The following is a 72089-nucleotide window of genomic DNA, read 5'->3' as shown; positions in this document are numbered from 1 at the left end:
AGAATATACATGCTTTGGAAATACTTTTCCAGAATCATGATGCTTATTCCATTAGTCAATTTGGTGTGCTTTCAATAGGTAGGAGACTGTTGAGCCTTAAGTGAAACAGTCACACAGCAAATACAGAGGGAAACAGGGGAGCTTAGTTTTAGAAAATTACACTTCTGAAGAGAAGAAAATATGAGGACAAGATGCAATCCTCTTGGGGTCTGCCTTAGAGGCCCTCAAAATTCTATTGTAGTCAAAGCCACAAAAAAGCCGACCATTTATTAAGCAAAGATAAAGCTGCAATGATCTAGCAAAGAGAAGAATAAAAAAGAAGGAACTGAAAGCTGCAGCACTATTGCAAAGAAATAACTCTTCATGTCTTTCTAAATGACTTTGAGTCTGTTATGCCTGACTTATTGCTGCTTTTTTCGTTTCTGAAAATTAAGTCAATTTTTTCTGGAAAATGCTTTGCTGTCTTTGAGGTGAAAAATGCATACGCAACATAAAAGCCAGCCCTGAGGAAAGCAGGGATTCCCTGTAAGGACTCTGGATTTTCACTCCCCCAATGGTCAGTGCCATCTGTGAGCAGAGTAAGGACAGAAGAGCAAGAGCTTTGGCCCAAAGTATCTGAGAAAGGCTGAAAGCACCTCTTTCCTCTGTCCTTCCACACTTGCAGGGCCCTTTGACACATTGAGTGTGGGAAAAGCAAATCACACATAATCCCTGTTGCTCTATAGCCCTCTGTGGCTGCAGTGATGGTGTTATACATGGGCATGCTGGGTTGGGTGGCAGCGCAAGGCAGTGGGACCATCTGCACTATCCCCTACTTGAGGCTTGGGTTTCGCTGAATGGCACTGGCTCTGCTCCAAAGCCACCAACTGGTCAAAACTTCCAATCCCTTTCTGAGTAAAATTGAATACGTGGTTGATGGGGCCTGAAATATTGATGAACTATTGAGATTTTTTTTTGTTTCCCGCACTCTGATTGATTCCTGGTGCCCAGTAAATGTAAGAAAAGCCCTGCACATGTGAAATGGTTCCCAGCTATATAAATGGGAAAATCATCTCAAAAGAACAATCAATAAAGACCTGATTCTCCCTCAGCCTAGCTGGCTATAAGGGTTAAATTTGCTTCAAATCAAACCTGGTCTATTATGAACAAATGAAGTGGACCTGAGAAGTGGACAAGTGGTATGGAAATCCAAACAGCTGTTCCCAGTGGTTGTCAGAGGTTGTAGCACACAAGGGAAATACTGCCACAAATGGGGTAGCTGTGATGAGCCTACCCTGAAGTTGCTCTTGGTCTGGGATCTCAGTTACAGATTTCAGTAAATGTAAAGTGTTCAGGAGAGAAAGAACAACGATTTCAAGGATTTTGCTGGTGCTTGGACTAGGTACCTGTTTTGACTGTATGTGATGCTCACTGCTGGCCAGGCGTAGGGATCCCTAGTTAATCATGGGGACAAAGCTGCAACTACTGAAGAGCATATTGATGGCTTTGATGCTTTCTTCAACTGGAACAAGTGCTGATACATTTGAATGTATTTGCATTTTGAAATGGTTTCAGAATACTTTAGTGATGTTTGGGTTTTTTGTGGAATCACAGAAAAAGGGGCCGGGAAGCAGAGAGGAACCTTGTCCATGATCGTGCTGTTCTTACATAGCCACAAATGGAGATGCTATATGTCCTTGGGGCAGTCAATTTGAATGCTTCATTACCCTTAGGGATTTCATAGTGAATCCTGTATACAAGTACTGGAATTGATATTGTGCTGACTAATGATATATTACAGCAGGATGTATAATGAGGTCCAGCATTATCCTCTGAAAACACAATGGGTACACAGACTTGGCTACCCAAGTACATGACTTAACCATCATTTTACATTGACTTAAGCACAGGTTACTTCTAGAATGGGCTATCTCACCTTTTTCTGTCCCCTGCCCAAATATCTCTGCTTGCTGCCTCCTGGGTATTCATACAGCCAGATGAGCTGTATGAGAATTGAGTCCTTTCGCTTCCATACCTCATCCAAAGAAGGGATGTTTTCTGGTGGATCAGGTCCCTGGTCTGGATGACTGTAAAGCTGCAGGAGTGCTCACATTGGCACCAGCAGCAGTGGTGAAGCTAAGGGATATGGCTCTTCCAAGAGCACCAACAGAGAATCATAAAATCATAGAATCATAGCATAGTTGGGGTTGGAAAGGACCTTCAAAGGTCATGTAGTCTATCTCCCCTGCAGTGAGCAGCACATCTTCAACTAGACTGGATTGTTCATAACCACATCCAGCCTGGCTGTGAATGTCTCCAGGGATAGAACATCCACCACCTCTTTGGGCAACTGGGCAACCTGTGCCAGTGTTTCACCACACTCACTGTAAAAATATTTCTTCGACACATCCAGCCTGAAACTCTTTTAGTTTAAAACAATCACCCTTCATCCTAAACAGTGTCCCAGCATGGTTCTGCTGTCAGACTTCCTGTGCCCGTACTGGGAGAACAGGACCTTTTGGACATCTGCAGAAGCAAGCCAGGAATGAGTTAAGAACTGAGCTGCCCTGGATTATTTCCCAAATTTCAGGGCCTATTCCTAGCTTTGGGATGTTGATTTGTTTTTCATTTTTTTTTATCATTCATCTGTGCTTAGCTCAACTTTTTTGTCCTATTCTCCCCAGGCCCAGCTTGGGGCAACTTCCAGGTTAAGCAGGTGATAAAGAAGCCTTTTCCTGCTGTGCAGTAAGGTCTTCTTTACAGGACACAGAATTGTACTGTTAGATGCAAAGGCAGGTGACAAGCACAGACATGGATGAACACTATAGAACTTCAGGCACAAAATCAACATGAAGGCTGCCAAACAAAAAAAATAGCAAAAGAAAATAGCCATCTGCAAGGCAAACCACAGCAACCCAGTTTAATTGCCTAATTCAAAGTCTCCAGCTAAATAAAGATAGCTCTGTAGTTGCCTGAAGCAGCTCATCACTACAACAGGCTCAGAAACACACAAACAAAACTCTGTGTGGGGAAAGGCGTGTGGGAGGAAGTCGTCTTCGGAATAATCACAGAAAGGATGAAATCAGTGTTTTTCCCACTTAGGTGGTAAAATTAGAAGATAATGACAATAATATTGACAACGGTAATAATGCTTTGCTGTATTTACTGAAATAACACCAACCTAGACCAGAGATGAAGCTCCATAGATGTTGTGCTGAGAGACGACATGACCCGTGCCATGTATGCAGCATGGCCTGGGTTGTGGAGTGGCTTTAGGGAGTCCCCTGACAGCAGGCAGGGTCCTCTTAGTGCATCAGAGCCACACATCTGCTTTTTCCCTCCTCCCTGCTACAGCTTCTGGGAAGCAAAACACAGTGTACAGTCTCACACTCCAAAGTGTATCACTGGAAACTGTGCTTTTACAATGCTCTCAGGACTTCTGTGGCGTTTTTCTAAACTGGATGGTTACACTACCTCAGTATGGCAATTCATGACAGTTCAATATAAGTTGAGAATTAGTGTCTGCCAACTTGATATGATGTGGCCGTTAGCAGGATTTTTAAGCTGTTTCTTGTGGAAATCATTATTCTTCAATTACACTCCTTCGGCTCTGTCATCTAGTATATAACCTGGGTATGTTGATTTTCAAATTAAAGCTTGGCATTTTAACGGTGAAGAAACACAGCGTCTGCAGTAGAAATGCCAAAATCCTGGAAGCTGTTCCACAGGCAGATGGTAGGAATCTAAGCAAAGAAAATGCAAGAGGTGTGTTTTGAGGTTGCTGTACTTGATTTTAGGTATTTTTTTTCAATGTATGCAATATACTGGAATACATGTTAAAGCCCTGGCAATGCTCTATAAAACAGGTGACATTCCTAGCGTTTGAGCTAATATAGAGTTTCAAAAAGAGAAAGAAGATCATTGTGAATCATAAGGATGATTTGGAAAGAGCATAGTAAATGCTGCCTCTTCAGCAATCAAGAAGAGCTCCAACCACTTCCCAGGATGCAGTTTCCAACCTTCATCCTGCGTAATGAAGTGAGCCAGGTTACACATGTGAACAAACACTTATTTAATAAAGTTACCATAGATTTTCCAAGTGCATTAGTAATCCAATAAAATAATTTCCACGCTTCAATTAGATACATGTGTATTTCTCCCCCCTATCTAAGCAGGACAAGCTGAATTACATCAGACGGGGCCATCATGCCTCCTTAGGCATGGACTGGCAGTTGTAGAGATAGCAGAGCACTGCTTTGCTCTGCAGGCAGCAGACATTCCTGTTGCAGGCAGAAGATTATAACCTGTCAAGTCAAAGTCTTAATCTCTTCTCAGTCATGAGTCAGTGATGAAATGGCAGTCAGAGCATGCACAGGCAGCAGGAGAAAGGTTTGTTGTGGCTAATGAGAACACTAAAGGAGAAAAAAACCCGACTTTTACTGAAAATATAGAAGACTACAGTACGAGGAACAAACTTTAATGGCAGTACTCACAAGAAAATTAGAAATAAACAACTTAGCCATGCTATGAGGAGAGCGGCTTATTTAAAACCGTCTATTAATTTTGATGAATATGCTGTAAATGTTTCAACAGAAAAAGGAACATGTTGTGTCATGCTAATCTATGTACCTAGGGCATTCACAAATCCTGTAGCTAACATAAGAAAGATGGAGATCGGCTGGGTAAAAACACTGTTGACAAACAGCTCATTATTGCTGAAGTACTTCCTGGTAGAATCATTGCTGCCATTAATATCATATCTCTTATAATAATAATATTGTACAGTTTAATATATTCATTCAGGCATGGTGCAAACTCAGAATTAATTTTTCTCCCTCCCTTCAGCCAAAATAGAACATCTGTTTCTTCTTTTTATCTTTTTTGGTTTTTTAAGAGATTCCTAAAAACGTAACTCAGACAAGCACTGTTCTGCCTTCTCTTTCATGAAGCAGGGATATGCTTCTGCTAGCATGTACGTCAGACTAGAGACAAAGTCAGGCATGCATCTTTTCATGGAAGCACCTTTCTTTTCACTAACAGACCATAAGACAGAAATCCTGCAGCCAAATTCTATGGCCCAAAATACTAGGGAGGAGAATGGAGAAAGCCTGTCAGGAGACACAGGCTCCAGCCACAGAACACTGCAATAGTTCTATTCACTTAATAACCTGTAGAAAGGCTGTTTAATAATACTTTTCAAGACAATTGCTGGCTAGAAGTGTTTTAAGGTGTGATAGGTTGTACCAGCTGCTAAGGGTATGTAGTTACTGAATGTTTGTTTTCCACTGCCTAAATAGCAACCTTATAGTTAGAGGGCTCAAGCAGAAAGCTGGAGAGGTTGATTCTAGGAATGCTTCAAGAGTCTCCCTAAAAGAATGCCTCCTCTAAGGAGGAGGTGATCTAGCCACCCCAGTGCCTGCCAGTGCAGCACCCCCAGCCTCTGCTGAAGGCATGGTATGAGAAGCCGGGTATATAAACCCAAATAAAGTGCTGCAATGACACTGCTACACTTCTAGCTCCTGTTCAGAGTCAGGAAAGGCAGTGCTGAACAAGGCTCGCTGCTTTGGATTCAATTTGGGTATTTTCTCAAAAGTGGAAGGTTTTTTGACTGCTTTTCTGAGGTGCCTCAGGCAGCACTGTATAGAAAATGTAGCTGCCTAACCATGGGCTTGGGATTCAGCTCTGAAAAGGGAGGGCAGTCAAAGTGGATTTATTAACTCTACCTATAATTGCCTCATTTCCTACTGCTGTACTATGTATCATTCCAGGGATAATTTAGATGGATGAATATAAATGCACTCTTGCTAGAAAAAATATGAGTGTGAAATGCACTTATATATCAAAAAATATCCATGGATAGATAATTTAACAACAGCATACCTGAGCTGAAGGACCATTTCACATAGCACCAAACATTGGTGCAGTCTTTTTCATATGCTCTGCTTCTCTAAATCTTTTCAGTCACCTTGTGTTTTCTAAAGCAGCTGCTTTAGATCCAGCCTCATCATCAGAAAGCACATAATTTAGCAGGTGTATCTTACGAAGCTCAATTTCTGCCTGTTTTTTCTTGGATTCATTAAGCTCCTTCTTCCATTCTCAGTATGATCCATGGCAGATTGCAATCTTCTCCCATTTACAACATACCCATGGCTTTTTATTGTCTATTCTTCAAAGATTAATTACTAATGTACTAACCCACAGAAGGTAGCATATAGCTACACATCATTTCTTCTAATGCCAAAGGTTCTTTCTGAGGTCAGTCTGGTGAGTTTTTGAGAATCAATACAGAGGGGCTTAGGAATAAGAATCATTACAAATGCTCTAAATGATTAATGATTAATTTAACATTAGGTAGCTGCCATATTTAAAAGTAGTAACATACTTCCACTTTTTAAATGCAAAATATTACTTGTATTACAAGTAATATTCCTCAATACCATACCTTGCACACTGCATAGGGCCAAAATATATAATAGAATTAATAAATTTTAATTAATATGAAATTAATTATTAATTATCACATTTACATAGTAATGTGTGATGGAGGGGCATTTTCAGGCTGTGGGGCAGATGAAGATTGAGCTATGTAATAAAATTCGTGCATAAATTACTAATGGTACCTTATCTAAGACTGATATATTGACTAACCTTCCTATGAACATCAAACAGGTCAGTGCACTAAGAGGTTACTAACTAGCTGATGCTTGTGGTGTTTTCCTTATGGTAGTTTGAAAGGAAAAGAAAATAACCCAGATGAGGATGGTATTTTCACTATTGCAAGAAACATATGGCCCCATTTTGCAACATTTCTCTGAATTTGACTTTAGGAAACAGTTTTATGAAGTGCTGATACTCGGGCTTTCGGTGGTGCTGAAAAATGAGCAAGGCCAGAATGGCAGAATAGCTTTAAAGCTGACTGCAGTTAAAGAGTAACCTGTGTTTATTGAACCTGACAGTGCTCTGTTCACCTCCCGTTACAATTAGAAAGTTAAATATAGGACAATACCTGTAGGTAAAAGCTCCTAAATCATCTGTGAACTATCCATTTCTTTGAAGCTTGTTAAATGGAGGCAATCTAGCCAGGCATTCAACAGATTAACCAATATGCATATTTGTCCAAGCAAATTAAATTCTGCAGCAGTCTTATCACTGTATAAACCTTGCTGAGCTGAACCTCCTGGATGACTCAAGCCTCAGTGGGGAGGAGATGCTAAATTGTGCCTTATACTCAAAATTACTATGGATAATCTCATTTTTACACTTAAAAAGATGTCATTTTTGTACACACATGACGATGTGTTTTTAACCTCTGCTCTGTTGTGTCAAACCATACTGCACAAAGTTTGGGAGGGGGAGTGTCTCCTACTACAGATTTGTAAAAGTACTTCAGATAATGGGACTTTCATCTTCGTAGTATTGCAATGAATTATTATAAATATTTTGTATTTATGAATATCTTATACTTGAACATGGAATATTTCTTTTCATACATTATTTAGACAAAGCTGCTAAATGCAGCAAAACTGCATGAATGCCCCAGAGCTAGATGGCTGTTCTACAAATAAAAGCTTGTTCATTTAAATTGCTCATGTTTAGAGAGGACTTTTGGATTTCCCTGTTAAAAAACAGCTTAGTACAGACACAGCCACAGAAATTAGGACTGGAGGGCACTTCTAGACTATGTCTTTAAAAGAAACAGGGCCATGACCTCTTCCTTCATCCTGAGTTCAAATACCATGTTGTAAGTTGAATACTTTCCCTCCTGAATGTGACAGCCAGAGTGGCTGTCTTTGGAGTCTTTTGGAGTGGCAGAATCTTTGGAGATTAGGTCCCCAGAACAGTGACCAGTGCAGGGCTGAGCTCCAGTGGGGATGTTACTGGTAGCTTAGCTAGTTGTTTGGTATAAGTGCTTGAGCCTGCTGCCAGTGCTGGAGAGCATAGGGGGATAGGTGTAACCTGGGAGGCTCCTGGTTCATCTCCTTGCCTTCGGGCTGGGAATAAACAAACATCTCCAGAGGATTCCACAGCCTCCCTAACCATTTCTCTATGTATTTTGCCATTTCTCTATCCCTATTGTTTGAAACATTTCCATCACTTTTTATCAAAATCTACTTTACTTCAGTTTAAGCTCATTATTCCCAGTGCATACCTCATGAGATTGAGAGCACATTATTTCCCTCAGCTTTATTGTCACTTTTGCATTTTGTAAATGAAATATTTCCGGTTTCTTTAGTCTGTCCCTGTAGGTTACTACAGAAATAGCATGCCTTTTAGACCTCCAATCATTCCAGTTGCTTCCTTCCAATTTTTGCCAAGTTGTTACAACCTCTTCTGGAGTCTCACACTCCTAACAGGTGCTTTACCCACAGAATCTTGCACAGTAGAAAATCTTTGTGTCACATATGCATGACATTCTTCTTGATACATCCCACTATGATGTAGTATTTTTTCACCATGGCATACTTTTGACTTATGCTCAGCCTGTGATTTGGATCTCATTGGTCCTTGTTGGAGGAACTGCTGTCAAATTCACATTTTCCGATAATGTATTTAAGCAGCTGACTACTCCAGAAGAATATGGAGCATTTGCATTTCTTTTATTGAATCACATCCTGTGATATACATATAAAACTGATTAAACATTTTTGCTGATGATCTACATTTTGCTGATCTTTCTTCAATGCCTGCATCTTCCAATCTTCCATGGTTTTCATTTACTAGATTTTGAGTGGCAACTTGGCATATACTTAAGGTTTAAAAAGTATGTTCAGCAGTCTTGTAAAGATCGTCCAGAAAGGCACCTGAGCAGTAGAGCTTGCTTTACTTTTGCTCCTCATTTTGTTTGCTGTTCAAAACGCAGCTGATATCTTTCACCAGCTAGCCCTCTGGATTGTTTATGCAGCCTCCGTCAAAATAGCTTTTATCTTGGAACAACATGCACTGGGATAGCATCAATTACTTAATGCTTTTAACAATTCTGTGCTCTTGGCATCCCTTGTTATAGCCAGAGAGACCACAGACTCTTTCCATGCTAAGCAGCCCAGTATCTTTCCTGCTTTCCCAAAGGAGGTAACTAACATCTTGTGAAGTTTAGCATATCTTTCTTGTGCAACAGCATCAGGTTTTAGCTGCACATCCATGTCATCTTTTAAACAGTCCTGAGCTCACTCTGCATACACCTTTCTGCAGGATGCTTTGAGGTGCAGGGCTGAAGGGATGTGAGGCAAAGCAGGACTATTGACACCCAAAATGCCAAGTGATTGTTTCCTGTCTAGCTTGCTCTTTTTCACTTTTTTCCCCCAGATGCAAGCACCTGAGTGCCATCACTCACCACTAATTGCCAAGCAAAATGGGTAACACACATTCTGTCCCTCCTGTACAGACTAGCCAAGCTATGCAGAATAACTTATTATCATTCTTCATTATTTCTTGAGTGCAAGTGAAATGGAGTGTGTAGCAGAGGTGACGGATACAAGTCTGGGAGACAACTGGTACAGAATATTAATCTAGTTATTGTGAGTGTCTCACTCTCTAATCAATGCTTTCTTTTCCTATTTTTGTTTGTCTCTTTTTATGTACTAATAAAAATACTTTATCTGCGTCACTCATTTTCTCCCTTTGTATTAAACCAAGGAGTTAATACTTCTGTGTAAGCAGAGTGGGATTCAAGGGCAAAACAACAATCAATACTACTAGAGGCTGTGGGATGTTAATTGTTCAGCCCTGCTTCATGCTTTGTTTTGCTTTTGGTTTGTTGTTTGGTTTGTTGTTTTTCTTTTTGGATCTTTTCCTTTATTGATTCCCTACCTCCCTACTAATCCCTCCCAGAAAAAAGGGAAGGCTATCCACATCTTTCTAAATAAAAGTGACAGCTTGGGTGGTAGAGCTCAGATGAGCAATCATAGGTTATTTGTACCAGGAATTGCTGATGTTATTGAGGGCAAATGCACGTAAACAGAGGTTACCTACTGATCACTACTTCTTTAGTTGCTATCTATCCTCAACACAAAGTAGTATGACAGCACAGCCTGTGTATCCCAACATGACAGAACAGCATGCACAAGAGATGCTCAGGAATGTTGTACTTGGTACTTGGGAGTGCTCTGAACTTCTCACTGCTTTCTGAGGCACAATAGTGGGCACACAGAATGCCTACCTTTGCAAATTGGAGTCCTTCCACAGAGACTAAAGGGCCTGGCATCCTGTCACACCACTGCGGCTGCAAAAGCAGCTGAGAGAGATGGAAACGAATGGTGCCTGGGTCCCATGCAGACTGACAAGATGTGCACTCAGGAGGAACCCAAAGGGCAGGTTTATCCCTGAAGACACCAGCTGGACAGCCATAGGCAGGACTTAGGAAAGGAGAGGAGGTTCCTATGGACAGCTAATACACAGAGGTCCCAATTAGCCTTCTTGTCTGGGAGCAGCTGCATAAATGTATCATGTGGTCCTACTCTATGTGTGTAAGGTGAGAGTTTGAAGAAATTCCACCACACAGGAATGTGGCCACCTCTGATAAACTTCAATACACCACAGCCACTACTGCAGAAATGTGGCTACAGCCACATGCCGTACTTGGATCTCTGCTCTGAGACAGGAAGAGGTTGTCATTGTGCATGCTTTCTTTGTAGGAAAGCATACAAATTTCTTTTTCCTTCTATTTTTTAATCCCTCTCCTGAAGCATTTACCTCATACCTGAGTGTAGCTTGGCCTGTGAAACTCGAGTACGCAACAATCTCCTCTTGAAATGCAAGTCTTCCAAAGCTTCCTTGTCAGAGTGTCTCAGGCTATACGCAGATTATACCACAAGCAAGAAGGACCAAAGCAAACACTCCAATGTAGCAAATATTTGCTTTGTCTCATTATTTTATACATCTAGTATTAGAACTACTGCTTTGACCACAGGTATTACGGTTGGGGTAGAGGAATTGAGCAGTGAGCCAGTCATTTCTCCTTTACAAGAAAGGACAAATAGGAAAAAGCAGCCATAGGTAACAAACATTTCTGAAAACCATAATCTGAGGAGCTTTTTAGTAAAGGCAAAACAAATTAAAAAAGTGGGGGGTTGGAGCATCAAAAGGATGGCTGGAAGAACAGAAAGTCAGCAAGTGCTGAGGATGATGGGTCGACACAGACACAGTGTCTTTGGAGTATGGAACATCAATATCACAAACAGATGAAAAGGGATTGAAAATGAAAACAAAATTGTAATGTGTCTGGGGAGACAAGGAAGTTACCAGTCAGAGGGAGGGGCATTAATTAGGACATGCAAAGTAGAAAATCATTTAGAGACACAGAACCCATTAACAGCTCATCGCCCCAAGCTAAATTTAAATAGGAGACACAAAAATGGCACTTCTACACTGTCTGACACACACCGGCTACTGCTGTGATGAAAGCAGAGCATAGTTCTGCAGTGATTTATGAACTATGGCAGTATCCCCCTGAACTGCTTTTGCTTATTGATGGGGAGGATGGCCACACTGATCTAAGCAAGGCAATGCCTGGAGTACCCACACCAGAGGGTGAAACCTTCTCCAAGCTGAGTGGGCTGTCAAGGCTCCTCATGGATGAGACACTCTTGTCCCACAAAAGTACTATTAAATAACTTAACACAGTGTCTTCAGACTCCTCAGATGCAGTCACCAGGCACATGTCAGACAATCTGCTTGGTGGAAGTTTCCAATAACCGTGCAAAAGAGAAGCCCTGTGACAGTGAATTTTGTTGTTGTGCCTGTGGCAAAGTCTCATGGCTCACCAACAAGATGCTGTGCAGAGCTCTTAAATGGCGGGGCAGACGGTAGACAAAGACTGTCTAGCGCTGCAAAAATAATGAAGTCTATCATTACCCACACCAGAGATTCCCTGGCAACTCCTAACTCAGGTATTTTGTTAGCAAGCCAAGGAATACAAGCATGAAACAGCTCCTGTGATTCTGAGAGCATGTAAAGTCTAATGTGCATTTCAATAAGGAAATAAAATCACCAACTGATGTGAACTTTGCAGGTTAAAACAATTCTGTGCTGCTCAAAATCTCCAGCTATGAGTCTTCCACTCAACTAATTTCTTCCTGAACACATTGAAGTGTGAAGTAGAAATCACCCAAACTACATACATGTGAATCCCTTAGAGAGCAAGTGTCTTGGGTAAATAACAGATAGGAAACTGAATGAGATTTCATGACACATACTGGATTGTTTCAGAGACCTGTAACTTCTTCCAAAGTTGTTCAGAAGAGAACATGGAAACAACTAAGGGAGGCTGCTATGAAACAGTGGAAAGCCTTGGAGAAGAGGCAAGCTGCGGGGATCCTTTCTTCAAGTAGCCTCTGGGAAATGAAATCTTGTAGAGAGCAGCATAAAAGGGGTCTTGGTTTTGGCCACTTTAGTATTTGGCAGCATAGGAAAATGGGGATTTAGGCTATTGCTGACAATAACATGCCTAAACTTCATTTCCTCAATAGCAAGCTTGCCTAGATAACAACCTTTAGCCACAGAAATGAGTCCACACTAACACTGTGGCCAGCAGTGTCAGAAGGTCAATTGTTTAGGAAGAGAATATACCTGCTGTCAAACAGGGTAACTGAAAGTGAATAGAAAAGTAGTGCTCAGTGCCTTAAACCTGCAAGGCCACTGCATAAGCCTCCTGAAAAATTACTCCAGATGCTCTCCAGCATTTTCTTTGACTAGAAAACAGGTTAGGACCATGCAACATGTGCATGGGAAGTATGTACAGCTTCGCATTGTTACATTCAGGAGAGATCCCCACATCCACTCTTTGGGAAAGAAGCATAGGAAAGTACAGATGATGCAAGTGTTCTCTGCCTTTGGTGTTTCTCAATTTCCTTATCCCGTAACCTGATACAATGTTCTTGTTAGAGACCACTCAGAGAGCACAGTATTAGTGGTGGTGTATTTTATCTCCCCTTTGGTTGTATTGATCAACCTTTAGTTTTAGATGAAGTACAGCACTGTGATTTTGATTTAAGGCGGCTGGAAGACCCCTCACCTATGAAGCCTGACCTCTTGTATCCTGAATTAATCCCTCGAGGTAGGTCTGAAACTGGGGCTGAAGGGTTGGGAAGGATTGTTCCTCCCTCTGCCATGTTAACTCTCGTCTTTGTTATGGGTGTAACCATTAACAGTTCCCTTGTGGCATAGAAAAGTATTTGCGAGGAAACTTCTTGCTCCAGGAAATGGTCTCATACGCCTCCAGCCACTCAGGAGCAAAGTAGGGATTGTGCCCACACAGAGCTGCATTGCTCGTTCCCAGGATATTAGCAGATCTAAACATTTTTGCTCAACTTTGACTTTTAAACAACTAGATCTTTCTTTCAAATGAAGCAAAATCATTGCAGGAAAGATTCTTGGCAGCACTTTTTGCCCTGGCTTCCTGAGGAATGCACTTGCTTTAGAAACTGAATGAAAAAAACCAATGGCACATAAAGCTGCCTTATGACAGTGCTGGCAGTTCTACCAGTTTCTCATCCGCCTATGATTACCAACCACTATGCATTATGTTAGAATTGTAACTTTGAAATGATAACCTCTGAGGACATGCTTTTTAACCTCCACTACTTTCTACTCTAAGAGTATTGCAGAAGTGCCATTTGAATAGCGGGTGCCAGCTTTTAAATGTGTGCAGTGGTTTTAATATACGATTAATAATAGTACTGAAAAAGTTCTTCAGCTGAGACTGTCTGCATTCTCACACTCAGAGTCATCTGTACACCTGGTATTTGCTACAGCAGGGAACAAATCTCTCAGTGTTTACAGCCAACTTAGGTCCAGTGTGGAACCCCTTAGGGTTCTTTTGGCTCCAGAAAATGTTCTATTGTGATGACAATTTGGGTATTGCTGCTTTATATCCCACAGAGCAGCAAGTGCGATGCTTAGTATGGCTTTAAAAAGTGTCTCAGGTCGTATTTACTTTCTTTTGCATTAATCCATTTTCTTTTCTCAGCAACCAAAACCAGCCTGTAAAGATGAAAATGTTCCTGCTCTAAACAGGAAAGTTTCAAGTTTTGTGGTTGAGAACGTCAGCACCAGACTTCCAGCATGACGTGCAGAACTGAAGACCCAAATTATAGGCCACTCCAAACTGAAAAGTTTAAAAGAGCTGCTCCCCTCTTTCAAAAACTCCTCTGCATCTTTTTGGTTTCCCTAAGAACAAGTTGTTGATGGTGGTATTTCCCTACTGTAGTTACACCAGCCTGGATTTGTAAAAGCCAGGCAGGCAACATTACTCAGCTGCAGCTACAAGTGAGATTTGCTTGGGTACTGCTGGAGAAGGCTGCCCAGTGGGTAAGAAAGGCTCCCTGCAGAAACTCAAACTTGTACCCTGTGATGTTCTCTCAAGCTCTGCCTGCAGCCCGAGCTTCCAGTGTGACCTACACTGATGCCCAGTTGCAGTTACTCATTATCTCTGAAAATCATGTGATCCCTACACACACATAAGGAGCTCAGCTTTGTATGCTTTGCTTTGAAGAACTGGTGCTTTTTTAGATGAAAATCTAAAAGCTGTCATGGCATTTAAGACCAATAATAAGATTTAATTTCTTGATCATATTACACGATGATCTCTTTAGTGGCACAAGCTGAGCTTTACCTAAACAGCTTGATGAGGCTTCAATGTCTCATGCTAGCCTCTTGTTCAGCCATATGTCAAACACAGAGAACTGAGAAGTCTGAACTGCCACGACGGCCACACAGGCATACCAAACAGCAGCACAGATTTGACCAAAATAGGTATGGTCAGGTAATTATGGGTCGTGATCCATGCCCCCTTCACCTTCTCTGCCCTTTGCAGTCAGTGCGTGCAGGTGATGGACACCATTTGGGATACTGGGCACTTCCAGTTGCAGATCTGCATTTGCATGGCTTCTGCCACTTCTCACAGGCAAACTAACAGGGACGGTTCCAGTCCCCAGACCAGCATCTGTGTGATGCTGGCTGGTTATTTGCAGTCATAGGCATATTTTAGTGACTGTGATGGACTGCTGGTGATATCAGTCAGTGCCTCCCGAGGGACATAAGGCTGCTAAAAACACTAGCGCTAACTGGTGCCTCTTAGAAGCACAGCCATCTCCAAATGGCTAACTGTTGCACTAACTGCTGACAGTACGAAATACTTGCTTTCTATTTGGGTTCACCTCCCTGAAATCATTTGCCCCCCCCCCCCAGGAGAAGAAAACGATCGCATTCTGCTCTTTAATGCTGCAGATATACAATATTTATAAATGCCGTGTGCATGATGAGGCAATACCGCCCTTAACGAGAAAAAACCCATCAGCCACCCAGAACGCCGGCGTCCCTGGGCAGCTCCCGGGGACCGCCCTGCCGCGGGCACATGCCGCTCCTACAGCAGCGGAGAAGCCGCACCGGGGTGCCCAGTGGCTTCGCTGCCGGCACCGCGGCTCCCCCGGGGTACCCTACGCTCGGATCCGCTCTGCCGGTGTTGAGGGGCAGGGCGGGCCGTGCTGTGCCGTGTCGAACCGAACCGAACCGAGCCGAGCGGAGCCGTGCCGAGCCGTGCCCTGTCGCCCCTCCCCTCAGCTGTCCCCGCCCTTTGCCGGTCTGAGCCCAGCCCTCCCGGCGGCGGGGCCGGCTGCGCCGCTGTGCCATGCGAGGCTTTAAACGGCAGGTGCGGGGGAGAGAAGCAGACGCGCAACCGGCGGCTGCGGCGGCCCGGCGGTAGGGCGCCTTTCGGCTCGGCGGGAGCCGCGGCGGAGCGGAGCATGTCGGTGGCTACCGGGGGCAGCGAGACGGCGGCGGCGGCAGCACCAGCGGGCGGCGGCGGCGGCGGGAACCGTGTTTTCTTCCAGAGCCCCCGCGGCGGCGGCGGGAGCGGCGGCTCCTCCGGTGGCTCCTCCCGGGAGGACTCGGTGTCGGCGGTGGTGCAGGTCCAGCAGCGGCGCCACCAGCAGGGGAAAGTCACGGTGAAATACGATCGGAAAGAGCTGCGGAAGCGGCTGGTGCTGGAGGAGTGGATCGTGGAGCAGCTGGGGCAGCTCTACGGCTGCGAGGTGCGGGGCAGAGATAGAATAGCGGGTCGCCGGCGCAGCTGCTGCTGCCACAGCCCGCCCTGCACGCCGTTGCATCCCTTGTCCTCGGCATCCTCCTGCCGCTCCGAGCCGCGCTCCGGCCGCGGGCAGGGGAGGGCTGCCGCTGCCACCTCCAAATGACATTCCCGAGCCGCCGCCCCTCGCCTCCGCCGTGCCCGCCGGCGGAACGGGGGAACGTGTCCCCTGTCCGGCAGAAAGGGTGACCCTATCCCCCCGCGGTGAACGGGACGGGACCGCCCTTGAGGACCGGCTGCGGCAGGGCCGGGGGTGCGGGCGGCGCCGGGCTCCGGGGGTGGTGCTTGGGCTGGAGCCGCGGGCCCCAGGCAGGGCGGGCCGGGGCGCGGCGGCTCCTTCCCCGGGATGGGGGCGGTCGATCCCCGTTAGCAGCGGGCTGGCCCTGCGCCGGGCCGGGGGGAGAGCGGGGTGCGGGGAACAAGGCGGGGGAAGGTGGAGGAGGTGGCAGCTGCGAAGCGGTGGAGGCTGCTGCGAAGGATGGACCCCGGTGCGGGTACGGTCACCGTTAGATCGTGCTTCTGTGTTACCCCCGACCCCAGAAGCGGGGTAGGTAGTAGCCAGGAAATTACCGTTTGAGGATCATGAGGATGCAAATGGAAAACTCTGGGGGTCTGTGTGTTTAATTTGTAGGTATCGAGCCTCTTTTTCTGTCGCCCTGGGCAAAAAAGTATTTCCAGTTGAACAGGAGGATTTTTCAAGTTTATTCGAAGGCACAGTAACTGTTCTATATAGAGATGACAGTGTTGTAAAGTAAAGGAAGTACCAGTACTTTGTTAAGGTTTCGTTAGAAATGCAGACCTTCTAGTTTCCAGGGGATCCTACCTCGAGTATTCACAGTTATAAAGGATCAAAGCATCTAAACTGAGGTTCACAGGTAGTTTTTCCCATCAGTAGTCTAATTTGCTTTTATTAATGACTTTTGAAGTGAGTGTGCATTTTGCAGTGAGCATCTCCAGAGCCAACATCTCACCCCAGGGTGCCCAGCTGCTCCAGAGCTGGGAAGGTGAGAGCTTGACAGTCCCAGAGGTGTGGATGTGAGGGCCTAAATAATCAGGCCTGAATATCTAACACATACATAATACAAGTGCTTTAAGAAACTTCCTTTTATCTCAAAACCAGTTTATCAGAAGTTTGTCAGAGGGACACATAAAAAATGTGCATGTGACAAATATCCTTAGCTATTCACATCCATCAATCAAAGGAAGGAAAGATACAAATGGAAACTGGTTAAAAATAAGCAGTTGTTTCTCTTGGTCTAGGTGTGATTTTCCTCCCCAGCCTCATGATTACTTAGACCATGTAGCCCGTAGGCTGCAACGATTTCTCTAAGATCAGAAGTACATGTGGCTGTTTGCATGAACTGATGGTTTTGTGTCTGCACAAGCTGATAATGTGGTTAGTATCTGGCCTACTGGATCTATTGCCTCTCACTTGACTCCCGTTGTTCAAAATCACCAAGCCTGTTTGGGGTGTGTGCTGGGTGCTCTTGGCTTACAGAAGAATGTAATACATGGGGCCAAACTGAGGTTCAGAGGAGCTATTGCTGTTCTTCATGGGATTCAACTAACTGTCTCGCTGGAGGAAAATATCAGTTTTTGCCTTACTGTGGTTGCCACCTCCAACTGAAATAGAAGGACGCCACCCTATTAAGATGGGGACCTTATATGGCTGCATAAAAAGACAGTTTGGTTTCTGAGGTGACTTCTAGGGGGGAAATGGTTTGACATGTCAGATTAAAATGTTTCTAGCTTTGAAGGCTGAGGGCAAAATGTGTAAGTCTTCATTGCTGTTATGCATGAACTCTATCCAGTGTCAGCATGGATGACAGTAGCGAAAAGGTCAAGCAATTCATATGCTTTCAGAATAAAGTTGAAGGTGCATGATGAGTGTAGTGATTAAAGACAATAGCAATTTAATGCAGAATGCTTTGCTTCAATCTGCTTGAATTACATTTAGGCTTACAAATGTAGCTCTCAGCCTGAAACTTAATCACCTATGCAGACAGTTAATAACCCTGTCTGAAGGCAGGTTGGGGGGGAGGTTGAGAATTGCTCGCTTTGATTTCCATGGGAGATCTGCCACAGCTTCTTGATACGATGCCACTTAAGTTCTGAAACAATCTGAAATCTTCCAGAATCTCAGAAATGGCCAGCAAATTGCTAATTCTGGAAGAGCTAACTAGTGATAGTGTTTCATTGCTTCTCATTCGGAGCGCTGTTTCTAAGGAGCAACCTGCTTCATTCCTGGGAAGAGCAGAAATAAATAGAGGGCATTTGCAGTGCGGTACTTTGAAAGTCTGCAAGAAGACCTGGGTGTTTCCTTGTGGAGCTGCATAAAGGTAGTGCTTGCTCACTGTTTTCCATTTAAACAACGTTTTGTATTAAATTATGCTAAGGTTCATCAGTAAGTGGGTACTTGCAGAAAGATTCCCTTTATTCACATCTAAACATGTATTCATAGCCTGTTATGTGCTTGCAAGTTAGGTCAGCTGCAAGCCTGTTTTGGCTTGATGGCAAGATTGGAAAATACAGAGAGAGGTTGGATTGTGTTTATTTTCTAGTGGATCTTGTCTTTAGCAGTACACTTTTAGTCTTAAAAATCGGACACCAAGCAGGATAATAGTGGTGGGGAAGTAGTTTAGAAGGAGCTCTTCGAGACTATTTTTAATGCTGACCGCAGATCTGTGCTACAAAGATCAGCATTAGAAAGGTTATTTTCACATGGTGCAGACTTCAGAGATAAAAACAAGCCTGAAATGGTAAAGGGTTTCTGAGGTGGAAAACTTTAGTCGAACCAGAGACACTTATGTAGAATTTGTTTGGCACCAGAACGGGTCAGGCGGATGTACTCGGGTCAAGTGCTTCAGGTGAGTGTCAGTCTGGCTCCTTACTCCTGGAGCCACTTTATTTAAAAAATAAAGTTTTATAACCTGCTTTCCTTTTTCTGGTTTCTATGAATGCTGGAACTGAAATGTGGTATATTGAAAATGCAGTACCTTAATTGCAGGACTTGAACCGACTTCGGTGTTGACCTTTGCTAGGTATCTTGTTTCTAAAAAATAGTTTTTCCACAGATGCTTCTTGTTTTGGTCTAAGTCCATTATTGGTTAATAATTGCTAAATAATGCTGCACAGAACAACTTACATCATCATTATTCATTCCCTAATGGTTTGCAACTTGTAGTTCAGCATGAAAGTGATGACAGTCTAGTTTTCCAGATGTATGATCTGTGTTGTGTGCACCTGCCAAAATTGAACAACTTTATATAGGACAAAAAAAAGGCCACTGCATTTGTCCCCAGAAACCATTCAACCTTGGAGGTGAATTACTGTGCTCAGGGGTCCTGTCTGCTTGCAATTACAGCATTTGCTATAAACTGCAGAATGCTGATGGAACGAGTGCATTGAGAGCAGACAGATTTTTGCACAGCATTAGTAAACAAGGAAGAAAGGTTTTTGCTTCTGCTATGGGTTTGATGATGAGTGTTTTTCAACATGGAGACTTGCATGTACAAATCAAATGAGCCCTTAGGCTTTGCACTCCAAAAGTTGAGTGTAAGACTTAGCTTTGATATGAGATACTGCTGAGCTTAGTTGGGTAATCAGCTATTTTATTAGAGTGTATCTACTCACGTGTGGAAATCTGTGCTTGGCAAAGGATATGCTGTTGGTCTGGAAGTAACAGGGCATTATGTTCAAGCTTATCTCTCTTCCATTCCAGTGCAGAATACCCTGCAATTCTGTTCCAAAATTCAGCATACAAGAAAATACAGCTAGAAGAGCTGCCCATAAAAGCCTCTCAAGCATTTCCTCTAAGAGTAGAAAGCCATGGCAGACTTGAAGATGTCTTATGTCTCTTATGTCTCTCCCACCTCCTGAGTGGCATGAAGGTCTGAAATGGATAAAGGATTTAATGGTGGCAGGGCCAATCTTTGGCCATTAGTTTCAAAAATAAAAATAAATACTGGTGGGGTATGGGAGCGATTTGACTTGATCCTGCATGGATTGAGCTCCCGTTCCCTGGGTGCTCTGTGACTGCAGCGCTGGAGAACCCTCTCTTTGGCCATCTTCCTGAAGCTGCTGGGATATGCTAGCACTGACAGCTTGTCCCTAATATAGCATCAGAGAGCCTGTTTGGTCTGTATGCACTTCAGTTTGAACTGGCTGGTGCTAGACAGGAGAAGGCAAAAGGAAGGCTCTAATCTAGGCTGGAGGAAGAGAACACTAAAGTAAAACTTCCTAGCTTTCCCCTCCTGCTGCAAAAATGTTTTGACTGCAGTGGTAAAGCTAGTGGGAAGGTGTGAAAGATGGTCGGAGAGTTGTGGGGAAGGTGAGCTGTCTGTTTGTCAGGCTTTTGAGAAGGATGGGGTTTTGCTAGAGAAGTTCTAGTCATTTACCGTGTTTAAAGCCCAAGGGTAGCTGCCTTGACTGTATTTTCAAAGTATTTTTCCAATGCTGAGTCTTAGCTGCAGACTGATGTGTATTGGTGGTCTACCAAGAGCAGTGCTGCGCATGCTTAATGGCTGTACAGCACCTTGGTTCCTCTGTGCATTTGCATCCAAACGGGCATGTCTTGTGACTTGGTACACTCAGTTGCAGCTGTTTCTCTCCCTGCTGTTTGGGACTGTATTTATGTGGAGCACTGACCTTCCACGCAGTATGGGCCACCTTCTGCACCCCACCAGCACAGGGGTCAGTGGTTCTGCATGCCCCACAGAGCCTGTCTGTCTGAGGCAGTTGCCATGGTTACCAGTGATCTGGTTTGCTCTGGGTATTGGAATAATGCTGAATAAAATGGTGCAAGGACTTCAGGGCCAAATGCTTCCTCCCCACACATGCCGGCCTTTCCAAAATATCCTGCCAGCATGCCACAAAAGCTGCCATGAGGTGATGTGGAGCTGATGGTATGATCAGGTACTGCTTATTCCTCAGGCGAAGGTGAGGTAATGCTTGAAATTCATTATTCATTCCTCAGAAAGGCCTCTGGTAAAGAGATCCACTGAGTAAAATGCTACCAAAACAAACTTTTGCTGACTGTCTGACTCTTTGAATAGACTGCCTCTAACTTGGACTAAGATCTCACAATGACAGTTGCACATGAGTGCACATGGGCTCCTTTCTAGATGGATTAAAAGTGGAAAGAGAGTGAGAGGGGTCTGAGAATTAGAAAGTGACACTCCTTAAAAGGATGCAAGTCAGTAGGAAATGTAATAAAGGATTTCCTTCTTCAGGAAATTATCTGTTACATTCTAGATGCATTGGAGTGAAGTACTTGGAGGTCCATTAAATTGATTAGAAATGTATGTGGATCATTTCTTTTGAACAGCTACTACAGATGTCAGGTCTCCATGCTGCACAGCATGAACTTTGGAGCATTTGCTTGAAGGCAGGGATGCTGCTCAATATACCCAGTTGAAGGGTTGCTCTGATCAGAGGCCTACAGAGGACAAGGGAAACACTGGTGTAGCAAAGGCTTTTTATATTATGTAGCAATCACAGTAAAGCATCTGAATCCCAGAAGCAGAAAACAGGAAGCCCATACAGGCATATAAAATGCATGCTGTTACTTTCACAGGAGTAGGTTTAGGTACTTGTGAGGGTGCCAAGCACCCAATGGCGGTGAGGGCAGAGCTTTTGTCTCTAAGTGTGCTGCTTAAACTCTTATCTTGGATTCTAAAGATCCTAATCTAGTAGGAAATGTATTGACATTCACCTGTTTTCCTCCTTTTTAAAGGCAAAATTTGCACTACATCTCAAAGGAATTAAAAAGAAGTTCAGCAAGGCCAAGTGCAAGGTCCTGCACATGGGTCAGAGCAGTCTCAAGTGAATACAGAGAAAGGCTGAAGAGCCTGAGGAGAAGGGCTTGCAGGTGTTGACTAGAAGCTCAACATGAGTGTGTGCTTGCAGCCCAGAAAGCCATCTGAATGCTGGTCTCCATCAAAAGTAGTGTGACCAGTGGGTTGAGGGAGGTGATTCTCCTCCTTTACTATGCTCCTGCAGTACTTCATTCAGCTCGAGCCCCTAGCACAAGAGGGATGTAGACCTGTTGGAGTGAGTCCGTTGGAGGGCTGGAGCACCTCTACTATGGAGACAGGCTGAGAGCTGGGCTTGCTCAGCCTGGAGAAGAGAAGGCTTCAGTGAGATATTAGAGCAGGCTTCCAGTATGTAAAGGGGGCGTACAAGAAAGCTAGAGAGGGACTTTTTACAAGGACGTGTAGTGACAGGACAAGGGGGAATTGCTTCAAGCTGAAAAAGGGCAGATTAGATATTTGGAAAAAATTGTTTAGTATGAGGGTTGTGAGGCACTGGAACAGGTTGTGGCTGCCCAGTCCCTAGAAGTGGTCAAGGCCAGGTTGGATGGGCCTTTGAGCCGCAGTCTGGTCCTGCTTGTGGCAGTGGTTGGAGCTGGATAGTCTTTAAGACCCCTTCCAACCCAAAACATTCTGTTATTCTAAGAAAATTATTTTTTTCTTACTTGAGTTTTGTATGGTCTGGGCATAATCTCTGCACTGGTTGTGCTTGTTTTTTCTGTATTAAGTAGCAGCAGTATTCTTGACTGATAATTTAGAAGCTTTGCAGCATAAATCTTTATTTTCTATCAGCTATTTCTTAGCAAATCTTTTGTCCTTTCCCCCTCTGTTCAAGATTCAACTGGTCTCTGCTGAAGCGGTAGGTGTGGTTGTTATATAACAAGGCAAAGAAATAATTGATTGCTTACATCACTTAGATTTTTATAATTGTACTTCTTATAAGCAGTAACTTCCAACCGTTGTGGCTACAAAGGCTCTTCTGCCTTTAGGCAAATTGCTTTACTTGAGTCAGTACTTGATTATCCAGAGTAACAAGGGAGGGGAGGGGGTGGAAGAGAGAACATGGACACAGTGGGGAAAAAACCACAGAATAATACAAATCAGTTGTAAACTATGCTGCAAATCGTGCAGTGACCACACAGATGAAGGAGGAAGAGGGGGATTCGGTAATTAACCTGCCCTTTTTTCCCCACTCAAGTTCATCACACAAACTGATCTACATTGCTTTTGGACTTGAGTCTAGCTTGGATATGTCTGTACTTGTAGTACAATTAAACTACAACGTGGATGATCTATCTGCAGAGAGCTGGGAGCTGGTTATGTTGTACTTTGTTGAAGATGCTGGGCTGACTTGCACTGCCAGGCCCTTGTCCCCTGTGTTCTGACAGAGTGGGATCTCCCATTATCTTCGTAGCTTTGCATTAACTGATCTAAACTGCTATGGAAGCAAATGCCTGAAACAAAAATAGCCCTGTTTAAATGAGGAAAATATGTATTTCATGGCACATCTGCCTGTTCTTAAAAGGCATAGGGGATGTTTCTAAATAGGTATTGTTTCTAAATAAGTTCTACATGAAGTAAGACTTTATTTTACAAGTAGTGTGATAGTTTAGTCTCATGACAACCTTAAACTAATTTTCTATTGATTCATGCCTTGCAACGGGTTGCTGAACTCCTGATTGCGTTCTTGTAGTTCTCCTTTTAGATTAGCTTATGTCCAGTCCATTACTTGGCCCCAGATCCAACAAAAAAAAAAACCCCAAACAAAACCCTGAACAATTTTGTTGAGAATATTCATGTATGTGATGTGTGTAAAGCAGTTGTCTGAGAGTACAGGAGTTGCTGATGAGAAAAATAAGCTATCCCATCTCTAACCTGATTCAGTCTGAATTATGCTCACCTTGTCTCTTGTCACCACAGGTGATAAAGCAGCAGCAGCAACATCAATCCATTCTTCCAGTAGCCCTGTGTCTTGCCTGAAGTATAAGAAAACCAAGTTCTCATTTTTCCCTTCCCTTTTTATTTCCCTTCCCTACATCTAACTCCAGAAACTTCTATTTGACAGCAGAAATTGAGTAGGTTAGACATAGCCATCCATCTGTGTCACCTCAACGTTTGGCTGCCTGTCATAAAACATTGGCAATTCCTTTTGCTGTCCCCTCATGTGACACATGGAGTTATGGAAGTCAAGGTTTCTAGAAGTTACTAGTGTTGGGGAAGGGGGGATAAAATCTTAGTTGTATGCAGTCCATGCAGCAGCAATATGACTATTTCAAAGGTAGAATAAATTTAGTCTGTTAAAGATCTTTTTCTTGGAACAAGGAATCATTTGGGCAGAGGTACGCACTGAAACAAATCAAATCTTCTTTGAAGTGATAAGTATTTAATTCTGGGGATCCTATTTGAATAGCAGAACTGTTACCCTCTTTTTTTTTTTTCCCCTTAGGGAGCATGATACCTATTCTAGGAACCAGTTCAACATGGTATCTTAAACTGTTTTCATGGAACACCCAGAGCACAGCCCCAGAAGGCATCTTGTATCTTTTCAGTATTTATCAGTAGCACAAATCAAGTGGATCTAACCTGAGAGAAAAATCATAAGATGTACTATAGGTCTTTAATAATTAGAATGCTGGTAGCTTAATGCAGTGTAATACTGTTCAGCATGTGGAGCAAAGCTGGTAGAAAAGATAGCATTAACTTACTGGCCTAATGGTAAGGAGTGAGTAAGTAAGTAAATGGCTAGCTTGTGCAGTGGCATGAGTTTACTGCAGTGAAAGGTCACACTTCCAGTGGTGACTGAGAAGAGCTCTCCATTCTGAGTGTGCTGCTAACAAGGGGATTACATATTTCAGTCCTGTGTGTTGGACTTCATAAATGCAAATGGTGGCACAAGCAATGCCTAATGAATATCATCTTACCAGACTGTCTTAATAGGATTAATTTACAGAATACAGATTTGGGAAGAATCTCCTAGGTCGTAGGGTCTGCTTTCTCATTTGCAGATAAGCTCTTTGCATTTGATACAATTTTTAGTTTTAATGGGGTAACTCAGTTATATGGTGTTTCTTTCCACATTATTTTATTGGTTTAAATATACCTTTTAAATCTTTTAGACACTAGGCTCTTTTCCACCCCCTTCATAAAGTATATGAAGACATAGACAAAAGACTAATGTTTGTTTAGGATGGAATTGTCTGGAATGGAGATTAAATACATTGTGAGTGTACTTTACTGCCTGTCTTTACTCCGAGCACCATTGGGCTGAAGTGATGACCATAGTAGAGAGGCAGAAGTATCAAGACAGCAATTCTGCTGCAGGTCACTTATTACCCATCTTTTGAGTAGATGTCTGCAGACTTTGGGAGAAATATGCTTACTAATATTTCATGGAAGTAATTTATCAGTACTTGGAAAATATGATGTTAGCTACTGTCAGATGTCTGAATCTAACTTCTTTTAGCACTTGAATGATAACTTCTTTGAGGTACATATATGAATTTACTGTAGTACAAATTATTTGTTCTACTTTAGGTGACTGATGTAACACTGACACATTTACTTTAAACATAAAGAATGCTTTACATTTTAAAAGATAATACATGAAACATACTGCATTTTTTGTCAGAAGGGAAATCCATATGTTCTGGAATAAATTCTTGCATCTCTCTGTTACACTGGTAGTTACGCCATTTTGGGCTTACTGTCAAAATTTGTATTCTTGTTTCAGGTGCACTGAGGTAAAACTGGTTAGTCTTATTTCTAAGAAAGTTAATGAAACTCCCTAAATTTGGATTGTGGTTGAATTTCTCCTCTTACTCTTGAAAACTGATTGCTCTCTGAGTGGAGAAACAAGTACGGGGAGGAGTGCTTGTGGGAGCTAGCTCACTGGCAGTCAGAAACATCTCTGCTCTTACTTCAGCTGTCATCGTAGTAATAGTTTACTAGTCTGCTTAGCTAAAGATTTAATTGAATTGCTTATAGGTATTCAGCTGCTATTTGCTTATCAAGACCAAACTCTTAGAAGATTTGCTTTAGTGTCTTGAATTTATTTTGATAACCAAAGAATGTACTTGTACAAGGAAGCAAGATACCAGTCCTGCACTTCATAATCTGGAGGCTGTTTTGTCTCAGGTTGCTTGCAACAAGAGTCTTCCAGGGCTACTTCCGTAAAAGTAAACACTTAGCCTCTCCCTTTTGTTGTCTTTTTCAGTCAGTCTCTGAACAGTTTTTTCCAGGTCACTTTGTTGGCTTTTTTTAAAGCTTATATGAAACTTCACCTTAAAATAAGTACTGACTACAATTGATATTACAATTGTTAGGTCTTACTCTGGGTTAGCAGTTTGCAGTGCACTGAATATAGCAAGTGGAAGGAGGCAGGACTGTGAACCAAAATATGTTTTTGGGAATTGGACAGAAACAGGGCTGGAATCAAACAGGGGTCCCATACAGTCTTTAGCTCCCTTCTCCCATGGTTTGTCGACCTTGGCGGGATAGTCACAGCAGATTATCCCACTTTGTACACCTGGAGCTGTTTGTTGAATTCATTTTAAAGATCCTTCAGGCACTCTTCTATCTTTCAGAGTCCAGGGACTTGCCTGGGGAGCAAAGTGGTGTCTTTGGCCCCTGGGGAAGAGGAGTGTCTGCTTTAAAGCGTGTTAGAACTCCTGCTGATGTTTCTTGACGCCAGTGGAACAGAGCCAAAATGCACTGACTGCCAGTCCCTGGCCTGCCTGCTGCTCAAAATTAGTTTTGGGGAGGGAGCGAGCTAGCAGTCAACGCTGTAACACTGTGTAGAGCACACTGCTTATGCCCAGGCGCCACTTGAAGAAATGAGTTACTACAAACCGTGAGAAGCTTTCCAGGTCTTTTACAGACTGAGTTTCTTCAACAAGTTTATTACATTGCTGTTAGGTTCTGCAGGATGCAAGAGTTCTTGTTTTGGTACTACTGAATCAGACATTCCCCACCACCCCCAGAAGGCAGACTTCTTGTCTCCCATGTCAAATCTGACAGGACCTAATACTTCTGACTAAAGAAATATTGGCACTTGAAAACTGTCTCATATTCCAACCAATAGCCCGCTAATTGGCTGGTAAGGCAAAAATGCAGTGAGAAGACCGTGAGTGTATCAGATGCTTGATGTACCCATACTGTAGGACTTTTATTGCGCACATCAATTTACACACAGCTTCTCAGCATAGAAAAATCAATACCGGAAAGTAACTGATTATTTTTACAGGCCTGCTGAAGCTGAGAGCCATTTAGAGGCCTCACTATAGCATGTGCTCTTTCCTGGTGTTCTTTCAAATGATCTGATAGAGTAATTAATCCTTAAAGTCCCCCAAGAGGCAAACCTACTTAATTGTGCTGCTGTTTAGCCTAAATTCCCAGAGTGCAGAGGGTGTTGATCCTGTTTGGTCAAAATGTTCCCTTAAAGTGTGTTCCTTGAGTCTTTTTTACCTCTACTACTAAAAGAAAGCAATCAGTCTGTCAAATTCAGCCTAGCATGGAGTGTCCTTAGTGATCAGGGTCCTGATAGGAGTGTGGCACCACCATGGTGTGAGTGAAGGAGAAAACTGCTGATGAATCTCAAGGTTCTTCTGAGGTGCTAGATTGGCACTTAAGAATCTTAAGCTAGTGTTGTATAAGTTTCCGTTTCCCTTTCAGAAAAGAATAATCTTTCCAGAGGCCAGAAAGTCAGTTCCAAGCATGATATGTGCTTTCCAAGTGAAGCTGAATTGGCGTGGAAACGCAAGGATGAGATGTGGTAATCTATAACTGCAGAAAATGCCCTGTTAGTTCCTTCCATGTTGTCTAACTGTGAAGTTCAGAGCGCAGTCAAACTTTGCTTCCACGTAGTGCAGCTTGCACCAGGGATGTCTTGTGACTGCTGTGTGGAAAGTCATTCCACTGATGTAATCCTCAAGGTACCTGGTGGTTTAACTTCTGTGCCTCTCAAGGATGACTATGTAACGGTGATTTAGTGTACAACATGTATTTGCTAATACCAAGCTATTTCTGCCGTGTGTGAAAGCGGGTGATGACAAAAACCATGATGTGTCCTTCCTATCTGCTTTGGAGTGTTTTGTTTAACAGAAGTGACAACCAAACATAGACTTAGCATGTCCTATTTTTATGTTGAGAATACAAGGCATTTACTTTGGAGATAGCACTTGGTTTTTAACAAATGCCTTGCTGAGGCTGGATCCATGTAATGGGTATGGTTAGGAAGTGCTGAATGCTTCTCTCTTCCTCTGATCAGTGTAGCTTGTGATCAATGCCTTTTCTTCACTTAGCAATTTCACACTCTAGTGAATCCTTTAGACTTTTGTAGAGATGCAGAAATTACACAACAATTCCTAAACCACCATGTTATGGATATTTTTGGATGAGATGAAGTTATTTTGACAGTTCAGTTATGTAAACAATAAAATCCCAGTGTTAGTCCTAAAGAAGGCTAAATGAAGTCTAAACCTTAGTTTGGGTGAACTCTGTGCTTACTAATGACCCTGCAGTTGCAGAGTGCAAGATTCTTTCCTTTGGATAATAAGCAGAGGTGTTCATAGTTTTTAATTAACATTATGGCTGAATGGAGTGCTTGATGTGCTGTATTATTGGCAGTTCTTTTTGAGGAAACGAGTGCTTTGATGTCCTAAAATCTTTTACTTTTAATTGTATCTTATCACCAATTGATTTTATTCTGTGGTGTGATAAAAACAATAGAAAGCTGTGGCCGTCGTCACAGGGGATTGACTTTTATTATCAAAGTTAATGACACCATGAGGTGTGGAGTTCTTAAAATTCAGAATCTCGTGGAATTTAGTCTTGTATTTCTTGTGGTACTTGTTTTCCATTATCTAGTAGCAATGGCATAAATCCCAGAAAACCTGCGGCTCCACCTTGTGTCTTGCCCACACCTCCACCTGCTGGCTGCATCCCTGTGTTACTGCCTGTGGCTCTATGATAATTTACCCTGTTAGGATGCATACCACAAGACACATCTCCTGCCTTGAGAACTGCGCTGGAATTTAAGTGCTTGAGAGGATGGAGTGGTTGGGAACTTTTGGAAACCCTTGTCCTAGAAAATGCAAAAGCTGCAGTTGTTAATAGGGCTCTGAGGAGTTAGGCATTTTTGCACCCTTCTTCCACTTACTTCTCTACTGGCAGCAAGTGGAGATCAAGTTCTGTGCTGTCTTAAACACTGTGTCTTTAACTAGTGGAGAACAAATACTCCTCCTCTTTAGAGCTTGCTTCTGTCCACCTCTGTAGTAGGTGATAGAAGGATATGGACTGGTTCTGAACCAATGGTAAGTGTTGGATCATCAGGGCCAGGTGGGAAGGAGAAAATGGAAAGTGAGTGGATCCGGAGAGGCAGAAGTAAGGTAGAGATGATAGAATGCATGTAGAGAGCTTATGGTATGTTGCCTGTTTGTCTCTGTTTTTCCATGTTATATCTTTCATTAGCGTGTACTTTTTATCTAGGTGTGTGTGTACATCTCTCCTTGCCTAAGCTCTGCTGGCTTGCTTCTAGCAGCAGGAATATGGGCAGTAGAAGATGCCAATTTGATAAATGTAAGTAATTAATCAGTAGTCTGCTTTCTTCCTATGCCCACAAGTTCCTGATCCAGCTTGTGCCTTTCTGTCCCAAATGTTTCAAAAGCTTCTAAAGAACTTTTCCAGTGTTTATAGTAACTTGTGCACTGTATCTGGGCAAGTGTCTTCAGGTGCACTTGTGTAGTTGCCATCTCGCTCAAGCCTATTGCCAATGGGTGAAATGGTTTTTGTAAATGGCTTTTCCATAGACTTTCCTGGGCTGACAGTTGTTTAGTAAGACAAATTGTTTACAGCCACAAGGAGTTTCTCACACAACAGGAGCTACCAGGTGCAAATGTCTGAGGTACAGGCTACAATAAAAAGGAAATAATAGACAGCATTGAGCTGATGATCTGTGCTTTGCGCCTCTTAGAGGCATGTTATATGGCACATTTTTAATAGGAGCAATTTTCTACTCGTTGAGCCTGGTTTAACACTTAGCTAATTTTAGTAGTCCAGCTATGGTACAAATGGTGTTTGAGATGTTGAAAGACCATCTTTTTTATTGACCTGTTCGCCCTGTCAATGGCATTTGCTGTTGTTCCAGACTACCTCTGTTTTCTCATCCTTCTGACTGAAAAAGAAAGAAAATCTTTACAAAAAGCCAAAACCTGAACTATACATGCAATTATTTCCACAGTGCTAAACAGGAGCTCTAGGGCTGTGCTTCCGAAACACTGCAGGAGACTGGCAGGCAGTGCCTTGAAAAAGCATGTTGCTTCCCTTCTCATTTTCACGGCTGCAGTGTTAAGCATAAAAGCAGTGAAGGTAGAATGTGTCTGACTTTGTCCTCCCACACTAGCTTGTTTTTCATGTTGACTGCATCCTGTATGACTGTTTCTTTTAGGGAATCCAGGTTTTTATTTTATTTTATTTTATTATTTTATTTTTTCCTTTTCAAGCAGTCGGTTGTCAAATCAAGATGAGTAAAGTCACATTAAAACTTAAACTTAGCCTGGGAATTTCTTGCCCCAAAAGACAAAATTCACGGACAAGAAGGGACGCCATCTGTGAGCTAGCAAAGACTGGCTCACAGAGGAGCTGTATGCAGGGCTGTTAGCTCTCAGATCTGCTGCTGTAGGTGAAGTGTTTGCTTGTTGCACGATAAGAAGGGAAGAGCAACAGCAAGCAGAGTCTGTGTGTTATAGGAGGGGAATTAACATATGCAAAGACATGCCCATTTGGCATTACTCTGCCTTAATCTGTGAGATGCTGCAGGTAATAAAGCATGGAGTGGAATATGGGGGAAAAGGGATCATGATCTCTTCTCCGCTCTTTTCTAATTTATGAACCCTTCCCTCTTAAATCTTGTAATGCTCAGTGTGGAGCAGTAGCAGTGCTGAAGCAGACTTCTGATCAAAATATGACTGCAGACCATTGGTACTGCTGGTGAGGCTGGATGGCAGCAAAGCAAGGAAAACCTCAGCATCCTTCAGAAAGGAGGAAGGTCACAGAATCATAGAATTGTTTAGGTTGGAAAAGACTTTTCAGATACGAGCCCATCCATTAACTCAGCACTGCCAAGTCCACCACTAAACCATGTCCATAAGCACATCTACATGTGTCTTATTTTAAATACCTCCAGGGAGGGGCCCAGAACTGAACACAGTATTTGAGGTGTGGCCTCACCATGATGAGTACTGGGGGATGATCACTGCCCTGGCCCTGCTGGCCACACTATTTTTGATAAGGACCAGGATGCTGTTGGCTGCCTTGGCCACCTTGGCACAAGTTGACTCATGTTCAGCCGTCAATCAGCACCCTAAGTCCTCTTCCACCAAGCAGCTTTCCAGCTGCTCTTCCCGAAGCCTGTAGCATTGCTTGGGGTTGTTGTGGCCCATCTGACACTGAGCCCTGTTGAACCTCATATGCTTGGCCTCAGCCCATTGATCTAGCCTGTCCAGATCCCTCTGTAGAGCCTTCCTGCCTTCAAGCAGGTCAACTCTCCACCCAACTTGGTGTCATCAGCAAACTTACTGAGGGTGCACTTGATCCCTCATCCAGACTGTTGATAAATAAGACATTAAACAGAACTGGCGCAATACTGAGTTCTAGGGAACCAGTAGCCACTGGTGACCAGCTGTGATCATCAGCAGCCCTGCAGCTAGCTCACCATTGGTGTGCAGGATGTATTTCTTGCTTGAGGTCAGCTGGGGTGCCTCTGCTGCTGACTGCAAAAATAGTATTTGGAGAGAGATGCTGCTTTTCAGTGTCTGTTTTATGCAGTGTCTCGCAGTGCTGTGCAGGGCTCAGGCACAGTGTGCTGCTGTTGCACCTCTATCATGCGAGTTCCCTGGGCAGGGCCTAGCAGCCATGTCCTGTCCCACTTGGGATGCTGAGAGCAGGCCCAGGAGCACAGGGGCAGCCCAGCCCTGGGAATATTCCCAGGCACTGGCCAAAGCCAGGCTGAGATGTGGGCTCAGCTAATCCAGAGCCATGTCCAGGCAGGGCTGTGGGGAACTGGAGACTGGCCCTGCTGCGGCATTGCTGGGGCAGGGGTTGGTGGCCGTGGGGGGGCTTACATGGGGTAGTGAGCTAGGCCTCTCAGCCCTGGCCCTCAAGTGAGTCTGACTTTGGGACTGGCTCACCTGAAAGCAAAGCTCATTTTAAGATATGTTCTTCTGAAAGCCTTTTATCCTGGGCATTTCTTAAAGCTTTCAGGGGCAAATGTGGGAGTTTTTGCCTTGTGGGGGAAGCTACAGGTCTGGAAAATAGGCTGTAATGTAGGGGTGTGAGTTATGCTAATGTGTGTGTCGGAGACTGAGTGAAGATGTGGCTGCAGACCCAGCTGTGTTGTCATAACCAGAATGGCCACGGGAACCGTCATAAGGCGTGTGTCACACTGTTAACTTGGTTTTTATGTGAAGACTCATTTTTGAAGCACCTTTGTTCAGCCATGAAAACCATTTAAATGTTAACATCTTGGGCGACATTTCTTGTCTTAATTTCCTTATATTACAGCAGTTTGATATGCTGAAAGATTCTTCTTGTCACAAACGCTAGGTGCTGAGGGTGAAATAGCCATACAAGGCAGATCAGAGAAGGGAGAGGAGGGGCAGGTTAAACCCAGACCCACGAACACTGTGTAGGCACTGCAGTCCTCTTGGAAGCTTGGGGCTGGCTGGAAGTGTCAGAAGGAGGAAAGATGGTAAGAGCCTGAGTACTGTTTCTTATCCATTATTGCTACGGAAGTTGGCAGTCCAAACCCCTCTCCTATCACTTTGTCATGGAAGTGCAGTGTCAGATAACACACCATGAAGGGAAATACGGGAGCTGGTGACTTTTCTGATTGTATCTTCATAATGTTCAGAGTATTGCCTGATCTGCAAAGGCTTCTGCAAAAATTCATGTAGCTAAGGGAAAAGTGATTTAACTCCGTGGATAATAGTTTCTTTGCAGCAGCCAGTCTTGGCTGCTGTTGTGTTAATGGTTGCTTTAAAACTATCAGCAGCCTAATGGCAGCTGTGAAAACAGAAACTTGTGCTGCTCCATCCTATTCATCTCCAAAAAGATAAACATTTCCAATCCTAATGATCCATTTAACTGCCATTATTAAGCACACCTCAAGAAAAAGTTATATGCAATTAAAAAGGGAGAAGCCTGTTAATGTAATATTGAGGCTGTGTGATTCAAGACAATAAAGCAACTGGAGGACAGATTTTTAAAAGTGAGGTTAGTTTTAATTTGACTCTTGCATAATTTTATTTTTCCCATTTCCCAGATAAATATTTACATTACTTTAATTCTGAAGCACAGTCAGTCTCAAGTGCTCAAAGGTTAATGAACAAAGCTTCAGAACTAAGGGCTAGCTAAGTATTTCCTCCGCATCAGAAATGGAAACAATCACTTTATGACTTCCCAACAGCATACACATACTTCAAGGCAAGATCTTACTACAAAACTGTTAGACTCATTCATCTAGTTTAACTGCAGGATAATCTTCATTCACTGTCTGTAATTCCCATTTCCTAAATACGGCTCTCTTTACTTGTTTCAAGAACAGACTTCCTTGTGAACTGTAAACTTCTGCAAGCCCTGGGTAGCAGTCTTGTAGTGTACGAATGAGTTTGGTGTTCAGCTGCCATGTTTCTTCTGTGTGCAAGGTAGCCTGTCATGTAAAACACAGTCCACCTGCTCTACACCTGGATAACCTGGGCTCCCAGACCTGCAGTCTAAGCAGCATGCATCACTGTGTACCTAGGCACTTTGGTCCCATGTCCGTTGCTAGGACTGCTGGTGTCTTATTCCCGTAGTTTCTTTGCTGCAGTAAACTGAGCTGCTCTTGATTTCCGAATGAATTGTGGGGCCTTGTCTGTCCCTGGAGCATGTTTTGAGAGGGAAGGGAGGAAGATATTGTGGGAAAGCATCAAATGACTGAAATTGCTTTAGGGCTGCAATAAAACAGTGGAAGATCAAATCATCAAAAGGTGGAAGTGTACCAGCCCACAAGTAAGCAGTGGTGGGGTTTTTGCCTGTAGCTCTAAATAGACCAGGGTGGCTGGGAATGGAGCCTCTTGAGTGCATGGTGGACTACTTGTGTGGGTGGAAGCTCATTAGCAGCAATGTATGAGTAAAGGCCAAGGCTGGCTTGCTACTAAACAAAGTGCTAAAAGACCAGAGTACCTTCTTATGAATAATAATAAAAGAAAAGAAAAAAATCAAACAAGACAGATACCATTGCCTTGGCTGCTAGAGCAATATGAAGATGCTTTGATGTAGAACTTTGGCCCAGTGCTCAAAACAACTCTTATCACCTGAGCTAGATTGCCAGGTTGAACATGTGTACAGCATAAGCCACCAAGCTCTGTTTACCAAGGGATGAGTAACTTTAATTTACTCTCTTGGCTTGTTCCTCTGAATTCTCTTTGTAGATTGGAAGCTCATCCAGCTGTTATTTCTCCTGTGGCAGTATCTGAAATATTTCAGGATTTCATGTGAATGTTCCCTATTTGAGTGCATACATTATGGATTCTCTTCAGTTATAAAAAATAGTTCATTTTTTTCTTTGTGTACTTTTTGTTTATTTGTTAAGAACAGCAATAAGTAGGGACCTGAAAGTTAACCTGCTTTCCTTACTCACTTTGTGTAAGTGGTGATCCAGAACTACATCTGAAACCACAGCAGGAAATGAGTTCTAGTCTGTGTCGAAACTAGGTGAAATATATATCCTAATTTTTCTAATTAAGTGCATAATTGTTTAATTCCTTTGGATTGGAAAATGGTTTTGCAAGTTTGTGTATTTTGGTTTTGAATATATTTGTTTTACAGAGAATCTTGTGACTTGGCTTGTCTTTATTCAGTGGTAGATGCCAAAGGCATTATATGGAGGATCTCCAGCACTTTAAAGTGGAATACACTTAAGAGTACTCTTGGCACAGCTCATCCCCAGCTCACAGCTGTAGGGAATGGGGATTTTAAAGGAATATTGGATATACTAACTTTTAGTGTCAGTGGATTCTGCCACCTTCTTTTAAGTCTCTCTCCCACAGACCAGTTAAAAAGCTTGGATTAGTCATAAGATACTTCTTCGTCATAAAATGCTCTCTGGATTCTGTATTCTGCTGTGCTGAAATGACCAGGCAATGGCTGCTGCGCCTGTTTCATATTCAGTAGACTTTATCCTGTAAACTCATTAGGAAGGTGGCACTGCTTATTATGAATGTAGGACTTACTAGGGTCCTGACTCCTGTGTTTGACACCAAATGTGCAGAACTGGACCCTTTATGCTTTATCTAAGCTGCTTGCCTGTGGGAGGAATATGGGTACAGTGTGCTTCACACGTACCTTCTACAAGCTGTGAAGATGGTTTTGACGGGATTACTCAGTCTCCTATTACAAACCATCTGGGTTTGAAAGAATTTTAGGAGGATTAAAAGTAGCTATTTGGTAGCTTTGGGCAATAATGAAAAAGTGGGATCCTTAAACAGTGTCTGGATGTAGCTACTTTAGAAACATCTCAGTGTTCTTCTCTATTTTCAGAAGATACTTCTTCCCCCAGTCCTTTAGGTTGTTTTTTAGCTACCAGATAGAGACCTCTTAAATGGCATCCAAGGTCTCTGTTACAGAATGGAGTCAGACATTTCTTGAACTGTTGCTCTGGCAGCGAAGTTCAGTAAAGAGGGTCATGCAGGGGCAGAAAGTGTGGTTGCTGCTGTTCCTGGTGGAATTTGTAACGCCTAACCGTGTGCTCATTCTGGAGATGTTCTGAAAGTGGTGAGGTGAACCTCAAACTCTGCTTTCCCTGGCCATTTGAATTATTAAGAAAGCTAGCACCAAGTGAAGACCAGTGGGAAGGAGCAGATGACACCACCTTGAGTGGACTGGTATGACCCTGTGCCAGCCAGTGCCTCTTCTGAGCTAGGCTGAGAATGCTTTGGCTTGGTTTGCTGGAGCAAAGCTTGAATTTGGAGATTACATATGCATGCAGGCCAGCGCCCCTTAGTTGGAAAAAGTCAATTCAGGAGGTTGGATTCAGGCCAGTTACTCCATGAGAAAGTTCTCCTACTGCTCCTGTAGTTTGGCATGCTTGCTCTCCTTGACCAGCTCTTGGAAAAACACTAGTATTTCTTTAGCATTTGAGGGTGTCAGACTACTCATCTAAACTCTAAATTTGAAACTGAGTATTCTATTATTAGCTGTAGCCTGAAGTGATTTTCAGAATCCACCTGTCACTTTGATTATACTGACTCTTTTCTTGTGTTGCTTCCTTGTCTGTTGATAAGAGAAAATAATAAATAAATGTGCATTCTGTGCAGCTTGTGGCTAATGTGGTATGCTAATGTGTTTTTAGAATGCCAAAAAAAAGAGCATTTTAAAGAAACCTGGTAGCATAGGTTGGACAAAGAGCAATTGCATGCAGTTGTGATGCTGCATGGGAAGTCTTCTAAAGCTCAAGCCTTTAATTTGGGTGGAAAAAAAAAGGTTTGGGGGCTACCTGAGCACTGATTCACCGCTACTGGTTTTAAGAGGGTCCTTTTCTAATGCAGAAAGTCTTCTGACCCAGTGCTACAAGGTGCTTAAAAGCTGAGCGTTTATGGGCATAAACACTTTTCCCAAGCTCAGAACAGCTTGCTGAACCATCCAAATACAAATCCTGAAAGCTGCTTCCCTGGAGAGTACTAGGTTGGACTGCCACTAGAAAAAGGGTGGTTGTATTTTAAAGGCACCGAGTGTACTTGTTTATATTTTGAAGCTAAAATGGAAAACTAAAAGTGTTTTGCAGAAAATCAGTATGTGTGTGTCTTCTGCTGTGCGAACTTGTATAACACTAGCTTGAAATTGGCCAGGGGGATAATGATGTTGTAGCAAGATAGTAACTGTAGAATTTAACTACCTATTTTCACAAAACTTAGAGACCCTTTGAGTATCTTCATGGCGGGAAAGACCTTCATCCTTTATTAGATGGTAATGAATCTACACAGGTAAGCTGTTGTAGCATCCTGTATATTCTTAGTAAGGGAAGAGCTATATCTAGGCACCTGAGAGTCGAGACATGAATTGCAGGAAACCTGTGTTTCCTTAGCTCTAGTGCTCTGTAACTTGTGTCATTGTTTCTGCTCTGTGTAAGAGCATACATGAGGAATCCAACCGCGAATGTGGTAGGTAGCCCTCTTTTGAGTGCCTTCTGTGTTGACCTCCAACAGACAAGACATAAATCTACTAGTCATAGAAGATCATAGCACCATCTTTTTTTTTGTCGTTTTAGTTTCTGGGAGACGGTGTTCACTTTGAAGTGGATGTTGTCCTAAAGAAACTTAGTGGTTAGCCAGAAGTCGGACTTTGATGTGAAACTTATTTTCAAGCTACTAGTCATCCCCTGAATCTACTCCGTTGGTGTGCCATTTCCTTAGCAAAGGGTGTCACTGACACTTTGCGTGCCAGTGTGTAAAATAACGAACAAAAGAACAAAGCAATCCACCTCAAAATACAACCCCAGACCACAGTGGCCCTGCATGTTATCCTGGGAGGTAGGTGAACACATGTTCCTATCTACAAGAAGTCTTGTGGAAGTCAGTTCTTTTGGGATGTATTGGATACGGTTTGTACTGTAAGCTATTTTGATGACTGAAATCTTTTAAAGCAGGGGAACAGCAGAGATACAAAACAAGAGCAGCATGGAGCTTTGTCTCTTATCTTTTTTTCCCAGGGAGGGAAAGGGAGTGCCTGACTTTGATCTTGTTCTCTTCCTTCCACCTGCTTCTGCATGCATGTTCATGCAGTTTCATGTCTGACAACTTGATTATAGTCTCTGGTGTTCCTGGAATATCTCCCATTTGAGAAAATCTGTAGGTGGAAATAGGAACAGGCCTGTGAGAATATGGAAGAGTAGAGATCGTAGGAGTTTTCCTCATGAACATTTTTTTGTTCAGGCTGATCTCTTGCAAGGGGCTCAAATCTTTAGACTTTGTGTGTTTGTAGGTAGGCAGTTAAAAATAGCTTGATTGTTTAACAATATTGTACTTGGAATTCAAAGTTCCTTTGAACTGGCTGTTCTGTGTTATAGACAGACTAAAGATGTGCAGGAGTGCTTCTGGATTAATTTTGATGGTGTCAGTGCTGTACTGTGACTGTGAGATGCGCCTCGATGGGGCTTTTTGTCCCTAGAATGGAAGTAGGCTGTTGAAAAGATCTGGTTTATATGCAGGTGTTCTGCCTGCCTTGGTCATCTGAGAAGGAGCTTCACTGAAGGACTTTATTTTGGATTCCTTGGAGTTAGCTCCTTATCTGTGGTTATGGGATAATGATGCTATGTTTCTTACACATTCTTCACTGTCACCCAAAGACTCTGGATTTGAATGTATATGCTAAGTACAGTGTGTCAGTGAGAACACTGCTGTCCTTTCCATACTACAATTTTAAGTTGTAACATTTAACTGCTTGAAATTACTTTTCCTGCATTTCCAATCCTCTCTTTGATTTCAGAAGTAATGTGAGAAGAATGCAAAATAGTCAGCTCTTTGACTAAGGTGTGCTAATGAGAAAAAGCTAATTTGTACTCAGATTGTATTACTTCCTTTTCTTGGCATCTGGAAGTAGAAAATTTCTACAAAAAAAGACTATGGAACTATATTGAGTAAATAGATTAAAACCTGTCCAAGTTAAATGTTTAACTTGAGGCAGGCTAGGGTTGGGTTTTTTTTTGTTTTGGGTTTGTTTGTTTGTTTTCAGTAAATTACAGTTATCGGGTGGTCAAAGTGGCTGGTTGATAGTGCCTATCTTTAGAACTTTTGATGTGGTTCATTTGGTCTGGTATAAAAAGTTTGGTCTTAAAATACAGTGTAACAGATGGAAAAATGAAATTACATTAATTGTGATTTGTATCATGTCTCTTTTGGCAGAGCAGTGTGAGTAACACAATCAGACAGGCTTTAAGACAGTCTGTCCTTAGCAAAGGTTGAGTCAGGACGTGAGACTAAGGTATACTGGTTAACTTTTATCTAGATCTCAAGAAGGCATTGGCTTCAGCTCTCCTGGACCATGATAATGCTCTATGTTGCCTTCAGGATCAAAACCAGCAGCAGTGAACTTCAGCTATAACAGGAGGGTACAGGTCTTCTGTGCAGATAAGAGATACCATTAGTAAGATTTATTTGCCTTGAGACAGACAGACCTCTGTGCTGTAATTGCTTGATGCTTCCTTTAGTCTCCTGTTGTTTACTGTAGATGGGTAATAGACATAGGAAATCCCAACTTGTGAGTCCTGGGCCTTGGTAAAAAAAGCAAACGTCCCTTTTGTACGTTTGCCTTAAAGTGTTGCCCAACACAAACAGTTCTGGTCAGATGAAGGTTTCATTCTGGAAGATGGCAGCTCTTGAGTTAGAAAGTTGAGTTGTATGATTGTTTCCATACTAAGCAACTTCATGTGCATGTGATCAGCATGTCTGTTTGAGAGCAGGGAAGATGACTAAGGAAAACACTAACTTCCAAGTACTTCCAAGATGCAAGATAGTGGAAGGAAAGTGAAATTCACAGGAAGGAGTAGCTGAACTGTGAAACCCGATAAATCCCTGAATGGTTCCTTGAAAGTCTTCTAGAAGCTATAAACTAGCCAGTGTTGTCCAGAAGGACAACCCATGCTGTAACAGCCTCACCTGATGCTTGCTCAAGCTGGTCTGGCTCCTCGCTGTTAATATATTACTACCTGTATTCAAAATAATGAAATTCTGAGTCCATATTACACAAATCTTGGGATAATTTAGACAAAGCTGATCCCTCTCAGCTCCTCACCTTCTCTTGCCAGCAGCTTCTGAATGATGCCAGTGAACTTAGGATCAAAATAACTTTGGCTGTTGCAGGAGCTTTTGTAAGAGCAAGCAGCTTAAAATTAGAGCCCTTCTGTGATAGGCACTTAGTTACAAACACGAATGAGAGATAGTACTGCTTGAAAAATGCGGTGCTCAGGTGTCCGGTGATGGTGATTGTAATGCACCCAAGTGAGCTGGTGTGGGATCCATCCATGGTAAAGATGAGGGCCATTTTTGAACCAGAAAAGGTTCTGGGTGGCAGAAGTTTTGACTAATAATATTTCGCTTGTGAACACAAAGGTGGCTTTCTATGAATTTAAGAACTTGCCTTTCATGAACTTGAGAGGCAGGAATGTGAGCTCACTGGATGCCCTCAAGACTCTAGTAAAGCTTTGCAGATTGTCTGTTAAGAGAGACTTTCAATTATGGTAAATAAAAATGTTAAAATGCCTTAAGAAATGGCATCGTCAAAACAACTTCTAGCTACAGTATTTTTGTGATGCTATTCCATGTTTTCTGGGGCCTGGAAAACATGTTTAAGCTTCTTTCCTCATGGGGTTTACAGAGAACTGGGCTCAAAACTTAAATCCTAAGCAAACTTTAGCTACTTTAGGTAGATACAGTGCTAAAGCTGAAGGCATGTCTTGTGCTTAGTCATTATATGATCAGGGAGCGGTACACATAGAATCATAGAATAGCTAGGGTTGGAAAGGACCTTAAGATCATCTAGTTCCAACCCCCTTGCCATGGGCAGGGACACCTCACACTAAACCATGTCACCCAAGGCTCTGTCCAACGTGGCCTTGAGCACCGCCAGGGATGGAGCATTCACAACTTCCCTGGGCAACCTATTCCAGTGCCTCACCACCCTTACAGTAAAGAACTTCCTCCTTATATCCAGTCTAAACTTCCCCTGTTTAAGTTTTAACCCATTACCCCTTGTCCTATCACTACAGTCCCTAATGAAGAGTCCCTCCCCAGCATCCCTATAGGCCCCCTTCAGATACTGGAAGGCTGCTATGAGGTCTCCACCCAGCCTTCTCTTCTCCAGGCTGAACAGGCTCAACTTTCTCAGCCTGTCTTCATACGGGAGGTGCTTCAGTCCCCTGATCATCCTCATGGCCCTCCTCTGGACTTGTTCCGACAGCTTCATGTCCTTTTTATGCTGAGGACACCAGAACTGCACACAATACTCTTAAGTGAAGTCTCATAAGAGCAGAACAAAGGGGCAGGATCACCTCCTTCGACCTGCTGGTCACACTCCTTTTGATGCAGCCCAGGATACAGTTGGATTTCTGGGCTGCAAGCGCACACTGCAGCCAGCTCATGTTCATTTTCTCATGGACCAGCACCCCCAAGTCCTTCTCCGCAGGGCTGCTCTTAATCTCTTCTTTGCCCAGTCTGTAGCTGTGCCTGGGATTGCTCTGACCCAGGTGTAGGACCTTGCACTTGGCATGGTTAAACTTCATGAGGTTGGCACCTGCCCACCTCACAAGTGTGTCAAGGTCCCTCTGGATGGCATCCCTTCCCTCCAGCGTATCAACCGAACCACACAGCTTGGTGTCATAGCAAACTTGCTGAGGGTGCACTCAATCCCACTGTCCATGTCAGCAACAAAGATGTTGAACAGGACCGGTCCCAACACCGATCCCTGAGGGACACCACTCATTACTTGTCTCCAGCTGGACATTGAGCCATTGACCACAACTCTTTGCATGCAGCCATCCAGCCAGCTCTTTATCCACCGAGTGGTCCATCCATCAAATTGATGTCTCTCCAATTTAGAGACAAGGATGTCGTGTGGGACAGTGTCGAACGCTTTACACAGTTCTAGGTAGATGACATCAACTGCTCTACCCCTGTCCATCAGTTCTGTAGCCCCATCACAAAAGGCCACCAAATTGGTCAGGCAGGATTTCCCCTTAGTGAAGCCATGCTGGCTGTCACCAAGCACCTTGTTGTTTTTCATGTGCCTTAGCATGCCTTCCAGGAGAATCTGCTCCAAGATCTTGCCAGGCACAGAGGTGAGACTGACTGGTCTGTAATTCCCTGGGTCATCCATTTTCCCCTTCTTGAAAATGGGGGTTATATTTCCCTTTTTCCAGTCATCAGGAGCTTCAGCTGACTGCCATGCTTTTTCAAATATGATGGACAGTGGCTGAGTAACTTCGTTCTCCAGCTCCTTCAGGACCTGTGGATGCATTTCATCAGGTCGCATGGACTTGTGTACATTCAGGTTCTTAAGATGGTCTTGATCCAGATCCTCTCCTACAGTGGGCCCAAGGTCTCCATTCTCATAGTCCCTGCGTCTGCCTTCCAAGACTTTGGCAGTGTTGTCACATCATTTGCCAGTGAAGACTGAGGCAAAGAAGTCATTGAGAACCTCAGTCTTCTCCAAATCCAGGGTAGCCAGTTCCCCTGATAGCTTCCAGAGGGGCCTACGTTGTCCCTAGCCTGTCTTCTATTCTCAGTGCACCTATAGAATCCCTTACTGTTACCTTTCACATCCCTAGCCAAGTTTTATTCTAAATGGGCCTTAGCTTTCCTAACCTGTTCCCTAGCTTCCTGGACAACATCCCTGTACTCTTCCCAGGCTGCCTGTTTAGGCATTACCTGGGTTTCTTATTTCCCTGGGAGGGAAGTATTCTGGCATTGTGATAGTCAATATGATACCCTATGTAGGAGAGACTGAAACCTATTGATATAGATGCATGTGCCTCTGGGTGATCAAAATTTGCCTTAAAATATGATAAAACTTCACTTTTACTTTGTGCTAAGCAAGTATTCCTTATTTGGTTGGCTCTGTCTAAGTTGCTGGTTTGTAACTAATGAAAGTTAGTTCTTAATCTCCTGGTGTAGAGTTTAAGCTGCTTTTATTTAGGAAAGCAGAACTTCCCATCTTCTTAAGGTAAACTGCAACATACCGTGCTTAGGCACTATAGAAGTATCAGTCTCCTTATTTGACGCTTCATTTCAGAAGAGCTGTGTGGAGCCTCAGGGCTCCATGTATGTCATGTTTTGCTGGCTGAGTTTGCTGCAGGTAGGATTAAGGCTGTCAAAACACTGCTTTGCTCTAAAGCCAAATGGTGTGCTTTTCCTCTGGTGAAACACAGAAGTTAAGCTGTACCACTTGAAGGCCTTGAAGAGAAGACTGCTGTCATGGGAGGTGGTAGGGGAGGCAGAGGCATGTTTTTGTCAAAATGTGAATGCTTGTCTCTGGAGACACATCACAACAAGGCCCTTACATTAATGGTGAGTAGGGAGAGAGGCTACTGTAGTGGGCAGGAGTGGATTTTAGCAGAAGAAAATAAGATGTAGCTGTGTGCCCTGCCAGAAACCTTCTCCTCTAATGTGGCAAGTCTTGTGCTGTTTGTTGAACCAGACTTCAGTTCTGCTTGGTTGTTCATTCAGAGCATCTGTGTTTGTTGTGAGGATCAAAGAATGATCTGGAGGTAGATGCAAGGTAAAGTGTCTGAGATTGTTTCAGAGTTTTAAGTGTGACAACAACTTTTTTATTGAAGACCATAAAGTATTTTGAAATTTGACTTGTTAACCAATTCATCCTTTTAAGTAAGTCTTATGCTCTGCTGGTTTCTGTGGTTGGAATTCAGAAACTGAGGAATTAATGTCTGACTTCAATCCTAGCCCTCCTGACTTAAGTTCTACACTTACTATTTTTTTAAGATGCAAACCAGCTGATTTCATGAGTCAGTGGTATCTTAGTGTAGTGCAGGTGATATTCTCACATTTTTGCCCCTTTTAATGAACTTGAGCATCTTTTAGCATGGGGCCTGACATGATCTTAAACCTCAAGATTGGAGCCTTGGGAAAGTTACTAGTATAACATTGATCCTTTTGATGCCAGCTTTTCTAGGAGGAACTGAATGGAGGTTGCTGAGACTTAGTTTAAAAATACTGGAACTAGCGGAGGGCTGTTTTGTGTCTCTTCATAATAGCTGTCCGTGACAGTTTAACAGAGCTTATTGACCATCTGCTTTGTCTAGTTTGCCACATGGCAGAGAAACAACTAAGCCAAAATACTGGCTGCACACTGTATTAATTAAACAACTTGCTTCTGACACTATGAAGGTACGAAATTGACTGATGTTGTATATTTAACTTGAAGAGTTTTGTCCTTTCCTCTGCTGCACTTCTTTGTCTCTGCCAAATATCAAGCCGGATATCGAGCCAAAGAACATAAGAAAGGTGGTGAGAAGGGAGCTGTTCAACTGTGCCTTAGAGTCCCTGTTTATCTCCTTGCCCTCTGTTTTCTGTTACCCATTCTCAACAGATGGGACCTAGAGTATATTACAGTTTTGTCCCCCTGCTGCTACTTCTGACTGCTGCTCCCTGCCTCTCACAAAGCTGGCAAAAGCAACAGCTGTTTCATAATTCCTCTGTTTGAAGGGAGGGAGAAACATAGCAAGGGGAGGGGCAAGAAACTGAAAGACTAGACATCTTGCTTGCAAAGGACTAGAGAGAGACATTGTTCATGTCTCTTTTTTTCAAGAGCCAATTTCTCTTCTGAGAACAGCTTTCACGTTCTTCAGTGTTCGTGTTCCTGGAAATACAAGGCATCCTTCTCCGAGGTGAGAGCAGAAGTTGAGAGGTTTAAGCAAATAGCATTGGTTGTGTCTGCATATCTCTAGCTGGAGGAACCTGACTGTGGGCTGCTTCTTAGTGTGACTAATTCTGCTTGAAGGCACAGCCCCCTGGGAAAGCAGTTTTTAAATCCAGACTGTGCTGGATTCAGAGACATAGAACATGTTCTCTGAAAGGGATGTGGCAAGACTTTGGCAATATCCAACAACTGACTGCTTGATGAAGGGACATGCTGTAGGTAGCATCTCTGCAGCTAGAAGCTGAATCCTGTTGAGCTTGTTATAATGAACAGATGGCTTGTTAATATGCTCTGCTGTGCTACAGCAAGCTGTGCTTCTTCAAGGCCTTGCTACCTACACTTTTATTGCAGAAATCTGCGTACAGATTCTTCTGGTAACTTTCTGTAACAACAGGTAACTGTTCATACATATGTGTATGTAGCTGCATATTTGTGGTCTGTTAACATGCTTCTGAAGGGTTAGTGTCTATATATATATGTATACACTGTGTATATAGTATACTGTTGGATGGTGTAACATGGCATAGTATTGCAACTCAGTATAACATAAATCTGAATGCAGCTTCTATTTGGCTGTATTTTAAATATACCTACGCTGCTGGAAATGGTAAATAACTTCAAGAGAAAACTGAAAGACATCTGTACTCATTTGGGTTCTCTGAAAAGCTGTCTAGTCTGCTGCAGACAAAGTTCATGCTAACACCTCCTTGTTTTGGCCTCTAAAAACTCAGTGCTAACTAGAAACATTCCTCTGATTGTGTTCTGGACTTTTAGGAGTTGCAGAGGATCTCTGATTTACATCGAAGTGCTTTGGATCCCAGGTAGTCCTGGGGTGTGGTGTCCTGCAGAACCAGGAAACTGTTTAAGAAATGACATCTTGAGTACGTGTGCAAGTTCTCTCCTTTCTGGGAAGCTTTGATATTCCTGAAGATGGCTGCTTCTGGCATTTAAGGGATACTTGAGAAAATTACGCTTCCCTTAAAATCTTCTCCCTCTCACTCTTTCCCCCCCACCCCTCTTCTTTTTTCTCCTACTGTGTTAATTAACGTATTTGAAAATAGTCTGTCACTCTTTTGTTAACTTGAAAAGGTGAGGATTATAGCCCTTCTGCTTGGGCTCCAACCCAGGGATGAATGAAGGGCTAGACTTGATACAGCTTTTAAAAAGCAGTCCTTGCCTGGAGCTGTATTTCAGTCATAAGAAACAGTTTAAGCAGCTGTTTTCTTTAGCATGTACATGGCAGTTGTGCTGTTGAGAAGGAGGGGGAAAACCAGTGTTCATCCTTTGGCAGCCTGTTGGGGTTCTTCCCCTTTAGTTCAGACTAATTGCAATTTCTGTCTTGACTTACAGAGTCACTTGCCAGGCTGTAAGTTCATATCATTCATGGGCCCTCATCGGCCCATGCTCTGTTTGCCTGCATCATCTTTCAGCTGCAGTGATTTGTGAGGGCTTGCAGCTGTTGCACGAGCATCTGGAACTTTAACGGTTGTGCTGGGAAATATTGCCCGTTTGTTTACCCAAGGAACATAAGGACACCTGAGTGCTCTGGCCCCATTTTGTTTTGGGCTTGCAAACACTGTCATGATCATGTAGCCCATCACAAATTTTCATTATGCGATGTGAAAAGGTCTGCCACATGCTTTCTGCCAGCAAGATAGCATGTCCTGGAAGATGATGGGCTCTTTGGCATTTAAAAAGTGAAGCTGTGAGTAAATTAGATGCTTCAGAATGACTTCATTTTGTTATTTTTTTCTTTTTCTTTTTCTTTTTTTTTTATACTTTATACCAAGCCAAAACAACAAGTGTTTTGTCTTATGTTCTGGTTTTCTCCTTCAGTCTGCCTTAAATAACTCTTCAGGCTGTGGTTATGGAACCACAGAGCTTTTATTCCTTAAAAAAAGAAAAATATATCCTCATCATCCATAACTCTTAATTCTTCTGGAATGCCACTGGCAAGAGAAACACACATTTTAATTCAGGCTGTAACTGTTTAAACAATGTAGACGATTAGAAATTGCTGACAAGTGCTGACTTGCAAGTTTGTGTGTGAAAAATGGAGGAAAGTATTTTGACATATTTATGACATTTGCTTAAGAAAGATAAATCTTGAAGTTGAAGCAGGAGAAGGAGAACAAATTTTAGGCTGACTACACAAAGTGAGAGTTCAGCTGAAAAAGTGCCCTGTTTTAGGGATCTTGGGAGCTGAAAGAAGAGGTCCTGATGCTGCAGGTTACCTCAGAAGACAGGCTGGTATCTGTTCCTAAAACAGTTGTTGCAGATCATCTGCAGGCTCTGTCAAATGATACTCGCTCAGTTTGCTTTTTCAAGAAGGCGGCACCATTTGTAAGGTTGGCTGGCAGTTTAGAGTGCAGTTCTTTGGTAGTGGGCAAAGGTTTGCTTCTTGGGATAGGTAAATGGGCACATAGGGACATAAGGGGCTTTGTAGTGTAATGGGTGGAAGAGTGAAGGAGGAGTTGGGACTCAGAAGGGTTTGATGGAAGCTTTTCTTTTACTGGTGTGTTGGACTTTGCAGTGAGCCCTTCTCTTGCATTCAGTGGTCCGGTTGAAAGGATGTGCTCTTAACTTGGAAGTACAGTGCCTTTTTACAACCTGTTTTTCAGAGACTCTTAGGCAAGAGTGAATGTGTATACTTGAAACTAAATGAATGGGAGGATGTTTTTGCCAGACTTCTTAAAGCTTTTGAATGGAAGTATCCTTAAATGAAGTCTAAAGCCAAAATTCCTTTCAAATGTGCTACATTTGGATATAATAGAAGGATTTTGGAAGAGAGTTGTTAAAACTGGCAATTAGATATTAACTAAAATGGGATGAGATGACATATAGAACCTATGAGCACCTATATCAGGTAGTTAAATGGTGCTTTTGCAAGCTTTTGCAAGAGAAGGAGGGGTGATGCTGCAAGACAGAAATTCCAGTTAACACACCTGCTGAGATGGGAAGAAAATGCTTCGATGTAAGAAAGAACTGAATGCTTCAATTGAAAATCCCCATTTTGAAGGGAATTAATATGCCCATACCAATGGCAGAGAAGATAGTCTGAACTTTATGTTTAGCTTTCACCTTCTATCACTCTCTTGTTTGCTCTGTCTTGCACTGATACAAACTTTTCAGGTGAGACATCTACTAAATTGTCAAGTAGTTGAGAAATGGAGCTTTCCTTGTGTATTTCTTAGTGGCTTATGCTATTTTGTCTGTTGAGAAGTGATGGGGAAAGGCACCTTTTTCTAATTTAGCACCTTCATCTGCATTGGCATCATGATTGCTTTTCCTTGTAGACTAGGCAAGGATTTCTCAACCAGGAGAGGAAAGCGCAAAGAGATATTCTGCCTGTTCAAGAGAAGTGGCCATGTTTCTATTGCACTGGGCAGCTGCATCAGTGTCATAGTTAAAACCATCTGATTTTTGAGGGCTGTCACATTTTTCTGAAGTTACAGAATACTCATACGGTAAAATAAGAGCAAATAACAAATTGCAACTGATGCTCAACTTCTGTTTCCCAAATGAACCAAGGGAAATATTTAAATGAATGATGGGGCCACAAACCAAGCAAGGCATGCCAAATTGTGGTTTTTGGCCAGTGTGGTATTCCTAGAAGCTGTTCTGTTCCAAGTCAGAGCCTATTTCGGTTTCTCACTGTTGGATGTTTTATGGCAGGAGATCTGAGCAAGTGCTTCCTAAACAGCTGCTTATACAAGAGCTACTGTGTATGGACAGAACAGAGTCAGCACTGCAAGTGTGTGACCTCTGACTAGTGTTTCAGTCACCCATTCAAGCAACAGATAAATACCAAACTAAAAATAGCAAGTTCAGGGCCCAGGATAAGTATTTCCAGTCACCTACATAATAAGCTCTTTAAAAAACTTGTTAAAACACAGGATACCAAGAAATTAATTTGCTAACCTTCCCCCAGCCCCAACCCCTAAATAGTGTATGCATTTTTTTTTTTTACTCTTAGAAAAGCCCATTTAGTAGCTAATTACAGGAGAAGTTCTCCTGTTGATTCTTTGGGAATTATTTTCTTAGCTCTCAATTTACCGGCCAAGGCGCCTGCACATGCCTCCATGGCTGTTTATGGAGTTGCAGGCTGTATCCATACATAGGGAGTTACCTCCCTGCTGCTGATGGGAGAATGCAGTCAGTGAAGTGTGGCAGGCAGCCCATGCTGGCTCTAAGAGTGTGTAAGTAAAAAGGCATGGCCTTCTGAAAGAACACAGCCTTCCTTCCAGCCAAGAAAACTTGAAGGGTGTGTTGGTGACCAACAGTAGGCAGTGTGTCTGATGGGCAAGCCTAGCCTCAATCGAGTTGGCAGAGTTTGAAGTGCAATAAAACTCTAGTTTAGCTCTCCTAACACATCATTATTTCAATAGCAGCTTTGTGGCCCTGCTAACAAGCAGAACAGAGAGCCGTGGAAAGAGAGTATCAAGGTGGTTTCAGAGGCATCTTCAGAGTATTTAGCTGAGGTCGTCATCATTACATTCTTCTATGGTCTGTATAAACAGAGGAATCCGACAGCAGTGGTCACGTTCATGCAGAAATATACAATGAATTTTAATGGCTGGTTAGCCTTTACTGATTAGAGAGCCCCTGCTCTCCGTTTGAAACTCCTGTTGCCATCACTCTTGGGTGTAGGTAGGCCAGAATCTACATAGAAACAGTTAGTTTGGGGAATTTTGATGCTTCGCTTATTACAAGCTACTAACATTATAATTTGCTAGTGTCAAGTAAATATATCAATGTTTTTTAAACTATTTGCTTTTTTTGTTGTATGATTTATTTGAAGTCTCATGTTGGCATAACTCTGTGGCACTAAGGCAATTTAGATGTGATGTGAAGCATCAGTCTGCAGTGCAGCAGAACACAGAAGCAGGAGGTTGGCTTGGATTTTTTATTGCTCCAATTCTGTAAATGTTTAGTTGCATAGCCATTATATATAGAATTGTCCTCTGAAATTGGCCCTGCCTTCCCTGCCCTGAGTAACATCACTTCAGCGAATGGTTTGGCAGTACTTGAACCTGTCTCGCTGTGTTTTAACTTAACCTTCCCTTTCCTGTCTTCCAGCTGACTTTTGACACAGTTGGCTGTTTTACTTTTCCTCCACCCCTAAATCGGGTAAAATGCCATACGTGCTAACCATGTTCTGATGTAGGACCTAAGCAGCTGACTTAAGTTTAGCGTTTGGGCAGACTGTAGCTGTAAGGAGTTTGTCCAGAGGAAATCATGCTATTATCTTTCTGGCCTATAGCCTTCTAATTGAAGGAAAGGCAAAACTGCAGTGGCATCTGCAAAAAACAAGCAGCTGCCTCTGTGTTGAGTGTCAGTGCAGGCAGGCTTGTGTTCTGGGATAGGGTGAAGATATTTAGGGAAGCTGGGTCGGGACCCCTTCTCTGGATGTGGAGGTCCTCTCGCTATCCTCTTCCCTTTTTGCCCATAAAGGGAGCTTTCACAGCAATTGCATTGAGGGATGATGTTCTTATTTCTGCTTGTAACCCTGATCACTCCATGCTGCCAGAAGCACCCTAACAGAAGTAAGGGCACAACAGAGTTGCTTGTTTGCATCAGTTGTGTGGTTTCTATTTTGGTGTACTTGTGCATTATTTTATAATGAAAGTTCGTGTTGTGTTGACTGCTTTAGAGGAGCTGACTCTTTGAATGGAACTTGTAATTGGAATAGCATCTGTCCACTTCATGTGCTCTAGAGTTGCTTGAGAGCCAAGAGGAGAGGCTGATCTGTGGCTGTGCCAGCTTGAAACAAACAACAGTGGTCCACAGTGACTGAGGGAAGAGAAAGAGCCAGCTTGGGTAATGAGCTGGAAGAACTTGGCTTGAGTGGGTGCTCCTCCCCTGCTCATTGAAAATATTGGTTGCTGTTAATGGCTTTAATGAGGTTCATAACTAGAATTTTAAGTGTTTGTGTGTGCTGTTTAGTCATTGCCCTGTTATTGTACTTTTCCATTTGAATTCTGAAGCTACAGCTGTACCTAACTCCTGGCACGTGCATAGACATTAAGATACCCTTATACTTAAGTGGCTCCTAGTAGTTGTTTTAAATTTGTTTTGAGCCATGTGTGTTTTTTTTTTAATACTAATTTCCAAGTAAGGAAGTTTGATCCGTTCTTGGCCGTTGATAACTAACACTAACATACAGATTTAGTATCCCAGTCTAGGTTATAGACTGTCTAGGGTGATATCCTTATACAGGGATTGTCCTGCTTGACATCATTTTGTCCTGAATCCATTCCTCCCTTCTGTCATCCAAAACCAAACATTCAAGCCTGTAACCCTCATGATTTTTTTGCCCCCTTTCATAGTCTTCAGAAAGGAGTAAATGATCCTGAATATTCAAAACTCATAAGAGTCCCAGCCATTAAAGAGACATTCTCACAGGATCCCTCTTCTCTGCCTGTTTTTTTGCATTTTGGTCAAGGAAAAAAATAATTTGTTTCAGACATGCTAGTGTGTTTTGTTTTATTTTTTAACTAGCAGTAACTTTAGGATATCTTATCAAGTCCATAAAAAGGAACTGTATTTTTGACATTAACACTTGTAAATGGCCTGTAGGAAATGTGAGTAAAAGCTCTTCTCACCCTTAGTTTCATTTTCCCTTTGACTCCTTTACTGCTATCTGTTGGAGAGCATACTCTGTCTGGTTTGTTCATCTAGATGAGTGTGTTAGACCAGCAGGTTACTGTCACCTTTTGACAGTTCAGTTTTGCAGCCCTATGTGCTTTTTTCAGAAACTTACAGTTGACAGTACTGCATAAGCTATGTAGTTCTTCACCAGGAATAATGAATGAGATGTTGATCTCAAGCTAGAGAAATTCTGTCTTCTCCTTGCTTATTGGTGGTCAGAAGTGAGCTCCTTGCTTTTTGAAGCTTCAGCTCATAGGACTTATTTTTTTGTGAGTCACTTGTTGATCAGCTGCTTAAAGTGATGTGTATGGACATTCTGATATGTTATTATATATATGTCTTATGCAGTAAGTATTAGCCTGGAAAATGCAAAAGAATCTAGTCAGTGTCATATCCTTTACTCTGTTAATGTGGTCCTTCTGGACTTTACTGACTTAATTTGGATTAAGGTTATTTCTGCCAGCCTCTGTATTTTGAAGTGGTTGTGTTAGAAGGGTGTGTTTGCTCATGCTCAGATAAGGGGAGAAAGGAGAAGGAAGAAATCCTAACCATGCTGTTTCAGTGAAGGCTGGCTAGGTGACAGGATGGTCATGTTCTTCTGATTGTTCAAGGAGCATGGTGGTATCCTTCTTATCATGTAATCCTGTGTTTTTCTCATAGCGTGTCTCTTGCTGGGGGCAACACACACCTATGTGTGTACTGAGATCTTGAGAGTGGATCTTTAGACCTGGGAGATTGAGAGTGCTCCCTGTTCCCTGGGTTCAAACATGCATCTTCAACAGATCTTCTCTTTGGGATTCTCCTGGAGTAAGATGTGCTCTTCATAATACAAGCTTCAGGCTATTTGCCCACTTACCTACTAATCAACATAGGGTGAATTGTCAGATGCAGACAGGCTTTAGCTAGCTTTTTCTTCTCTGAGCCAGAAGAATGTGGATAAGCTTTGGTCTGGAAATCTGATGGCTGTGTTAATAAACTGTGGCACCTGAATGTAAATGCTTTGCCAACGGGGTTTGTTCTCTTGATCTGAAAGCTGCAGTTATGCAGCTATAGTTTCTGGACCACTGTCGTGGTTTAAGCCCAGCTGGTAACTCAGAACAGATATGATGTGAAGCATCACAAATGTTTGCACACTGGCTGAGGTCCAGCTATACTTGTCCGTGTAGACACTATTGTTGTGTGTCTGTCTGTCTTTCCAATTTAGCTTAATGACCTTTTCCCACAGCTTTGTCAATTCTCTTAATTGCCACGTACTGATGATTTCTAGGTAAGCTCCCCCTCTGCTTCACACCAGGGTGTGTGTTCCTCCATGCAGAGCTGCATAAGCATTATTCTTGGCACTACTCATGATTTAACAACTGGAAAATACACTTCTAAAACGTCTTATTTGTCCAAGTTGAAAAAATCTGAGCTGAGGAGATTTTCAGTAGATGTCTGTCTCAACTGGAATACCTTGGGAAGATTTTTAGGTAAGAATTCAGTTATTTCTGATGTTGAGACTAAAATCAGGAGGGGAAAAATGAGAACTTTTAGCAGCTTAGTTTATACTCTAGTATGTCTAACCTTGGAAATTTAGGAGTGAGACTTGCTTTGTGTTGGAGATGCCTGTTGCCAGCTGATGAACATGTTCTCAGTTTTATCAAGGATCTCCCCTCCTCTTTCAGTTGTGCTTGTCATGCGTCCAAACTTGTTAAATATCGGCAATAAGCTCAAAGATTCTTAGGTAAGTTACCCTTATAGAGAATTAGGAGGGGCTGAACTCTTGCAGTTGGACTTGCAGTTCATATTGATAGAGAGCCCTGACTATACTGCCTGGGAGCTGAGAGTTGCCTCTTTCTCTGCTTGCAGTGGTCCTTTTTCTGGCCTTTGGCTGAGGAGGAAGGGTACATAAGAAGGAGGTAGAAGCAATACCCCCAAAAGGTAGAGCAGAGGTGGTGGGATTTTTGCAGGAGCCAAGCCATAGTAATAAAAGCTGAGGACTAAATTTTTAAGAACAGGACCAGAGGTAAGTGGGTACTTGAGGGCAAAAGTTAAACTGCCATTCCCCAGACCTGGGAACACTAGAGAAGATTCTTCCATGCTATACCAGTAACTTCAGGGGCCCTTGCTGGGTTTGTAAAGTGTTACCTCCCTCTAGTGGTGTGTGTACAAGGTAATGGGCACAGTACCCTGCTAGCTCCAGTGGTGAGGGTAGATCAGATGAAACACAGCATCCTTGACTTTTACCCAGCTATTCATACTGTGTTATGTAGATACAGATGCACTAGGTGTTCCTATGAGATACTGGGTACCTTGCATAAGCCATTCTGCTGACAGGTGGACACTTAGTGTCCTTCCCTTTCAGGATATTTAACCGGATCCATGTGAGGTCAGTCTTGAAGACAGGCTCAGCACAGAAGATTTCTGTTAAACAGCCACAATGCTGCAGCTAATTATGATTATTCAGGAACAGTGGGATCAGCAACCCAAAATGAGTCAACAGATCTGTTAACTTTGCCTGTAATGTCTCTTCACATTTACTTAATGGACAAGAGTGTTGAAGAAATGTACCTCTTTCACCAATCAGCTCATGGTGAAAGGGACTGCTGTTCTGATTAGAACAGCCTTGGTTCCAACACAGGCAACACAGGCTTTTCTAACTCTTAGTTGGAACCAAGACTGGGTGGTGTGCACTCAGGGGTGTGGGGCATTGCACTCTGAGTTGCCTTTGAGATTGCACATTCAACTGACAGGTTGATAATGAGGTAAGTGTCTGATGTGGGGGAAAATAATATGTAACTGCATGGTAAGGATTGTATTGTAGTGGGAGCAGCATCCTAAACATGTTAACTAATTATCAGCTGTGCAAACTGTTGCATGTGTTGCTTGAACCACTTCACCTGGACCGACAGAAATGAGAGGATTATTTTCTCATGTTTAACACTGGATCATCATGGCTGCTACAGCATTACTGCTGTTAGTAGTTGAGAATTGGAGAAAACGTTCTGTCATTTAGTAATTGGGTTGTAGCACTAAGGATTCTTATTCCTATTGTAAATGTCTCCAAACCTGGCACTTCTGAATTTCTTCTTGCTCTCTTCAACGTATTTCCGAATCTGTTGCGCCTCATACCAATCAGTAGACTCTAGCAGCCTTTTTGTGCTGCCAGCAGCTTCATTTTAGCTTTTGTGTTTTGACTCTCCACTTAAGTAGGAATAGCTTTACATCAGAAAGAGCTTTTTTTTATTCTGGAGTCATAATTTTTTGACCACTTCAACTGTTCTTTTTATTCTCATTTTTGTCTACTTTTGCCCTGACTCATAATTCCCCCAAAAGAATGGAATACTTTGAAATGAGGAACACATGGTTTTTTCCTTTGTATTCCATACAAATGACTACTTGGTAGTATTCTTTTACCTGTACTAAGTGCAATCCATTCATAATCGCACCAGGTCACATATGCAACCAAATGTCTTCTAGTACTGGTAATTTATGGCATTTTTATATATGAATCTTAAAACAATTACCTTGCATTGGGGCAGTGCCATCCATATCTGCAGATTTAACTTGTTTAAAGCTGACTGTATTAGGTGTCCAGAAGGTGTTTCTTATTTTTAAATTAAATCTTTTTATATAGTGATACTTCTAGAAGAACTGGTTCTGTTTTCTAGTTTGCTTTGGCCATCTTCCAGGGCTTTGAGAGAAATCCCCAATTCATACAGTCTTAAACTTTCATACCTCTGAAATGTATGGTCCTTTCCTTCCTTTTTCTTCATCTGCCTCTTTCTGTCCTTTCAGGTTGTTTCTAAACTCATTATATAAATGGTGGCTTTAGCTTTTCCTTTCTCTCCCAAACTTAAAATTTAAAGTAAAACCCAACCAAACCTATGTCATTATTTCTCAGCATGGTTAAGATGATTCAGAGTGAATGGGCAGTAAGGATGAGGCATAGCAGGCTAATTTGAAAGTTGGCTTTATAGTGGCAAGTTATCCATAGGGCAGCTATCACCCTTTAAGTTTTGAAGCAAGTTATCCATAGGGCAGCTATCACCCTTTAAGTTTTGAAGTCTCAGATAAATGCTTAATTGGTAAATACTTGTAACAATGTCAGACCCGTTCTTGCTGTACTGGAGGTGCTGTCCTCAATAGTCAATAGACTAGGGTGTGCAAGAGTTCTTCAGGTGCCCTACAAAATCCATCCCTTTGGCTTAATCTGCTGTGGAAAGTGATTTCAGAGGCTTTTCCTTTCATTAAGGGATGCTCACCTGTTACTGTTCCGTTCACTGCTGGGGCTGTGATCACCTCTGCCAAAGGCTAAGTAGAAAACAGAAGTTGTAATGTCTTAAACTGCTAAAGCTATTTATTACTTAATGCATATCTGTGCCCCACGGCATTTTGCCAGTAGCCTGCAAAGAATTCATGCAACTTAAATAACCACAGGGCTGTCTTCCAATATAAGGTTGAGTTTAAATTGCATTAAATAGCATGGAAGCTAACGCTGGTGATATTCTTGGACTTCTGAATACTCAGGTGTAAAACAGTTCATGTCTTGCCTATATTGTTAATGCAATGTGGAAAGAGAGTCCTTAGAAAGAATGTACATCTTCCCTTCCTCTGTTTCAATTGATGGGTGTTTGCACTCGCAATCCCCAGACCTCTTCTATTTTAGCTTCTCTGGAGGGTGCTCCCTGTCAGCATTCTTTCCCCCCTCTTCCCCTCCCATTGTCTGCTATTTGCAGCCCCTTGTCTTCCTTTCACTGGATCAGAACATGGCAGTGCTTTGGTTTCCCTGCACAGCCTAATGGCATGAACAAGACTCTTAAAATATGACGTTTCTGCTATGCACAGCCCCTTTCAGGCTTGCTCCAGCCTACTCTGGATCTAACTGCTCAATTGTAGTAGGATCAACCACACTTATTTTGCCAATAAAACGAGGTAAACAGAAGACATGAGAGGGAAGGAAGAGTCATTACAGGTGTTGTGAGTTGGTCAGGCTCCTGACCTAAGCACATGTTTTTCATTTGTAACATAAAACTCTTGAGATCATGCAGGCATAATAGTTCAGATGGGGAAAAATGCTTTATGTTCTTTTATTCAGCCAAAAGTAAGAGCAAGTGTTACCTTTTTGAGCTTGCACCGCTCCATTTGTGTTGTCTATCAGAGTTCAAGTTTGCTGTGAAGTGGCGAAAATACACATGATCTTTTGCAGAAAATGTAACTTAATTAAAGGCCAGTATGTCAGGCATGGCAAGCTCCCTTGTTTTTGAAGTATCCCTAACTTATTTTTTGTTATGGCTTTCCTCAAAGTAGAGGTGGTGTATTACCTCTTATACCAAAGCTTAAGTGAATTACTGGCATAGTTGCCCTCTGGACTAATGGCGGTGTGAACCTTGAAGATGTAAGAGAAAGTTGATGTGAAGGAGGTTAAGAATGAGGAGGGATAGAAGCAACAATTTCTCCCACATGGCTCGCACCAATCAGGGTAAAACTAACCTTTCAGGAGTGCTCAGCTTCAACAAAGCGTGATCACAAGAAAAGCATTATATACCTTCTAGGGAATTCCCCCCCACTGTTGCCTTTCAACATCATTTCAGTTTGCCAGAATGCCATTCTGACAGGCAAGAATTCAAAATGTGTATCTTGACAAAATATTTGATGTGCAGAACAACACTTCTGAGCACACAGGTGCAGGTCCATGGGTGTGTATTTTAATATATTTCCAGTATTAACGGTGGTAACTCCGGGCACCCTATCTCAACAGTATTTTTAGTGAGCTGCTTGGATAAAATGTTCAGGAGGTTTACTGTTTTATTTGGGGAATTTCTGGTTCTTAGTGTGATATGCTAATTAGTAGCATCGGGATAGTAAGCTAAGGGTACCACTGCTAGGGATTAATATTTATCCTTTCCAATCTAGTGGCTTTTACTGAGTATCTGTATAGTCTGTGGAAGACTTCTCTACTCTTCCCCTCATGTGTAAGTTGCTAATGAGCCTATAGCGTTAGGTTAGGAACTGCCTTATTGCCAGATCCTGTTACAGTAGCTAGTATTTTTATGATTCATCTCAGCAAATGCCCACACTTCCTTTCTGACTAAAATGCACGCTGACAAAGAATGAACCTGCTAATTGGGCAAAAGATGCGCTTTGTGTACTTCTATTCATTGGCCTGCGTGGCTGCGTTATCACATTTCTGTACGCTTCCCTTCAGAGGTGGGAAATGGGGAACTTAATCATCCTACTTTTCTCGTTCCTCCTCGTATCCAAATAAATGTTGAACGGTTGGAATTTTAGCTGGAGCTGCTGATACAAGTATTTGGCACTTTGGTACTTAACTTTTGTTAGATTAACATGGGCTAATTTGTTACCTTCCTTGCTAATGTTTGAACTCTTATCCAGTAGAAAAGTGATTTTGGTGGCAGTTGCTGTTGGAGCTGTTAAATGATTTCACAGTTGTTAAAATTTTGCAGATCGCTGGGCCCATCAAATTTTTGTCAAAAAATGCTTCTTTAAAGGGCCTTGAAAAATGTTGTTGGGAGTACAGTTAAATAGCTGCTGCTGGGAATATTGATCTTGTTGCTTCCTCCTGGCTCTCGAATCCAGCCTCCCCTTTGGAGGCTTTTGTTCAGGTCCCTGTTTTCATTCAGGAAGTGCTAAGGTGATACAGTGCCAGTGAGTTGATCGATGACTGTACTTGTGAGAGGGCAGACTCACAGCGCCCATGCATTGGCTTGGATGGAGCAGAAGAAGAGGAGCCATGTGGCTGTGGCACTGAGGCCACTGTGAGGGTGGGACTTTGTATGGCAAGGGGAGAGCCTTAGACCAGAGTGTTTTGTATGCATAATGAGGTGCTGCTTTTACCATTTTGAAGTGCATTTTATGTTGTGAAAATGCAAATAATGGCCAGCAGACTGTGAATGCAATGAACAGTGATATCTGTGGATGAATTCTTTTTGGGATTCCAGAGCTCGGGGATCCTTCAAAATATGTAGACAGCAGCCTCTAACTTGGGGAGCAATGTGTCTGATGCGGTGGTGATGCAGAGGCAGAAATGTATGGGTAGTGGAGATTAAAAAATTATCTGAAATATTCTATGCTTTAGATTTTGCACTTCACTGGAAATCTGAGCTCTTCTAGTGGATGTATGCGGCTTACGAGGATGTATGTCATCTTTGTAAGCCAACTTTGAGCAAGGAAGATCTTCCACAGTGTAACAAAATAAGCAGTCCAATCAAGAATGATTTCAAAGCAAGTTTGTGGATTCCTGCAGCTTTTATCTCCTTCTTCCTGTAGCTGTTCTTCATCCTCTTGCTCAGTAGTGTGAGAACAGCATGATTTGTGCTGCTGGGCATGGGTTAGTAACACAACCCCTGGCTATGATGGAAAGGTTGTCACCTCCTGTGTGGTCAGGGCTTGGTCTTCTGCTGGCCCTGAATCAAAGAATCAAGCCACCTTCCCTTACTGATTTCCTTCTTGCCTGGCTGCAGGCAGATGGGGTTATATGTGCTATCACTAGGCTGCTTTTGAAGTTAGTTGAAGGATATATATCTCTATCAACTACATGGGAATTTTTGCTTTTCAGGAAGAAGAGATGCCAGATGTAGAAATTGACATTGATGACCTTCTTGATGCAGCCAATGAAGAGGAGAGGGCTCTCAAATTACAGGTAATATTATGTCCTAATTTCAAATCAGAATGTTGCTGAATTAATGCATCTGGGTCCATATCTTGTGTTTGTTTAGAGCTGAGAGGTTCCTAGTTCTGAGTTTAGCATAATCTACTGGACTGTAAAAAGGTAATCAAAATCCTTTAGGTAAAAATGTTCTGGAAGGTAAGTGGTAACAGGAGTGAATAAGAGTTCAAAGAATCCAGTAATATAGGGAGATATGCTGAGACAGATTAGATTCATTCAACTTTTTACAAGTATATGAAATGAAAAACTGGAAATTGTTTCTCTGTCTATACCAGCTAGGATTTGGAGCCCATTGAATTATCTTGGGGTAACTTGCCTAAAAGCTTGAGGAAAGGATAAGGTGGTCAGATGCAGGAATTAGTAGAGAAATTCAGAAGCTGTCTGCTGAAATTAAACCCTTCAAACCAACTCTTTAATTCTCTGAATTCTTCTTGAGGTTAAAGTTTATGAAGGGAAATGAGGGAGGAAACATAGTTGTGTTAATAGAGATACCTATATCTAATTCAAGATAGAAAATGAATATGAGAGTCTCTGTTTATAATCTGTTTATAATACTGAAGGAAGGAAACCTGTGAGTGGTTTGCCCCCAGCTCACTTCTGGGAGGTGATTACTCTGGTGCTTAAATGCACCACATCTGATTTGCAGTGCCTGTTGGCACCCTTTTCTCATTGCCCACTACCCAGCCACAGAGACATGGGACATGGCTCTACTCTATTTACTCAGCATTCATAAATAACTTTGCTGCTTCCATCTAAACTAGCTGCTGCAGCTGGGCTGCCAGGAATGCCTGACCTAGCTAACAAACTAGCAAAGGTCTATAGGTCTGTATTTCTGCATCACAGACTGTGGTGCACTCACAGAAAGCTGCCTTTCACATGTGTATTCCTGGAAGAAATGTTCTTGGATTCTCATTCGTTTTTCAAGAGGGGGATTTTATATCTTCCGACCTGGAAAAAGAAGCCATCATTTCTCTCATGTAGCAAATTATTCTGATCCATCTAGGTAGGGAGTGAAGGTTACTTGCTATAATGCTAGGTTTTCAGTAATTTCATAATCCAGTGATTCCTGGTTCCTTCTCCTCTTCTTTCCCCATTCCCTTGCCAGTTTTTATACTGTAGAGTTGTTTATATTCACTGTTATTCTGTATTGGAACTGACACTATCATGTTTTGCTTCTAGGAAACTCTTGTAGATTGCTACAAACCAACAGAGGTAAAAAGACTTTTCTTAAATTCTCCTTAAGTTTGGAAAGTGTAGCAATGTTCAAGCTAAAGTAACTTTTTTTCTTATACTGATGATAAAGTAAATACAGGAATATTAACAGAGAACTGATGGGCTTGGGGTTTTATATCCTGGGAATGTTTATTCTTGTCACTAGACTACAGTAGGAACAGGATTGGGCCCTGTGGAGGAGCTCCTGATCATTCCAGCTGAAGTATCTATTATCCTCTGTAATGTTCTTGATTTTACTTTACCCATGCTGAAAGTTGTCATATTACAGGAGTACTAAATGCAGTTCTTATCACATGGTTAAAACCCTACTATATTTGCATGAAACATCAACTTGAGAGATGGACTGTGTGCTCTTCAATGTGAAGCCATTAAATTTTATCTCTGAAAGTAAAATTGTTTATTCTGGGAACTGTTACATAGGTATGCAGCTCAGCTAATTGTTTTTGTGAATAGACTTGAATACAGTTGTGGGATAACGGGAACTAGCAGGATTTGAGCACTCTATTTTCAACTTGAATATTCAGTAATGTGTCCAGTGCCAGTGTGGACAAGTGTATAACTTGCTTATATAGTAATGTGTGCTTACTAAGAGGAGTTAAATCATAGAATTATAAAATTGCTTGGGTTGGAAATACTGTAAGAAAAGCTTGGAATCATTGTAAAAACCAACCAACCAACCAAAAACCCCAACAAAATCAGCCCCTAGGTTGTGTGACATTTTCTTGGTTCGATTTATAGAGTCAGTGCTTTTCCACCTGTGGTTTTTGTGTAGTACTTAGTGTGGCTGGCTTACAGGATTTTTCTAGTCAGGAACCTTTCAGCTCTGCATGACTTAAAAGCTAGGCATTTATTTTTTGAAACAAGGCTGCACATAGCTTGCTTCCTTTGTAACATCTACAGCTATAGCTACTTAAACTATTGGGGCTTAGGGTAGTCAGGCTGTTAGGAAGAACCACTGATATGGTTAAATAGACACTTGTCTGTTTATCAGAGACTTTCTTCAGGGCTTTTCCTTTGGGGTTTTTTGATTTTTTTTTTTTTTTTTGAGGTAGACTGGGAAAACTCTCCAGAATTGCTATTACAGTTGTTGGCACTAGCTTTTTGACAGGGCAGGGAAGTGACCCAGAAAGACTAGCATGGTAACGCTTCTATATGTTGGTCTGTGTTGTACCTTGGTTTCTTCACAGCAGATAACACACGTCTCCCATTATGGAGATGACAGGCCAAAAAATCAAGTCTTCAGTTGTCCCACTGTAGTAATACTGCACTCCAGATGACCCCTTTCAGCCTTTGAACATGTAATATGAATTATTTTTCTTAGTTCTGAAGCTGGACACATAATGCAAGGATAAATTTCGAGCTGTGATATGGGTGCATGATAGATGTCAGTGAGTGTTCCACTGGAAACCTTGGTCATAGAACTGCAGGAAATGCTGTGCTGGTAAATAAATTGGCATGGCAGTTCGCAGGAAGCAACATCCTGGACACGTGTATTTTACTGCCCTCAAGGCAGTTGAATCCAAGTGACATTTTAATACTGACTTTGTGACTTGTCTCTTCAGTCCTCTGCTGATGGGGTGGAGGCAGCTCCTTTATCTGGAAGCATATCCATCTTCCTTGACAATCTTTTGAGATAGCCAAGTTGAGTACAGTATTTAATCCACTCTTCTGAGAGGATAGTTGCCAAAAGGGGAGTAATTTCTCAGGATTATTTTCACAACAGCAGCTTTTCTTCTTCATCTGTACTGTGATAAGCCCAGTAATACTGCATGACTACTAATTTAGGCCACTTCAAAATAGTGATTTTTTTTTATTTGCCATGTGTGGACTAAGAAGAGCCTTAAGTTAGCTTAAGGCTCCTATATGAGGATCTGCACCTTGTCTGGAAAATCTGAAATCCTTTCATATTTTCAGACCATTCAAAACTATTGAGGTAATTGGTTTGTGAAGGGCTTTCTGGAAGATTTGTGGTGGATGAATGTGAGCTGATGGAATTTCTCCTGACCAATCAAATGCAATCAACCAAGTGCACTAGGGATTTTAGCATTGAGAGTTACACAGTTTGCAAAAGGCAGTAATCCCTAACTGGGGAAAAATGTAATATGTCATCTCTACTCTTCAGAACATAAGGAAAAATAGTACAGCAGGTAGAAAGCTTAATAACTTGAAGCTCTGACCTCCTCTGTTTAAAAGCAAGCAAACAAAAACACGAAACAAAGCAAACCAAAAAAAGCCTGGAAAAAACAACAAAAACTGAAGCAAACCCCAAACAACCCCCTACAAATCCTAATGTGTATTGTAAATGATTTTTGCTTACTGCCTTCCACTTAGGCTAATGGACTGAGGGATTTTTGCATGTATTCTGGATTGACTTTTCATCAGAAGAAGCAGAGTTATTCAGGTCGTTTGAAAGGTGGAAGGAATTCTCATCGTCTAATGAACTGGCCAAAGACGATAGCTGACAGTAACGTATGAGGAACTGCTAAGACGTCTTTCCTCTAAGGGTAGATAAATAGGCTGTTAAATGTGCTCTAAAATGTTAAAATCATTTTTTTTAATGTAGCAGTTATGGCTGTTGATTCACTTTGTATGAAAACATGATTAATGTGGGAATCTTATTGTAAAGAATCATGTAGTTTGCCCAAATAAGGCAACTAGAGGTTATTCAGGAAGGCACACACAGTCGGTATGTTTTTTGGGTGCTGTTTAAGTTTACATGAATGATTCTTAAATTAAAATGTTGATTTCCTAATCAAGATTTATGTGCAGTGCAACTGATGCATCGTTCAGTCATTAAAAATTAGTTTTGTAAAGTGTGCCAGAGGATAAAAATAATTTCTAGGCACAGTTGCCAACTTGGCTGTTTCTACAAACATAGTAATTAAAAAACCCTGCAACACCCCAAAAACAACCACGCCAAAAAGAACCCCAAACAAAAACCACACAAACCCAGTGTGTTTATCGGTGTTAATTACTGTAATGTGTGACATCTATTTATATTTGACATCATTTTACTTCAGCCATAACCTCCTTTTTTTGTGTGGTTAAGTTGTGCTTGTTGAAGAGAAGTTGAGTTTCTGCCTGACTTGAGGCATAGGCTTTGGGATCTCAAATGTGAAAAATGATTTGACATGTGATGGTCGTCTTCCTACTATGCAAAATTAAACAGTGCTAGCAGTATTCTTCAGACAGTTTACACTTGCTGTGCTTCCCCTTCTCTCTTCTGTAACTATGTTCCTACTTCAAAAATGGTACATGTCATGTAGGCTTGACATAAGGTAACGCTTGATGTGCAGAAGTTCATTTTAGGAGTGCACAACTTAAAGGGTGTTCTGTCTGAAGAATTAGTGCCATAGCAAAACTCTGGGTCTGAACTTCTGTGGTCAAAAAGGGAGCAGTAGCATTCATCTGCATCACCCATATGCCAGAGGTGCCACTGCTTCACTCAGTGCCATGCTTTGCCTGTGGAAAATCCCACTCAGACCTTTGTCAAGTTTCTGCCTTGGTTCTAAGTGATGAAGAATCTTAATGTAAGTTACAGGGAATTTTAAGTCTCATGTTAGCAGTGAATGTAACAAAGAAATTTAAATATAATCTGTAATCTTGATGATAGGGTATTGATACTTGACAATAGATTATTTAGAATAGGAAGGCCGTTGTGGCCATGAAATCAATGAGGTTTTGTCAAGATGCGTACTTTGAAGAAAGCTAAATTTATGTTGTTGTATCTCTGCTATTGGTAGCAGCAAGACCACCCATATGGACTGGGCTTTGGAGAAAATCTGAAGTATTAGTGTCTGATGTGAATTAAAACTTCTGCTAGTGGGGCTGCCAAATTTACCAGAAGAAAAATGAATAATAGCCTGTTAAACTACTATGGGAGAGAAATCCAATGAATGGGCAATTTTTATGTTTACTGACTCTAAAAGATGCAGCTGAGCTACACAATGTCTGCACATAACTAATATTTGATGAGAATGAGATAAATTAGATTTGGAGTTCCTTTGTTTCTGTCTTTCCTCATAGAAGTACATGAAGCTTCTGGCAAATAGGCTGGAGATCTCTCCCACACAGGCAGGATTAAATCTATCTAAACCATTTTGTTAGTATAATTTTTTATTTAGTGCAAAATGGGAGAAAAGTAGATGAAATAGCATCCTTGAAGAAAGTCATTTTGCTGGTAACTTGTAATTAATGACAATTTCCCGTATGATTTCCAAACAAACAGTGTGAAATTGTTGTGCATATTCTCTGGAGAATCTGGGGAGAGATTTATGTCATTGATAGTTACTTCAGTGGCCAAACTATTTCAGCAGCTTTTAACACATAATTTTAAGAAAGGTAGAGAGCATTTAACTATATGCTTCCCTAAGTTTAATTCTTAGTTGAAATAAGTAACAGGCTTGTGACTATTTTGGTTATGCCTTCAGATATTGTGTATTTAACATATAGACATGAATAAAAAGCTCAACCCTGCTGAAATAGAATCTCTAAACTTTTGATGGATCATGTATTTTTTTGGCCCTACTATGATACAAATTATTTCAAGTTAATATCACTGTTGGTTTTGGTCTTTTTTTTTGTTGTTGTGTTCTGGTTTTTTTTAAATATAGGGCAGCAATACACTGCCTTATGATTTGATTAAAAAGTACATTTTTGAAGCAATAGTAACTAAAGATGTGTCCAAAGGCCTCAGTGCAGTGTACTGATTTAGATCTGGGCGAACTTAAGAGCTCATAGACATTTATTGCAGCTTAGCTGATGAGAGGTAAGTTATTAAGCCACTGTAACTGTATTAAGTGTTTGTATTACTTGAAATCAAATAGGGCAATTTGTAGAGAAAAAGTTAAGAAACAAGTGTATTTAAAAGTAGTGCAGACAGAAGCATTTCTAGAAAAACATGATTTCTTGATCATCCATTTAACCACTCTGAATTCACTGAACTGAAACTGTTTATGTGCCTGCTGAGATCTGCCCTACATTGTACTACAGTGTTGGAGGCAATTAAGCTTGCATGTTTTCATTTCTGCGAGTGCTCATGAGTATAACTTAAAATACCTATAGCAATATTATAGCAAAAAAATACCTGAAAGAGGGTAGATTTAGGTTAGATATTAGGAAAAAATTCTTCACTGTGGGGGTGGTGAGACACTGGAGCAGGTTGCCAAGAGAAGCTGTGACTGCTTCATCCCTGGCAGTGTCCCAAGACCTGGCTGGCTGGGGCTTTGAGCAACCTGGTCTAGTGGAAGATGGCCCTGCCCATGGCAGGGTGTTGGAACTGGATGAGCTTTAAGATCCCTTCCAACACAAATCTTTCTACGATTCTATGGCTATTATAAATATGGTGATTTGACAAGAATAAGGTGGGCTTGTTTACATGCTGCCAAATTGGAGAATAGCTGGACTGCAGCTAAGTTTTGTGGTATCTAATCAATGCCTTTTCCTGTTTTAGCTCACCAAGAAGCTTAATTGATGCGTATTGTCCTCCTCTGGGCACTGATGGTGCTGAGGCCTCACTGGAAAGGCCGTGCTGAAGTTCAGTGAGGCTACGGAGATTCTGCTTCACCAGTTCTTGCTAATACAAGGCAGCTTCTAGCCTCATTCTCCCAAATATGTGCCTTGTTAGTTCCCTTATTCATATTTGATCAGATTCAGTTTGCACCTGTGTGGAAGTGAAGGTGTTTGGCAATAGGGTTCCCTTTTCCCTTTTTTCTTTTTAATTCCCATTCAGATGGCATTTTTGAGCTATTGTTTAGTTTGTTGCCCAAGTAGCTATGGAGATTGCTCTTCTGGCTGACTTTACTTTTTACATCCAACTAATCAGGCTCTCTCCAGGAAATAGCCTTGGGCAAACAGTCAAGGAAATCATCATTTTTTTTTACTTTGCTGCAGGGAAATAAAGCTGTAGAGGAAAGCTGGTTTAGGATTCACTTTCTGCTCTAGTGAAGCAGAGGACTAGAAACCCTAAATTTTGGTTCAAGAACTAGTCCTAGAACATGTGTACTGTTTGTGGAAGAGAAATCTGGAGAGACAAAGTCTAACTATTCTCCAGAATTAATTAGAAGACTTTGAATAGGAAGCATGGAATTCATTGTCTAGCAAATGACCTCATTAAAACAATGAGTCACACCTCCAAAGCAGGGAGGTGATTTCCTCCCCTTTACTGAATTATCATTTCACCTTCTTTTGTTGTCTTTAGGTGTTGTTTGTTTTTTTTTTAATTCTGCATTAGATTAATGCTTTGCTGAAGCAAATGACTTTAATTCAAGGGAACGCTTTGCAGAAGGCAAGTGCCTATGGCCAATTACAGATGAGTTCAAATGAACTATAGATTTAGTCTCTGTCTCATTTAAATTCGCCTTTACAATTGGAAAGATGTCTTCTAGAAACAATGATTTCATATTATAAATTAACAGGATTCGCAGTACTTTCCACAAAACTGTAAGTAAAGGTGGTCTCACAGAAAATCTGTAAAGAGAATTTAAACTGAGTTTGTGGATGTTTCTGTGGTCATCTTTCTTGGTGATGTGATTTTTTTTTTTTTTTTTTCCTTTTTGTTTTTTTTCTCCTCCTCCCCCTTTACCAAGCCCCAAAGTGCTGGTACAAGATTTTTCTTCTACTAAAGGTAGATGTGGCGTGTGTATTTCTGGCTGTAGCCCTCCAAGGAACAGTTCATAAATTCTTGAGTCTTAAGCTGAATTACTGGTAGGGTTTTCAAACTCTATGAATAATGAAGTATTATATAAGTATATATAAGTAGATAATCCAACCTGTGTTACAGAACTATTTTAAACATAGATTGGTACGTGATCAGCATTCAAATGCATGATGCTAAGCTGCAGCATATTTCCTAGAGGGGGATTTCAATAAAATGTGCTGTGTAAAATGATTTTTGTGTATGAGGTTGAGATAGATGTGGATATTAGGCCTTCTATTATGCCTTGACTTGACCGTCCACAAGGAATAAAACCCCAGTTTTTGAGTGTTGTTTAAAGAAAACAAGTGTATGTTACTGTCATAAAGATGAGTTGGTTAATTATAGAGGGAAGGCTTACTGAAATGCTGTGAAGTCTCCTTTCCTGCCTCCAAGAAGGAAAATGTGCATTTCTTCTAGAATGCTGCCTTTTCTTGAGGGGAGCTGCCATACAAGAAAGGCAAAGCACTGGAGCACAACTGTGTTAATGACAGCCAGCTCCATACAAGTGTCAGATGCAAAATGATGCCTAAACCAGAAATGTAATGAATGAATACTGTGGTTTGCACACCCGTGGGATGTGCACAACAGCCCTACTGGGTTATGTAATGTCTGCCACATAAAAAATGCTCTTGTTGGGTTTTATTGCAAACCTCTTTTTCGAGAAACATAGTTCCTGAGCAGCACTAAGAAGTTTCTACGTAATGTGAAACTTGCTTGAAAAGTTCAATCAAATATCTTCTTTTGCAAAAGAAGGTGCTTGTGGTACTGCTTCAGAGTATCAGGGGAACTCCCCTCCCTTCTTGTAATGTCATATTGAAAAACAACTGACCCTGGCTGTGTTTCATATCCAAGGGAAACTTGCTCCAAACTATTCTGAGTTGTGGGGGAAAATGGACAGAGAGATGGCAGAGGAATATCCCAAATGTATACAGTCAAAGCACAACAGATTTCCCTGTCCACTCTGCATGTGTCCCTTCCTGTAATGCTCTTACTTTCAACATCTATGAACCAGTTGGATATTTCCCAGTTGTAGTGTCTTGTTGCTACCTTGATAGTGAATGAAGGTGGTAGAGATTATCTGTGGCTTTAACAGATGACTTATAAAGTCTTCCAAAGGGGAAAGCTGAACTTCAGCTCACTCCTTCCCAACGGTGTTTCTTAATCTGATGTTTCACAAGGGAAAATAGCTTTTTAAGGAGAGAGCTGTTGAAGGCAATGCTCATTGCATTAATCTGATGTAAAAATCTTTTAAGGTAACTTTAGAGAGTTTATGTCTATAAGGATTTTACTGCAGGGCTTCATTTAATTTTGGTAGTAAAAAACCTCAAAGTGTGTTTATACGTTTCAAACAACACCATGCCACATTAGTTTTGCATTATGTAGCAGGCCTTTACAATGATGAAAGCATAGCACAGAACCAATGCATAGTGCATTGAAAGCTGTGAAGTTTTAAAGTAAACCTGTCTCCTTCCTTTTTCTGACCTCTGAACAGAAGAGTACTGTATTCTGACAAGTTTAGAGTGGGTATTGTTGCAGTGGCTTGTGGCTATGTGGAAAAAGATTTTAGCGGATGGAGGGAGAGAATTTGAGGTGTTAACAGGTCTACTTCTCTGATTATCTCTTTAGGCTCTGTTCAGGTGGCAAGTGCAGTACTGGTAAGCGCTAGGTGTATTGTGTACTGGCCTTGCTGTAGTTAGTTCAGGAGTGGAGGCCAGAATATGAAAGGTTCTTAATGAGCGTTTGTATTTCACACTGATGTGTGTGCTGCTCTCTGCCTCTGCTGCTATTAGTTGAAGCCACAGCTAGTGTTGGTGAAACAATAGCCATGATGCAGCAGTGCATGCAGTACATTATAGATGCGCATAAACTGACAGAAAATGAAATTGCTCTGTTGGGGTGATACCTCCCAGGATTGGGGTGCCACCACAAAAACCTGACCTCTTTCTCAAATTAAAATACACGCTTACAGAGGATTTTCTTATGCACAGTGTAGCACTTGGATAATATATGATTCAATGTGGCTTTTCTGAAAGGTACTCTATTGCCGTTTAGGTTGTGATCTTGTTCACTGGAATTTTTAGCCTCAGGCATTTGGCTAGGAAGTCATGCTTTTTGTCTTCATAGAATCATAGAATGGTTAAGTTTGAAGGGACCTCAAAGACCATGTAGCTCCAGCCCTGCTTCTATGGGCAGGGACACCTTCCACTAGATCAGGTTGCTCAAAGTCCCATCCAGCATGGCCTTTCACATCAAGCTGGCTGACTAAATCCGTAATTACATTCCGTGTTTATAGCTAAATGGTTTCATGATCAGAACCTCTTTGTAGGTGTATACATAGTACTGTAAGATAAACCTAATTCTCCCAATGTGACAGTAAGGGGGTGATTTAGCTTTTAATGCATCTGCAGTTGCTATGAGAAATTATATACCAAAAGGATTTCGGATAATGGTGCAATTGTAAGCTTCTTTTCTCCCACGATTTAAAGGAGAAAATCTCCTGAAATTGGGGGAAATGCCACTGTGAATAAAGACCTGGTCCATTAATACTTTATTTCTGAATAGTGTCATTTACTGAACTCCACAACCAGTTTCACTCAGCATAACCCAGTGGTGCTGCCTCTGGCTCCTTGTTCCTGCCATGCCTCAGACTGGCACAAGTGTTGGTGTGGGGCTGTGTGGTGAGCCTTGCTGGAGGGCTGAACCAGCTTCGCAAGTAACAGGGCACGAGATAAAACAGTTGATATTTTAGCCGGATCAGCTTTCTGTTCCAGCCAAGTATGCAGCCAACCAAAAGGCTAGTGCCAGCATCGAGAGTGGCGAGAGAAACACTTCTGTTGGCAGGAGTGCTGATTTCTGTGCAGGCTTAAACTGTCAAAGTCATCCTTGATTATTTGCATTGCATCCAGCCATAGATTTTGCTTGATTCAGCAGTTGGTAGAAGGGCCTGTGTAGTAAAAGCCTGAAAGGTGCCTAGTAACTGAGCCTGAACACTCACTCATTGAGAGGAAAAGCTAGTTATTCACACCTCCACTGTGTGATGAGAGTATGCATATAAGATTCTTGGAGATCAGGCCAGAGAAATTCCAGCTTAGCAGTAAAAACTTAAATAAAAATGTATCACTTCCTTTGATTTTTTTTTTTCTTTTAAACCCAAAATCATGGCATTATGGGATCATAAAAGTTACTCATGTTTTCTAATCTTTTTTTCCTAGGAATTTATCAAAGAGCTGCTAACTCGGATAAGAGGAATGAGGAAACTCAGTCCCCCTCAAAAGAAGAGTATATAAATAACTTGAAGTAGTAGCACTCTGTAAAAGACATGGCAAGGGAAATGGGACTTTGAATACAAGACCTCTATTAAAATAATTGTCTTTCTTCACAATTTTTTTTATTTCATTCAGTTTTGACTCAAGGAATTTCTTTTGTGTGTTTTAAGGGTTCTTTTTTAAGTGTCAAAATTTTTTTAATCAAGAATATCAACAATTTGGATGCTGCTCAACTTTCACTTGAGGATTACTGAAGCAAGTGAAGAATCCAAGAGTTAGTGATGAGGGGCAGCAAGCCTGCTTGGTGAATCAGAAGATCTTATAAATTTACAGAGCTAGGAGACTTCTCCTTGCAACAAGTTGGATAACATTTAAGTTGGTTGTACATTTAACTCATGGATGTCAAGTTTCTTGTGCTTGTCTGTACATAAATTATAAAGTGGGTTGTGAATACTGTTTCACATGGATGGAAGGAAGTTTGTTACAGTAAATTATTTAAGTGGTGGTTATTGCAAATTTGCTACCAGAATGTACCAATTAAGATTACTAAAATGAGTGCTGTCATTTTTCTAAATACCCTTAAAGCAGCCCAGTGAAGAATTTTATCAAATCTTCTTATTTAGACTGCAGCATATGAGAATTGGGAAATTTAAGGGCTTAATTTGTAGACTTAAGAATTATTTGATTGATGCTTTGCCAGATCATTTCTTCTCCACCTCATGGTGTATTGGAACTGTGCTAACCTATACTGAACAAGGTCCTGCAGTGATATCTAGGAAAATGTCTATCACCATTTAAAAGCTGCTTCACATGGAGGAAAGGCAGTGCTACCAAAATTAATTACAAGCACTGTTTGTATTAGTGATGTGGTCTTAATTAAATGCAGTCTCCTTTCCTGTTAAAGTGGGCAAAGAATATTACAGTCTTTGTTTATGACTTTGCCCTGAGAAGTGGGAAGACTTCTTAACTTGGGCTCTGTTACTTATAAAAGAGAACAGAATAGAGATCCCTGCTCCCTCCTGGAAAATGCCCATGAAAATGTTCAATAAGCTACCATATACTGGTAGGTGACACTAGTCAGGCATTTTATATCAAGGGTGCTCTGAACATATTTTATTTTTCAAAAGAAGTACATGTTTGTGAATTTTATGTATACTGGCAAGCTTTTTTAATGTATTTAATTTTGTAATGTTTACTGATGGTTTTATTTACCAGATATTTACTCAAATAAATGGAACAACTTGTGACTTGTTACATGTACACTTCACAAGACTACTGTTGCTGAGTAGATTGATAAATGGATTTGCTCTTCAAAAAGAGAAGCCTGTGAGGTGGTAAGTACACGGGAATCCAGCTGTAGAGACCTTAATTGGCTTCTAATATGCCCAGTATCACTCAGTCAAACTCCTGTAATCCGGTGCACATCTTCACTTTTTAAAGTCTTCTGTAGATGAGGCCTTCCTTCCCTGTGCCCTGGGGGAGTTAAAAAAGAAAAAAAAAAAAAGAAAGAAAATGAAGGCTTGGAAATTATTTCAGATAAATGCTGCTGCTTCCTTTTTTTTCCTTCCACAAGAGGTGAGTGTAAGGGAGGGCTTACACTGGGTGACTCAGTTCTCTACTGAAGGTGTGGCAGAAGGGGGTCTTTCAGGCACTCTACCTTTCTCTCCTCCTGTACCTCTCTGAATCTCAAAACATTCCAGCAGCCCTGAGAAAAGGGTTGGTCAGTTTGCCTGCAGCATCTTAAATTTAAAGCTTGTACCTTGCTGAAGTTGTAATTCAGCTCTGGTTTCCTCAGGGGTCTTCCAGCAAACTGTTTTAAAACTGTGAAGTAAAATATCTGCTCTAGGGAGATTGAGGGGAGCTTGTGATTTCATCTGTATTTGTTGGGATTGCCCGCTGTTGTTGTCAGCATCATCAGAAGGATGTCTGGTTCTGAGAGGTCTGTGTGAATGACCTGTCTTGCCACAGGGATCGTTGCTCCTTGGTTTGTGCTTCTTACAGAGGATCTGAAGTAGCTAGATCTAAATGACCAAGTTTGTATCAGTTTCATCTCTTGAAAGAGAGAGAGTTACAGGAAAAACCTCCTTAATTCCTGAGGTAAGGAGCCTGTGTTAGATTTTTCACTTAACTCTGGAGGCAGAAATAAATGGTGTTAGAAAACAAGTCTTAGTTAATAACAAAATTCTGGTGTTTGATTGGGCACGTATTTTCATAGGCCTTTTTCCAAAAAGCCTGTTGGTTTGTA

General features: G+C 41.9%; 1 protein-coding gene across 1 annotated transcript; it reads left to right on the top strand.

The window, feature by feature from the left end:
- The first annotated feature begins 15628 nt into the window (after positions 1–15628).
- PPP1R14C (protein phosphatase 1 regulatory inhibitor subunit 14C) lies at positions 15629–71098 on the top strand. The gene is made up of 4 exons (XM_061378495.1): positions 15629–16004; positions 58538–58621; positions 59828–59860; positions 69791–71098. The coding sequence occupies exons 1-4, from the start codon at positions 15717–15719 to the stop codon at positions 69863–69865; spliced, it is 480 nt and encodes a 159-aa protein (XP_061234479.1). The 5' UTR covers positions 15629–15716; the 3' UTR covers positions 69866–71098.
- The last annotated feature ends 991 nt before the right edge of the window (positions 71099–72089 follow it).

Source organism: Neopsephotus bourkii, unplaced genomic scaffold (assembly GCF_033783945.1).
Source record: "Neopsephotus bourkii isolate Nb327-2 ecotype Australia unplaced genomic scaffold, CSIRO-AGI_Nbou_v1 NB_1767, whole genome shotgun sequence".
NCBI classification, from domain to species: Eukaryota; Metazoa; Chordata; class Aves; order Psittaciformes; family Psittacidae; genus Neopsephotus; species Neopsephotus bourkii.
The sequence above is the reverse complement of the archived record's forward strand: the minus strand, read 5'-3'. Positions and strand labels throughout refer to the sequence as shown.

Excerpts from the sequence above, each read along its gene's own strand:
- PPP1R14C (XM_061378495.1), top strand. The coding sequence starts at position 15,717 with ATGTCGGTGGCTACCGGGGGCAGCGAGACGGCGGCGGCGGCAGCACCA. Across the intron at positions 58,622-59,827 it reads AGAGGGCTCTCAAATTACAG|GAAACTCTTGTAGATTGCTA; the intron begins GTAATATTATGT and ends TTTTGCTTCTAG. Across the intron at positions 59,861-69,790 it reads ATTGCTACAAACCAACAGAG|GAATTTATCAAAGAGCTGCT; the intron begins GTAAAAAGACTT and ends TTTTTTTCCTAG.